The sequence below is a fragment of the Benincasa hispida genome, chromosome 9, assembly GCF_027475165.1.
Source record: "Benincasa hispida cultivar pf3 chromosome 9, pf3_genome.v1.1, whole genome shotgun sequence".
Classification (NCBI taxonomy): Eukaryota; Viridiplantae; Streptophyta; class Magnoliopsida; order Cucurbitales; family Cucurbitaceae; genus Benincasa; species Benincasa hispida.
In genome coordinates this window covers 64,549,576-64,621,664 of record NC_143486.1, presented here as the reverse complement: position 1 = coordinate 64,621,664, position 72,089 = coordinate 64,549,576, and the positions used below count along the sequence as shown (strand labels likewise).

At 33.7% G+C, this 72,089-nt stretch overlaps 4 protein-coding genes across 6 annotated transcripts; 1 reads left to right on the top strand and 3 right to left on the bottom strand.

Annotated features, from left to right (window-relative positions):
• Positions 1-27,422: 27,422 nt before the first annotated feature.
• On the bottom strand, positions 27,423-31,386 carry LOC120090941 (DNA-3-methyladenine glycosylase 1-like). Its single transcript, XM_039048641.2, has 2 exons — positions 29,868-31,386; positions 27,423-27,911 (listed from the first exon to the last, which is right to left on the bottom strand). Exons 1-2 carry the CDS (start codon positions 30,983-30,985, stop codon positions 27,890-27,892), a joined length of 1,140 nt encoding a protein of 379 aa, XP_038904569.1. The 5' UTR covers positions 30,986-31,386; the 3' UTR covers positions 27,423-27,889.
• A 3,130-nt stretch (positions 31,387-34,516) lies between these two features.
• Positions 34,517-39,035, top strand: LOC120091466 (sugar transporter ERD6-like 6). The gene is made up of 18 exons (XM_039049501.2): positions 34,517-34,941; positions 35,147-35,209; positions 35,297-35,386; positions 35,481-35,540; positions 35,645-35,710; positions 35,795-35,860; positions 35,945-36,020; positions 36,225-36,289; positions 36,382-36,474; positions 36,614-36,694; positions 36,788-36,872; positions 37,315-37,361; positions 37,449-37,511; positions 37,863-37,922; positions 38,016-38,081; positions 38,178-38,237; positions 38,447-38,561; positions 38,646-39,035. The coding sequence occupies exons 1-18, from the start codon at positions 34,750-34,752 to the stop codon at positions 38,756-38,758; spliced, it is 1,461 nt and encodes a 486-aa protein (XP_038905429.1). The 5' UTR covers positions 34,517-34,749; the 3' UTR covers positions 38,759-39,035.
• A 306-nt stretch (positions 39,036-39,341) lies between these two features.
• On the bottom strand, positions 39,342-45,688 carry LOC120091467 (Maf-like protein). 3 transcript variants are annotated; one of them, XM_039049505.2, is made up of 10 exons: positions 45,532-45,688; positions 44,544-44,615; positions 44,379-44,453; positions 43,805-43,888; positions 43,411-43,491; positions 41,083-41,152; positions 40,908-40,999; positions 40,430-40,471; positions 40,249-40,329; positions 39,342-39,617 (listed from the first exon to the last, which is right to left on the bottom strand). In XM_039049505.2, exons 1-10 carry the CDS (start codon positions 45,556-45,558, stop codon positions 39,546-39,548), a joined length of 696 nt encoding a protein of 231 aa, XP_038905433.1. In that variant the 5' UTR covers positions 45,559-45,688; the 3' UTR covers positions 39,342-39,545. The 3 variants fall into 3 exon arrangements, with proteins under 3 accessions (XP_038905433.1, XP_038905434.1, XP_038905435.1); XM_039049506.2 differs by lacking the exon at positions 43,411-43,491; XM_039049507.2 differs by lacking the exon at positions 43,805-43,888.
• A 1,049-nt stretch (positions 45,689-46,737) lies between these two features.
• Positions 46,738-48,887, bottom strand: LOC120091643 (protein RADIALIS-like 3). The gene is made up of 2 exons (XM_039049745.2): positions 48,456-48,887; positions 46,738-47,099 (listed from the first exon to the last, which is right to left on the bottom strand). Exons 1-2 carry the CDS (start codon positions 48,713-48,715, stop codon positions 47,075-47,077), a joined length of 285 nt encoding a protein of 94 aa, XP_038905673.1. The 5' UTR covers positions 48,716-48,887; the 3' UTR covers positions 46,738-47,074.
• Positions 48,888-72,089: the final 23,202 nt, after the last annotated feature.

The following is a 72,089-nucleotide window of genomic DNA, read 5'->3' as shown; positions in this document are numbered from 1 at the left end:
CTCGACGCTCGTTTACTCGGTAGCATTTTACTCAATAATACTCGATAGCCTTTTACATGATGGTGCTCGATGATACTCGATGGCTGATTATACTTGGTGGAACTCGATGGCATTTTAGTAATTTCAACTCATTTGAAGCTCGAATGCTCAAATCAACTCCAAATTGCTTCAAATTAACCTCGTTCTTCACCAAATGATTAGTTCTACATCTTGATTGCTCGGTACCTACAAAATAGGGAAATAAACACGTAGAATCTAATAATGAACGTGAATTAAGCTAGGAATAATAACTCTTTTTTAGAGTTATCAGCGTACTATTGAATCATGTGATGTTGCGAGTAGAGATGGTTGATGAAGTGGCAACCAAACAAGAAAAAACCTGTATGACGCTACAATCTTCCATCCCAAAAATCGTCAAGGAACATAAATCCCCCACTATACCGATGCCATGTAGAAGATAGTTCCCTTGACAAGTTCTACACTTGAGCTCAAACAAAGTGCCTTGAGAACTCTACCTCACTGCCAAGACTGTATTTCCCATTATGTACTGTCAGATGAGTCAGGGTTAGAGCCTCAATGCAAATAAAACCCTTAAGGTTGGGCACGTCTGTAGAGGATCTTGACAACTTCACACACAACTGTTGGGGTTAATGTCCTAAATCTCATAGGGTCCTATAGTTTGTAAACCATATATGAACAAACTTGTAAGTGATTAATAATATTTGATATTTTATTCACTTTGTCTTGAAATATGTGATATTTTAGTTGCATTAACCACAAACCAATAAACTAACATCTAAGGTTATCGTTGTAACTTAAACATGTATATGGAGACATATAGGTGAATCATGTTTAAGTGATAACCTAAATGGTCTGTAGTATATGGATAAGGTTGAATGCCTTATCCTAGTAACACTATGAATATGACCCACTTTGTAGAAGTCACAAATGTTGTAAAGTGCTACAAATGATTTGATCATGATCATTCATGTATTAGACATGCGAGTGAGGATATTGTATACAAAGAAGTTTGTATAAGACCGGACCACGAAATGTTTAGTCTCATTATATAACGTCATTCATCATAGAGACTTTCATTTCACTAGAATGACCATAGGTAACATGACCTTAGTCCTGAGTGAGTTGTGAACTCCTGCCTATGAGAACGGTCCTTTGATTTGTATGGGTAAGTTTGGCCAAATCACCAACTCAACAAGTCTATCATTTTGGGGATTTGTCTAATTGGGGAGTTGAAAACTCAACTACACAAGATGGAATTCACTCCTTCCCTGAAGTAGGGATAAGTAGATAAATTGTTCCCTAAAGGGCTGATTCCAGGTCTTGAACAATGTTGCACCACACCCTCTCTTAGTCCGAGGGGGGTTTAGTCATAGTGGAACTATGATCTATTGTTCATTAGAGAGATCAGTGGTATTTAAGGAGTTAAAGGTAACTATAGGGACAAAACGGTATTTTGGCCCAGCTATACATACGAGCAATTTGAGAAGGGTCATCATACGGTTGATTAGTTATATCCAATGGACACAGGAATATATCTGTAATGCGGAGAGTGTAACTGTCAGTCTTTAGTGAAGTGCCCGATAGTAATGGATGGTAGATAATGTAATTAAAGAGTTTAAGTAATTATTAATGTATCGGTGGAGCTTCAAGCTACAGGTCCATAAGGTCCCTTTTGTAGCTCAAAAGGATTTAGTTGAGAATCAGTTTTTGGGTTAATTTGAATTGTTCAAATTAATAAGAGGGAATTTTAATTTATATGATATAATCAAATTTATTCAATTATATATGATATAATTGACATAATGTATTTGATACATTATAGTTTAATTGGAGGAATAAATATTTGAGTGTGATTCAAATATATTTTCTATGAATGAGATTCATAGTTGTTAAATTTAATATAAATGTGATTTATATTAAAAGCCATAAAATAGAGGAAAAGAACTATAGTTTATATTGCATATGATGCAATATTAAGACTATAGGTTATAAATATAATATGATAAGTTAGTTATCATATTTTTTTATATTATTGATTATTTTGGATAATTAATTTTTTTTTTCTCTCTAACCACCTTAGCAGGTGGTTAGTTGGTTTTTTATGGCAAAATGGAATAAATAAAATATGATTTTATTTTTCCATACCAATCTAGACGACAAAACACAGTCTATAAGATAGAGCTTTAGATCTACACGATTAAAGACTCTTCTATACGATAGTGCATTTTTTCAATTGTCTTCCTCCTCCAAACTCTCAAACTCCCTCCTAACCAAAATAGTTAGAGCCCACCACTCCTGGGTTCTCACCCTAAGAATACTAAGGATACCAAGTAGTTGTGTCTTCCCCTTTTAGTTCGAGTGTTATTGTTCGAAGAGTTCGTAACTGTTCGAGGAGTTCTTGATAGTTCAAGGGATTTACTCGAAGAAGTGTTCTTCAAAGGTATAATCAATTGAACCCTTGTTTCTTTTTTAAAATGCATCCAGTAATTTTTGTTAAGATGCATAATATGTATGTTTGTTGTAAATGTTTAGTTTTCAATCTAAATGGAATTTGGACGATCCACTTCCACTCATGGATCTTGTAAATTGAGTTCCTTCAATAAGATAGAAAGTTTTCGAAGAAGTTTCCCAACCTCGAGGTGGATAAATCACAAACGTGAAGACTCGCAACTACTTCGACAAAGGTACTAGGTATTTAATGTCCTAGTTTATTGTGTTTATTCTCTCATTACTCAACATTGTATATATAGTATATATATTTGTGTATATATGTAAAATCCACTAGAGTTAGTCCAAGTGGGAGTTTATTGGGTTGTATGTCCTAAAACTCGCAGTTTGTAATGTTAAACATATTCTATTATCAATAAAGATGTTATTGACGTTTAACAATAACATTGTTATTGAATATGTGAATTGCACTTATAAAGACTAAATCCAATAAACTAAAGATCTATGGCTATTATTTGAATACATAAACTTTATGTGGAGACATAAGAGTAGGATCAAGTTCAGTAAATAGCCAAAATAGTCTATAGTATACGAATAAAGTTGGCTACCTTATTTTGGTAACACTATCGGATGTGACCCACTCTGTAGTTGTTACAATTTGTTGTAAAGTGCTCCAAATGAAGTGATCATAATTCATTCATGTATTAACATGAGGAGTGGGGCGTCCTATGTAATGATTTTGCATAAGATCGGACCAAGCATTAAGTCAATCTTACTTTATAACGTTGTTTACTGTTTAAGACTGACTATTTCAAAGCGTTAACCTAGGTAACTTGACCTTAATCCTGAGCTAACTATGAACTCCTGTTTATTCGGGATTATCCTTAGATTTTCATGGGTGAGGGTTGGCTCAACAGCATCGACTCAATAACCCTTCCATTTCAAGGGTAAGACCGGGTAGATAGTTGAGGACATAGGGTGCAAGACGAAGTTCACTCTTACCCACTTTTAGGGATAGTAGAGAGGTTGTTCCCTTAAATGCTGACTCCAGGTCTTGAACTAGGGACCTCACCCTCTTATTGGCTCGAGAGGGACTTGGTTTAGTGATTGAATCAAAACCAATTATTCATTAGAGGATCAGTGGGACTTAAGAAGCAAGATGTAATCTCGGGGATAAAACAGCTTTTGGCCTAGCTATTATTACGAACAACCTGTGAAGGTTTGACTTACTAATCATGGTTATATCGTGTGGACATAATATATCTACAGTGAGGTGAATGCAATTACTGGGCTTTAGTAAAGTAACCCAATAGTTAACGAATGGTGGTTAATTAGGTTAAAGAGTTTAGCCGGTTAATCGCGAATCGTTGGAGCCCATGATCTATAGGTCCATGAGGTCCCCCTACTAGCTCATATCGGACTAAACCTTAGAACAGTGTGATGAACGAATTTGAAGTGTTCAAATTTGATTTTTGAAGCAAAGCGTTAAATATATATGAAATATTTAACCTAATGTTTAATTGTGAATTGAATATAAAGAGAGAAAATATAAGATATTTAAATAAGATTTAAATATCAAGATTATGAATAGGGATTCATATTCATTGGGATTATTGTTGGATTTAATATTAAATTAAATTAATTAAATTATTTAATTAATTTTTTAATATGAATTTAATTTTAAAATGAGTTATTAAAATTAATTTTAAAATTAAATGAAATTTGTCAAAATTGCATTAAAAGTCAAATTGTTGACTAGGTAAAAAATGCAATGGAAGTCAAATTGTTGACTTTTGACTTGGAGAGTCAAACTTTGACCTTTGACCAAGTTAGTGGAAAGATCCATCATTTGTGAGTGGGAAATGCCAAAGTTGCATGTTTGAGTTAATGGATTCCTTTAAAGACACTCGCCCCACTAAATCCCACTTTGAGCTAATGGATTTTTTAGTGTCAAATTCTCATCAAACTCAAAGTTGCATGTTTTGTATGTAATGGTCTTTAAAACGAAGAGTTTTTTGAATATTAAAACCTCTTGGCCATAGTGGAAATTGATGAGATTGTGAGATAATCTCATAACAATTTTCTCTCAAAGACTTAATTTTTTCCTCTCCAAAATAGTCATTCACCTAATTCCATCATCCCGTTCTAAGGCTGGAGAATAGTTGGGAAGACTCTCTTGGTGGTCTACAAACCGTTTGTGAGGAGATTGGAGCTGATTTGAAGAGGATTCAAAGTCTATAAAGGTTGTATTTCTTCTTCCCCTTTTACTTTATTTAATTTCATGCTTATCCTTTGTGATTAACCTAATTAGAGTACCTTAGATTCGTTTTTCTTCCATTGCGCATGTGTTTCTTCCATCAAAAGGCTCGTTTAGGATCTTGTACTAACCATGAAGAACAAAACCTTTGTAGGAGAAGCTCAATAATGTTGGTGTGCACTTTGACTCGGAATAGATAAAATCATATCACCCATTTTTTGCAAATTATGACGAACGAAGCCTCCAATGGTATAGTATTTATATATACTAATGCACACATGACCCCAATTGTCCAATCAAGACAGAATCCAACGAATAATAGTCAATTTCAACTTTTGAAGTGGTGCATATGAATACCTTGAGGTTTAAGGTAATAAATGATGCAGATTATGAAACAACCGACAGTTCACTACCACCTCGTGCAATAATTTGATCCCTATCAACTTTCGAAGTCCCAACATCACTCAATGCCTTTTCTATGCCTGTTTTGACATCCTATTAATGTCAGGCCAAGGCCAGCCATTTAACTTCTCTCTACCTGATTGAGGCATTTAGGAATAGACTAGAGGAACGTCATATGCTTAAATTCACGCAAGAAGAAGTGACAATCTGACTGGACCTAGCTCGAATGTTAACCATTTTCTCGGGACCTCTGTCGTACTGAATGACCTTAGCAAGTAGCAATAAAACTCAAGGCAAAAGAAAATAATTCAAATGTCAAAAGTAAGGTACGAGAATTTCATTAAAATTGTCACAAAAGGCCGAGATCAGTACAAGAAGAGTCAGACACACTAGCTCGCTCAAAAATAGAAGTCCACGAAATACAAGAAAAAAGACTAAGTCCTATGGCCTAGTCTACAAACGCGAAGGGTTCAGAACTACTCCTAGGTGAAGCCATCACTAACAAGCTCAACCCCCTCAATATCAATCATGGTTTCCTTCAGCTTGGAAAATTCTCCCGCACGACTTTTGAAGGAATGAAAACCCTAAGGCACAACGGAAGCCAAAATACGGAGCCATTTCTTTTTTTTTTTTTTCAAATTGACATTTAAAAAAATTACATTGGAATAAAAAGTAATATCGATTAAGCATTAAATTCCCAACAAGACTAATTATACAAGGGAAGAAACTCTACTTTGCAAACCTTTTAACAAATCTATAGAATTTCTTTGTTGGATTGGGATTAGGCACCACCACTTGAAAACCTCCCTATTCTTGCAAGGAATTGAGACTATGGAGAATTGTAGGATTCTCTCTTTTGGGATTTGGGAAAAACACACAAAGACCTTAAGAGTCATTTTCTATCTTTGCAAAAACAAAACCCTTTTGTTGGAGAGGGATGGTGAGAGAGGGAGAGCAAAATGTGGGAATGATCCCACGTTTTCTCGTTACTTCCCTAAAATGGGGAGTTAATTTGTTTAATTTAAATTAAGTTAAATTGAATTAAATTAAATTATATTTAATTAAATGATCATATTTAAATGATCTCCTCTCACATAACCTATAGTTTTAATATGCGTCTAATGTACATTAATTTTAACCTATAGTTTTGATTTAATCAATTTAATTAAGTTAGATTAAATTAAATAATTAGTTAATTATTTAATTAATTAATCATCTAATTAAATATCACATATTTAATTTAATTTCCCATTTGAATCATATTAAAAAACATTTATCTCATTTAACCTATAGTTTTAATGCGCATCCAATGCACATTATTTTTAACCTATAGTTTTCAATATGAATCTTATTCATATTAAAATAATATTTGAACTCCTTTCAAATATTTTGTTATTTCATTTATTAATTTTGAATCATATCCAAAATTAATAATAAAGTCCAAAATTAAACTTTATATTCAAATGTATCAACATACATTAAAAAAATTTCCAATTCTTAATTTGAACATTTCAAATTCAATTTAATGACAAATTACCCCCAATGTCCTTTACAAGTTAGGAAGGGGATCTAATGGACCTGCAGATCAAAAGCTCCAACGATGTGAGATTAATTGGCTAAACTCATTAACCAAATTAATCAATATTCGTTAATTGTGGGTACACTCCACTAAAGACCCACAGTTGCACTCTTCTCACTACAGATATGTTTTTGTGTCCACAGATATAAACCAATAACAACAAGTTAGTTCTTCACGAGTGTTCGTAACACTAGTTAGGTCAACTTACCATTTTACCCCTGGGTTACCTCTACATCCTTAAGTATCAGTGCTCCTCTAATGAACAACTTATTTATGGTCCAACCATTAAATAGAAATCCCTCTCAGTCCAGTGAGAGGGTAGGGCTCTTTATTCAAGTCTCGGAGACACCATTAGGGGAACATTCATCTATTTACCCTGAAGTCAAGAAGGAGTGAAATCCATCTTGTATGATTATGTTCCCAGTTACCCACTTGATCTTCTCCCCAAAATAGTAGGCATATTGAGTCGATGAACTAATCACTCTCACTCATACAAATCAAATGACAATCCCTCATGAACAAGAGTCATAATTACTCAAGAGTAAGACTAAGTTGCCTAGGTCATCCTATTGAAATAGAAACCTAACTAGTCAACGGAGTTACATCTATTGGTTACTATTTCATGGTTCGGTCTTGTGCAAACTCATTGCACGGGATACCTCTGCTCGCATGTCTTCTACACGAATGCATTGGATCACTGCATTTGTATCAAATACAAAGTGAGTCGTATCCATAGTGTTACAAGGATAAGGTACCCAACCTTATCCCTGTACTATAGACCCTTTAGGCTGTATCTTGAATATTGATTCTTATATGTTTCTACATACAGCTCAAGAATCATAAGACAGCCTAGGATATTAGATTATTGGATTTTAGGGTTAATAAGACAAAATTAAATAAAACATCAATAACACTTATTAATAAAAACATTCATAACTAAATATTAATGATGGTCATTTAATTATATTCACTATCTACAAGTTTTAGGGCATAAAATCCAACACTTCTAACAGTTGAAGTCTTCTCAAAACAAGGCACCATAGATAGGTAGTTCGTTGAAGGCAACGTTCATGAACTTAGCGTTCCATAAGTGTTGATCTTCAATCTCCAAGTCCAGGCCATAATCTTCTCAGTAAAGTTCCTATGTTGCCTCTCCACATCAAGGTCGGTCACCAGCTTGGCCCGAATTTTTTTGCCTCCACCAGTGCATACTTTAGAGAGGTTACATCGAACTAAGCGCGATGCAACTTCATCTTCAAATTGTCCTACTCCACCTGGATGTTGCAAACCATAGGCCGAAAAATAGGAAAGGGTCGAGCGCAAGTTGACACCTTCGATGGCATGCGACCCTAGGAGGCAACAACGAGCATCTTGAGAGAAAGATAAAGGCCGAAGAATGGGGAAGAAAACTCACCCCAACCATATCCTTCACAGATTGGCCTAGCTCCCACATCAGATGCTCTAAGTCAACCATGAATACTTGCATTCCCAATAAGGCTAGGGGAGTGACTATGTTGGTAGCATCCTTATGAGCCTCTTGTAGGTCCAAGCTCGTCTGCAGCTTTTCTTACCACAAAAAATGCCTCGCTCCATCGACACGGCCCGAGGACTGCTTCTCTGATAACTCTATAAGAATGTGGTTTACGGGAACATGAGAAGCAATGTGATTGATGTCTTCTCAATGAGCTGCAACATGAAATGGTAGAGGGGACTCCACCTCCTTTAAACCCTACCCTAAGCGAGTCGCTTTCAAATGAGCGATAAACGAATCACTTCTTTGACCTTGCAGCAAAAGGACTAGTTACTTATTCGATATCTTTGCAACACTTGAATGATGTGGAAAAGGGAGAGCACCAGGGTCAAACACTCGCCGAACTTGGAAAATGAAAGAAAAGAAAGAATTCTCACCAAAGTCTTCACAATTGCGCTCACCACCAAAAAAAAGAGACGTCACCTCACTCAGTACGCGAAGTTATCCCAAATCCCAAAGTTTACGCACGTGCTATTCTCTACTTGTGTGGGATTCTCTGTGTTTTCTTGAGCCTTGCAATCCAAAAGAATGTTGGGATCAACCTCGCGCGATGCGAGGTGAAGCTAAAAGATTGACAGACCCTTAGCAGAACTTGGGAGAATGTCGTTGACCAGCCCAACACATACCAAGTTCCTCAGGTGGTAAAACTGGTTATAGAAGCAGTCGTGCACGAGAATTAACAAGATAAAGGTGGCGATACGTAGATGGAAAGAAGCTTAGTCGGCGTTTTCACTATAACTACAATAACAGACATATTACATAAACACTCGCAAGAATGGAAAGAAGTCAAACCAAGATAAAGAGGACATATTTAGCCTCCGAAACTCAGTTGACACCTAGCACAATGGAGACTGGTCGGCATCTAGGATCGACCATTCATTAGACACGAAAAATCACTTGTTCTTCTTGGACAAATCAATGTATATAACTAGTCATTGAGCTTCAACATCTACTTCGACTAATGAACTACTCGACAATGAGTGGGGTCTCATCCTCTTAACATCACCACATCACCATGCAAGCCTTGGTCACTCCCTACCTGTTGGGTGAAAGTTGGGATAGAGTGATCCTAAGCAGACTTAGAAGGTGCTAAGAAAATAAGGGGAACAAAAGACGAATACCAGCCTCAAACATTTGACGATGCATTTTGACCTTTCCAAGGGGAACTCCATGATATTTTTCCCAGTTTGGGAAGACGGATAGTAATGGAGGAAAAAATCTGATAATGCACGCTCGTATTCTCCTCATTGAAAGGGATGAGCCAAAATGGAGAGTTAGCCTCATTTATGAGCTCTGCAAGCAGAGCATTGACAAGATGCCTATCCATATTACCAATTGTTAGAAAGAAATGTAAAAAGAAGGAAATAAACAACTATACTGTTTGACTACTCGAGTCTGATAAAGTCAGATGTGAGAAAAATGATTCTACTGCACAACCAAAGGTTGTTTTTGTAGAAAATTGACGATCATTGGATAGATGATCATTCAAGAATCGACACTTTCGAGAGGCGGGAATGACAGTAGCTTGTTAGCACTTGGGAAGCATAAATTATGTAAAGAGTGATGATTACGACATTGCCACACACGAACTTATGCCACCCCTCAATAAGTCAATGACCCAACCCTCAAAGTCAAGTCCATTCGTTAGTGGGCCAATGTTGAGGGTCACCCCAAGCAAGTTCCAAAGCTCATTGGTGGACCAAATCATGAGGAAAATTTGGAAGCATCATAGGGAAACAAATGTTTCAAAAGGTAAAAGTCAGAGTCTCGAGTTCTAGACAGATACCAAGCCAATAAGTATATACCAATAGGCAAATAACTGAGCTGCGCTCGAACTGGTGCACTGCAACCTCGAGCGTCGTAAAATATCTTGACTAAAGGAAATCAAACACGAGGATTTCCATGAGCATGGGAAGGGATCGTTCCAAATTCCATTCAAATTGAACACAAAATAATTGCAGTCTATAAACAGAAACTAATAGGTCAGCATGCTACCATAGAATCAAGGGATAGAGTATGTGTACCTTTGAAGAATCAGTCTTCAAGAATCCCTCGATCAATCTTTAATGCATCCAACATAGCCTCTGAACGCAACGAACAGAACACTGCACGAACACAACCTCCACGAAACCACTCGAGTCTAATTCAATCCATGAACTGAGTGAGGACACCACCACAATGGTTACCTTGGTATTCTCGGTGTGAGAATCCAGGAGTTGTGGGCTCTGTATGATCTTGGCTTGAGGAAGAGACTGGAGGTCTACAATCGAGTAAACGATCGAGCAAGTGGGAGATAATAACACAGTCTATCGCATAGATGATGTGCTCGATCGTTTAGTAAACAGCAGCCTATTGTATACACTTAGCCACTCGATCGTGTAGCAACGATCAGCTGAATGACTATCGTATAGTCAACTCTAAGCGATTACTTAGCTGATCATGTAGCCTCTCAATGTGATCACTTAGTAAAACACTTTTACTTGATAGCTTGTCTCCGAATGAAGTAACTACTAAAATTAGGAAAACAATTTTCCTTTTACCTCCCACTCAATCAGTTATTAGAGAAAAAGAAATTAATTATCATAAATTAATATATTATAAATAAATATGATAACCAAGTTATTATATTATATATAACCTATAGTTTTAATATTTCATCACATGAAACATACAAACCATAATTCTTTTTCTATTTTATGGTACTTAATGTAAATCATATTTATATTAATTCCTCCAAATAATGTATCTCATACATTACACCAATTATATCATATATAATTGAATTTCATCTTGTTAATTTGAACACTTTAAATCAACCTAAAATCTTATTCTCAACTTGAACCCATTAAACTACCAAGGGGACCTTATGGACCTATAGCTTAAAGATCCAACGATACGTGAATAACTGACTAAACTCTTTAGTCACGAGATCCACCATCCGTTAACTACCGGACATTCCACTAAAGACCGGCAGCTGCACTCTTCTCACTACATATATATTTCTGTGTCCATATTAACCAATCAACAGTATGATAACCCTTCACAGATCGCTCGTAAGTACAACTAGGCCAATTTATCGTTTTGCCCCTGTAGTTACATCTAACTCCTTAAGTACCACTTATTCCTCTAAAGAACAATAAGTCATAATCCTACTATGACTGGATCCTCTCTTCCAAAGAGAGGATGTGGCCACTATGTTCAAGATCCAGAATCAGCCATTAAGGGAGCAATCTATCTACTTACCCCTGCTTTAGGGAATGGGTGAATTTCATCTTGTGTAACTGAGTTCCCAGCTCCCCAATCAGACAAATCCCCAAAATGGTAGGCTTGTTGAGTTGACAACCTGGTCACTCTCACCCATACTAATCAAAGGACTGCCCTCATAGGCAGGAGTTTCCAAAACACTCATGATTAAGGTCATGTCACCTATGGTCATTTAAGTGAGATGTAAGTCTCAATTATCAACGGCATTATATAAAGAGACTAATCATCTCATGGTCCAGCTTATACAAACTCTTTATATAGGACATCCCCGCTCGCATGTGAAGGAAATCGAACATGAGGATTTCCATGAGCAACGGAAAAGATCATTCCAAATTACAATTATGTATGAACATTAAAAATTATAGTCGTTAAACGAAACATACGGTTATCCAATCAATACAGAAATTACAGCATGAAAATACAAATGAACAAGGACAAATGCTACAAACATATGTCGACTCGTCTCCACACTCCTTGCTCACGAACGCTCGAACACAGAAACCTCGAATGCTCGAACAACACGACCGCAACACGGCACGAACACCGTGCACTCGTCCTTAGCTATCGCCTCGGTCACAAACACCCCAACAGCACAAATGGCTTCTACAGAACCTCGACGGCATCGAGTTGAGTATGACACCACCAAGAAGGCTACCTTGGTATTCTCGGTGTGAGAATTTAGAAGGTGGGCTCTGTGTGGACTTGGTTTGAGGCAAAAGATAGAGGAAACAACAATCGTGTACACGATTGGGCAAGTGGGAAAAGGTTGAACCTATCGTATAGGTCGATGCCCAATCGTTTAGCAAAAGCTAAGCGATCATTTAGCTCATCGCTTAGTTCCGTGTCTGTCGCTTACAAAATACTACACGATCGTTTACCTTAGTTAAGCTGTGCTTAGTAAATCCGTGTTTACTTGACAACTTCTATGAGATTCCTTTTGCGAGAAAAAAAATCTCAAAATAAATTTTGACAAAAATTTACTAAAATTAGGAAAATAATTTTCCTTTTATCTCACGGTTACCATGAACCACCAATAACCTCCCACTCAATTGGTTATTAGAAAAAAATATTTAATTATCCAATAATTAATATTATTATAAATATAAATGATAATCAACGTATCATACTATATTTATAACCTATAGTTTTAATATTTCATCTCATGAAACATATAAAACATAGTTCTTTTTCTATTCTATAGCACCTAATGTAAATCTCATTTACATTAATCCTCCACTAGATGTATCTCATACATCATACCGATCATATCATATATAATCAAAATACTTCTTGTCAATTTGAACATTTCAAATCAACACCAAGAACTGATCCTCAACTGAATCTATTAAGCTACCAAGGGGACCTTATGGACCTACAGCTCGAAGCTCCAACAGTACGTGAATAGCGACTAAACTCTTTAGTCATGAGATTCACCATCCGTTAACTGTCGGGTACTCCACTAAAGACAGACAGTTGCACTCTTCTCACTCCAGATATATTTCTGTGTCCATATGAACCAATCAACAGAGCGATAACCCTTCACAGATCGCTCGTAAGTACAGCTCGACCAATAACCATTATGTCCCTGTAGTTACATCTAACTCCTTAAGTACCATTGATCCCTCTAATGAACATAAGTCATAGTTCTACTATGACTGAGTCCTCTCTTCCAAAGAGAATTTGTGGCCACTATGTTCAAGCCCCGGAATCAGCCCTTAAGGGAGCAATCTCTCTACTTATCCCTGCTTCAGGAAATGAGTGAATTCCATCTTGTGGATTAAGTTCCCAGCTCCCAGATCAGACAAGTCCCCAAAAAGATAGGCATGTTGAGTTGGCAATCTAGCCACTCTCACCCATACTAATCAAAGGACCACCCTCAAAGGCAAGAGTTCCCAAAACACTTAAGATTGAGGTCGTGTCACTTATGGTCGTTTAGGTGAGATGTAAGTCTCTAGTATAAATGGCGTTATATACAGAGTCTAGTCATCTCATGGTCCAGTCTTATACAAACTCTTTGTATCGGACACCCCCCCCCCTTGCACGTCTCTACATGAATGGTTAGGATCTACCATCTGTAGTAGTTTACAACACTTGAAAACTTCTAAAAAGCGGGTCATATTCGTAGTGTCACCAGGATTAGGTATACTACCTTAATCCTTATACTACAGACCTATTTAAGTTATCAATTAAGGCATGATCCACTTGTATATCACATATACATGCTTAAGTTCACATAAGATAACCAAAGAGCTTTGTTTATTGGATATGAGTAAATGCCAGAATTAAATAACAATAATTTTATTCATCAAACAATGTGTATCATTGCAAACAACGAGACTGTGAGAGAATTAGGACACCATCCCAACAGCATGTTTCCACATGAATGGTTAGGATCAGACCATCTATAATAATTCACAACACTTGTAAACCTTTACAAAGCTGTTTGTATCCGTAGTGTCACCAGGATAAGGATCCCTTCTATATCCTTATACTACTGAATATTTAGGTTATTACTTAAGGCATGATCCACTTGTATATCTCATATACATGCTTAAGTTTACATAAAATAACCACAGATCTTTGTTTATTGGATATGAGTAAATGCAAATAAAATAACTCGTATTTTATTAATAACAATGTGTATAACTGTTTACAAACTACGAGACTCCGGGAGAATTAGGACACCAATCCAAACACTGACGTCGTCAAAGTTACATGTAACCACAGGCAACTGTTAGGAGGAAGAGCATTATAAATAGCCCTATTCGTCAAACCCAAGGAGGAGAGTAAGTAATCTCCAAAGCAGAGCTCTGACCTTACTTTTGTGTTTATACACGAACTATACACTCCTTGTGAAACTCGGATTTCCATTTTTCCTACTTAAGCAGGTGATTAAGGAAATTAACTAAGTGAAAGTTAAATCCTATGTTGAAGCGAAGGAAATTTCTAAGTGTTGAGTAGATTTTCCTTGAATAGCTTTGAGTTAAGCTTTAATTGATGAAATTTGGCTAAGTGTAAGGTCAAAAGGACTCATGCGTTAAGAGTTAGGAGACATTAACGCATAAGTTGAAAAGGCAACCATGTGTTTGTAAGGTTGGACGCATGATTGGCCGAAGTATTGGCAAGAGGCATTGCCAAGAGTAACCATGCGTTGGAAGCCAAGGAGAAAAATGACTAAGTATTTGACAATGCGTTAGTGTGTGCATGCATCGGCCATTAGACTTTGAGAGGTTATTTGGGAGATTAGTAGTGCATGCAGCAGCCAAGGTCTTGAAGAGGTTAGAAAACGCATGCGGCAGCCTCAAGTTACGCATCCAAGGGCGCTGGACATTGGACGCGATGGATACGATGGATGCGATGGATAGAGGCATGCGGCAATAGAGGCAAGTGCGATGGATGCGATGGTTGTGGCAGTACTACGTGCGCATGCAGTGCGATGGATGTGATGGTTGCGTTGGTAGCATGCGGCAATGGATGGCATACAGTGATGGGGGTATGCGTTGATGGTATACGGTAGCACTATGCATTGGTGTCACACTGTGATGCTATGCGGCGGTGCTATACATTGATGACATGCGGTGGTGCTATGCGTTGATGACATGGGGCGGTGCTATGCGTTGAGGGCATGCGGCGACTTTGCTACGCGAGAGTGTGCGGCCGAGGGCATGCGGTGATGCGGCCTATGGTATGCGTGTATGCAGCCGAAGGAAATGCGTTGGTTGTATGCGCTGATGTGGTGCAAAGGCATGCGGTGATGCGAGGGCGTGCGGTGATGTGGTACAAAGCATGCAGCGATGGATGGCATGCGGCGAGGGAGGCATGCAGCGTTGGATGCGGCAGTGCTCTGCGATGGATGCGATGGCACGATGGATATGGCAGTGTTATGCGATGGTAAGCAGCGATAGATGCAGAAATGCTACACTATGCGTTGGTGATGTGCTATGCGTTGGTGATGTGCTATGTGTTGGTGATGTACTATGCGTTAGTGATATACTATGCATTGGTGATGTGCTATGCGTTGGTGATGTGCTATGCGTTGGACATCCAAGGGCATGTGGGCGTATAGGACAAACTAGTAGTATGCGTTGAAAGAGTGTTGGTCAATATCCTAGTTGAGCACGTAGAGCAAAGGTAAGCCATGCGAAAGAGAAGGATATGCGGCTAAAGAGGAGCTTGCGAGCATCTAGCATAAGTGACCAAGTTGCGTCAATTAGATGCACAAGGAAAGATTGAATGGATGCATGCGCCGATGGATGATGTCCGGACATAAGTAGGTTGCGGCAATTGGATGGGCGCATTTGTGGTTAACGCATATGTGGTTGGATGAACACATATGAAGGATGAACGCATATAGAGGATGGATGCATTCAAGGACGTCATCCGGACATATGGCTTGTTGGGAAGAAATCTTAAGCCTTAAGCAAATGAGATGGATGCATAAGAAGACATGAAAAGTTGAGGGCTATGCGTTGGTAAAAGGGGAGCAAGACACCTTGGGTTTCGCTGATGCAAGATTGCGACAATAGTGTAAGGAAGAGACACTTGGACATGCGGCCAAGTAGGAGATGTCGGCCTTAGAGCAATCTTGGACGCATATAAATAGGGCCAAAGACTTCAAATGAGAACTCAAATTCTCTTCAAAGGACATAAAGAAGAGTGTATTGAGAGGAGACTATGCATTGGTAGCAAGAACATGCGTTGGTCAAGAGGTTCCAAGAGGGGAGATGTTGTCGGACAGAAAGGACAGGAAGTAGCATCAACTTGGGATAAGGATTTCTCCTAGAATACTCGTGCGTTTGGAGTAATTCCAAAGCCAATTGAAATGTAGAAGAGTTTAGTTTTCAGGGTAGGGCTGCCAGAGAAGAAACTCCAAGGAATCGGGCTAGAGAATAAGGACAATACAGAGGGGTCGAGCTGTCGGGTAAGTTGAGCCAGTCTTGATGTTTTGAAGATTCCAGCCAAACCACGAAAAGTTCTGAGCTAATATTTTGAGGTAATCTTCCTGAGACATTTTAGAGCATATTTTTAGAATGAAGTAACTCGAGATAAAGCCTAGAACTATGAGTAGTCCGAGCCTTAAATTGAATCTAGAATTTAGGGTTTAAAAGAGGAGCCCGGGAAGATCAAGGAACTTCTAGAGAGAAAGGTTCCTGACCAAGGTGAGTGGTACTGTCCTATAATTCTTAAAGCATATATTTTAGAGTAAATTATATATGTTTATATTATGAATGAGTATCTAGCATGAGAATGAGATTATGTGATCGGGATGGTCAACGGGTCAATAGACCTAGTTTCTGAGCCCGTAAGCAAAACCTCACGGGATGGTCAGGGGATTAAGAGGTCTAGTTCCTAAGCCTATAGAAGGATCCTCGTATGGGATGGTCAAAGGGCCGACGGGCCTAGCTTCTGAGCCCATGAGCGGGGTGCTATGTGCACATAGGAAACATAGGAGACAAAGGAAACGTAAAGAGTAAGCATTGTATTTAGTAACAGTTATCTATCTATCGTGTGTGTAGGTAGACAGCATACTCATTCTGAGTAGTTATCAATTTAACTATCTACCATGCGCGTAGATAGAGTTGAGACCAGACTTACTCAAGGCGGAGGTTTGAATGTAACCTCGTATTTATGATATGCTTTTTATTTATGAGTTGAAATAGACTCTAGAAGTTACTTGCCACTCACTGAGCTTTGTGAAGCTCATTCTGTTATTTCATGTTTTCTTCCCAGGTAGCGAAAGGTGAGGAGTTACAGGGTGTTGCTAAGGTCAAGGTCTGCCACAAGCCACAGTTACACTTCCAGAGGGTTTTACAGTTGTTCTTGTAAACTTGTAGATAAGTCTTGGAGTTGTATAAACATTACATTGTTGTAATAAAATGGGCCTACTTAATCAATTGTTGTTTCCCTCCTTGACTTTATCAGTTGGTTGTTGAATTTGTTCGTTGGCATCAGAATTATTTTCACAAGAGTTATTAGGTAGTAAGTGTCAACAAAAGGGCTGATAACTGCTGCAGTCATGTCCTTTCCTAGGCTCAGAGAGTAATCTGGGGCAAGGTGTGACACTCCTTGTACTAACTTAGACATTGAAGTGTGGTAGGCTTAGCCCACATTGGTGCAAGAATCTTTTGCACAGGTTGACTCGGAAAATGAGACCATACAAGGAAAAGTGAGCCAAAGGTCAAGTCCATAAGGAACCCGCGATGATAGAACATAAATGTTCTATCCCACTCAGTTTAACTCGAGATCGTATGCTATTTAATGTGTTTAATTGATTATTTTATAGGTATCAATCAATCTGAATGTGGAATCGAGCACTGGGAGAAAACAAAGCTAAAATTGATCAATTTGGAGTCCTAATGAAGCTAGGTCAAAAGAACGTGAAAGAATCAAAATGCCCCTAAAGGCTAGCACGATTCCATAAGACAAAATGGGGAGTTTGAAATAGTGTTGCAGTGCCATGGCGTGGCTATAAATTTCGCAACTCATAATTAGGTCATAACTTTCAATGGAGTGCCTGTTTTAGGCAAATGACCATTTGTTTTCCTTTTTTTTTTCCCGTCCTCTATCCATATACAGCATTAGATTTTAACTTTATTTTGTTTTGACTTCTATAATCAAACCAAATGATGATGATTTTTGGCAATATCGCCCCGTCTTGTTGCTAGGGTTCGTTTTCTAGTTTAGGAGTAGGAAAAACCTAAGATTATAAGGAATTGGTTTATAATATGATTTTCTAATAAATTTTTGTGATTCTTGGATGTATTTTAACTTCTATGCTTTGGATTTATGAACGGTTTGATCGTCCCATCGTTAGGTTAGAAATTCATAATTGATATGTGATATATAACCTTGCATGAATCGCCAAGTAGTAAAAATAAAAGCAAGCTTGTGTGTAGGTTGATCGGTTGTTTAGACTAATTCATTTACAACATTGCATGATTGGTTAAATTCAAGAACGAAATTGATTAGTAACTTAGGCTATCCAAGTTTAATCATCTTAGTGTAATCTCCTAGGGTTAATGTGGATGGTGAGGCTTTTATGGACACGATCGAACCCAATTAATCAAGCATCTAGTTTAATTAAATTCTTATTTAATAATTAAGATCTTGTGACTGTAATGGCAGCAAGTAGGCTAAGTGCACATCCATGCATAAGAAATTGTCTTTAGAATTACTATGATCAATTGTACAATTGGGTGGTTCCTAATTTCTAAGCTAGCCAATTTTATTTTGTTGCACTTTACATTTTCGCACTTTATTTTCCTTGCTTAAATTCTCAAACCATATCAAAACCCCTCACATTTACTGTTTTAGCTAGAAAACTTATTCGCGCTTCTTTGTGGATCGATCTAGCCAACTATTACTACTGTTTTAGTTTATGTCTGGAGTTTATAAATTTTATTTAGTAGATTGAGGAAGAATTCAATACCCTTTTTTGACCCGTCACGTGACACGACGAAAGTGTGCAAGATCTATACACTAGCAAAACTAAAACTGATTTTTAATTACTTAAGGACATATTTGGAATTGATTTTTAGAATAATTACTTTGAGCTAAATTATTTAAGTAAAATTAGCTTTGTAAAAAATGACAAATCATGTTAATATTTGATTTCATACCCGTACAAATGATTTTAAATTTGATTAGAAGTATTTATAAATTATTAATGTTTGTTTTCAAATATAGTTTTAGAATCATCAAATTATTAAATTAAATATTACATTTGAGATTAAAAAAAAATAGCGAGAGAAATAAAAGTTTAAAAGAAAAAAATGGAAAGTTAGAGAAAAATTTCAAAGAGAAAAAACTGTTAGAGATAGAGGACAAAAATAGAGAAATTTAATAGAGAACAAAGTTTCATAGAAAGAGAATAAAGTTACAAAGATATTATTAGTATTTTTTTTTTTTTTCGGAGAATGAGTTTAAAGAGAAAAAAAACTTAGAGTAAGAAAAAAAAACTTAAGAGCAAGAAAAACTAAAGAAAAAAAATTAGAAAAAAGAAACACCAGAGAGAGTTAAAAGCCATTGAGAAAGAAAAAGTGAGATTTTCCAAAAAAAATAGAATAAAATTAAAGGTAAATATTATAAAAACCTTAGAGAGAAATAACAATAAAATTGAACACAAATTTTAAAAAGAAAAATACAGAATTTCTAAAACTTTAAGACAAAATAAATTGAAATAGGAGAAGAAAATTTTAATATGAAATAATAGTTTTTAAAACCACCAAACATCACCTAACAAAGATATTTTGGAATCACCTTGATTGATACGACATCAAAGGATCTAAAATTGCTTTGTCATCGTTATAAAACATCACAATATTAGAAAAATAATTTTAGATATGTCGATAATGATTTTCTAAAATCATTCTCAAATATATTCTTAAGATTTTTGAAAAAAATTAGGAAAAAATATCTTTTTGGTTCTAAATTTTAAAGAATATATGCATTTAGTGATCGATGTTTCAAATTGGTCATTTTAATTCCTTGAGATTTAAAGAATAGGTTTAAAAATCCTTCTCTAAAAAAACTCTGAATTTAATATAAAAAGATTTATAGATACTTACATGGAAAGATGACATGAAAAATAAATATTTTTTAATCTTTCATTTTCTCTCTCTCTTTCCTCCAATCTTGATTCTCTCATCCTTCTTCATCCTCTCTCTCTCTCTCCTATCTCCATTACCAAACCTTTTTTATTTTCTTTTTTTCAAACCAATCTATATTAGCTTTAATATAGGATGGCCATCATGATCTATATTAGCTTTGGAACTCATGTCGATTTTTTGGTTGATCCCAATAGTATTGTTTGGGGGGATTATGAATTTGATGATGTTGCTGTTATTGTGCTCTCTCATAAGCTTGCCTATGGTGGAGAGAGAAATTATGTAATAATTTGAGGCAAGGAAGAAGATAATCTTCAGAGTAGATGATAGGCTTGTGAGTTAGACTTTAAGGAAGAAGATGAATGAGGATAATACTCAGTTGATTTCTTTCTTATTAAAGAAAGGGTACAATGAGCCCAAATTTATTCAGATTGCCCAATTAGGGCTACATGAATAAAATAAATAATAATAGAATATGGAGGAATATTAATTTGTTTTACTTGATAGATGGACCAATCACAAAAGAGAGGAATAAGGATTGTTGAAAGCCAATCCTAACAGAATTTTCTGAATTTTGTTATTTCAATGTGGCTTTTCTGTATGATGTGGTGGTCTCTGGCTGATGTGGCTTCTTTGACCCATCCTTGGTGGCAATATTCCTAACATCCCCCCTCAAACTTGTGGGGAGTTCATCTACACCAAGTTTGGATCGTAAGTAAAAAAACTGTGAGTGTGTTAAGGGCTTCGTGAGACAATCAGCCAACTGGTCAGAGAATGGTATATACCTTATTTCAAGTTTGTCTTTAAAGACGAGATCTCACACAAAATGGACATCGATTTCAATGTGTTTGGTCCTATCGTGAAACACAGGATTGTTTGCTAATGCCCCTGCACTAACGTTGTCACACCAAATGATGGGTTTGTGATGATGGGACTGCTGAATTTCAGTGAGGAGTTGTTGAAGCCAAACTATTTCTGAGGTCATGTGTGCAAGAGTACAATACTCTAACTCAGTGCTTAACCTTGTTACTATCGTTTGCTTCTTTGAAGACCAAGATACAAGATTATTACCAACAAACATACAGTAAGCTGCCACTGACTTTCTGTCGTCTATATTTGATGCCCAATCAGCATCTGAGAAGGCTGATACTTCAAGAGATGGACTCAGTTGAAATAGTAACCCATAGTGCTTTGTTCCACTAACATATCGAAGGACCCGTTTCGTTGCTTGCCAGTGAATGTCGATGGGAGCATTAAGAAACTGACTTAGGTAATTTACAATGAAAGTGATGTTTGGCCATGTGTGAGTCAAGTATTGAAAGGCTCCGATCGTACTTCGATGCAGGTATGGATCAGTAAAAGGGACTCCTTCATTCACTAAAAGATATTTGCCCAAGGTGCACGGTGAGATTGTTGGTTTAGTTCAATGAAACCTATCCTTTGAAGTAGATCATCGACATATTTAGACTGATTTAATATGAACCCATGTTCTAAATAATGAACTTGAATACCCAAGAAGTAACTAAGCTAGCCCAAATCCTTGAGTGCAAACAATTTGTGCAATGCAGTTACCAACTGAGAAATCAGATAGTTAGCATTGCCAGTGACAATTACATCATCAACATATACTAGGAGAAGAATAACCAAGCCATTTGTATTGAGTATGAATAGATATGTTAAGCCTTTGAGTGTGTGAACCTCCAGCCAGTCAAAGTTTTACTCAATGTGTCATTCCAGGCCCTAGGGGCTTGCTTCAGGCCATATATGGCTTTATCCAATTTACAGACATAGTTAGGGAAATCAAAGTGAACGTACCCAGGTGGTTGATGTATATAGAAATCCTCTGTAAGTTTTCTATTCAGAAACACATTGTTAAAGTCTAGCTGACGAAGAACCCATCCTTTTGAAACAACGATATTGAGCACAACTTTTATAGTTGAAGCTTTTACCACCGGGCTGAAGGTTTCAAAAAAGCCAATCCCAAGGTGCTGATGGAACCCTTTGGCCACCAAAAGAACCTTGTACCTCTGTATCAAGCCATCTGGATTCTTTTTAAGTCGAAAAATCCATTTACTGCCCAACACATTGAATGATGATGATGGAGGGACGAGGTGCCAAGTATGATTATGCATAAGAGCATGATATTCAGTGTCCATTGCAGCTTTCCATTGGGGTGTGGCAAAAGCGTCTGAGACCCTGATTGGTTTTGTCAAAGACCAATCAGACTTCATAGTATTTAACTAGGTCTTTGGTTTGAAGATACTAGCTTTGCCCTTGTAATCATGGGATGTGAAGGTTGTAGAGGATTGGTGAGGCATGTATAGGTAAGGGTGATGGATTAGTAGGTGATGGGGACTCATGAACTGATTGAGAAAGGGGAGAAGGGCAGGGAAGGGTAGAAGACTGATTGCTCGATAGGGTGTGTCTGTAGGAGGGCTATGTACTGAGTCTGGCATAGTTAAGCTCGATAGATTGGACTGAGATGGATAAGGTTGGCAACAGGGCCGAGGCGGGGCAAGAGGGCATTCCTCGTCCCCGATCCCATGGGGGAAATTCTCCCTCATCTTCGGGAAACAGGGTCCCCACAGGACCCCATTCCCTGTTTCCCTGTGGGGATTCCCCATTTTTTTAATTAAAATTTGATCTAAATTTTGATTTTATTTAAGTTTTTTGAGTTTGGGCTTAGCTTCTTGGGCTTAGAGTTAGAATTTGGATATTTAATATTGGGCTTCAATCTAACATTATACATTATAAACATATATATAAATAAATTATTTTATATATTATAAATATATCAAATCGGGGGTCGGGAATTAATCGGGGTCGGGGTCGGGGCAGGGATACCGTTCCCGTCCCCGCCTATCCCCGGACGGGGCCCCTAAAATTTTTCCCGGTTTGACCCCATCCCCAGTCAAACTGGGGATTTTTCGCCCCGATCAAGGCGGATCCCTGCGGAAAATTTTGCCAACCCTAGAGATGATAAAGATCTCACAATAGTTGAGATAGGCATAAAGGGAGAGGGTTGATTGTCTATGTGTTGAGGTTGATCTAAGGGGCTGAGACATTGAAGTGGACTCGAGTGGGTGAGTTGTCTTGAAAGATTATATAACAATGGAGTGAAGTTAGGGGAAAGGATATTTGGACCATTTGTCATTCCTGATTTAGAGATAGAGGAGTTTGAGTCCCGAATGCCAAAAAAAAATAGAAAATCAGATTCATTAAAGAGAACACTTCTGGAAATATAGACTCTACCATCCTTGTTTAGGCATCGATGCCCTTTGTGAACAATGTTTGGCCCTAAGTATACACACTTGGCAAAATGGAATTAAAACTTGTTGATTTGATATGGTCTAGGCATAGAAAATAGGCACACCCAAAGACCCTTAACTTTCTAATATCCAAGAGTTTCTCATACATCAGCTGAAAAAGAGACATTCTTTAGGACTGGAGAGGGAAGTCCATTAATTAAGAAGTCGGCATTGAGGAAGGCATCCCACCAAAACTTTAAAGGCATTGATGCTTGTGATAATAGGGTGAGTCCTATCTCTACCAAGTGTCAGTGTTTTCTCTCAGCCCATCCATTTTGTGTAGATATATAAGGGCAAGAAAAATGTGATGCAATGCCTAAGGAGCTACATAACTGATGTAACTTAAGGTATTCTCCTCCATTATCCGATTGTAATGCTTTTATGCTTGTGTTAAACTTTGTGCTAATGACTTGAAGAAAATGTTTAAAGGCTTGCAATGTATCAGATTTTTGTTTGAGTGGATATAACCAGAGATATTTGTTGTAATCATCAATAAACTAAATGTAATATCTATATCCTTCAGTAGAGTTTATCGAGGCTGGTCCCTATACATCTGAATGTATTAAATCAAATTTGTGCTTTGCATGAGACAAAAAGTTGGGAAAGGGTAGGGAGTATGCTTTTCCAAGACAACAGGGTTCACAAAATTTATCATCACCATTTAACTTAGTAGGCACATTACAGACTTTTAAAACATAATCCAAAACTTTGGATGAAGGGTCCTAATATCCTATGCCACAATCCTTTAGATTCTACCAAATTTACTTCAATATCCGAGAGAGTAAGGCAGTAGATCTTTTATTTTTGTCCATCAGATTGGGAGAACTGATATCCTTTCTATTAATCACATCAACCAGAGTCACTTGTGCTTCATCCAACTGATATAGGTCATCTTTAAGGGTTCCTTTCACCAGTGTTTTCCCCGAACATTTGTCCTTAACAACACAAGAATCGTTATAAAATTCAACAGAGACATCATTATCTTGAACAAGTTTTGACATACTGACAAGATTCTTAGCAATATTGGAAACACATAAAAAATTTTTCAGATTCATACTACAGTTAGGAGCATGTAAACAAGCATTGCCAACAGACGATGTGTTTAATTGTTGTCCATTTCCTACCATGATGAGATCATTACTTGTATACTTAGATGGATTGGCTACGTTGGTGGGATCAGCTGTGACATGATTTGTAGCTCCACTGTCTACATACCAATTGAAATCTCCTACATACTCGTTTTGAAGAAATGGATTAAGGTTCTGAGAGGTTACAAACACTGATGGATTGGACCCTGAGTTCCTTTGGTTGTAATTGTTACCATTGCCATTGTTCTGGTTTGGAACAAATTCTCTATTATACCTCTGATAACACACATCTGCAATGTGTCCATACCTGGAGCAAACTTGGCAGGTAAGTCTATTTCTCCTGCCTCGACCTCTTCCTTTGTTTCCTCCTCCACTAAAGTTGCCATTACCTCTAGACACATTGAACTGTTGTCGGCTTCCTCCCTGAGAGTTTCCTTGTCCATATGGTTTAGATGCAGTTGTGTTGCGATTGAATGCTACATTGGCCGAGGCATTAGGAGCAAACACTGCAGTAGCTTTTTGGTATTCTGATGCTCCAAACATTTTTCGAATGAGAGTAACTCCAACTGCATATCGAGCCAGGAGATTTCAGGTTTGCTTTGGATGACTACTACCACTGGGTTATATTCCTCATCCAATCCAAGAAGAACTTGAGACACAAGGTTGCGGGTAGAGATTGGACTTCCCGCTTGGGCTAAATTGTTAGAATGAAGTTTCATAAGTTTCAAATATTCAGACATTGATGTGTTACCTTTATGGATTTGTTGAAAGACTTGACATAAATAGTCTTCTTCAGCTCTTTGATTGAACTCCAAATAGAGAGTGAATAGCATCCCACAGACTCTTAACATATTCATGTCCCATCAGCTGCACTGCAACTTCGGGAGTCATTGAGTTGTATAACCAACCTAACAAAAGCTGGTCAGCAGTAACCCATGCTTCATATAGTGGATTGAAAGTCTTTTCACTGGTTGAGCTCGACGCTTCTCCTGATACTTTAGAGTCAAAATCATCAGTTTCAGTGCTAGGTATAGTAGAAATGGTGAACATTGGAGGACAAACCTTGGTTACAGAAAGGTGCCCTTCGAATTTGTATCCTCTTAAGATTGGAAGAGCTAACGTATTCCCCAGCATGAAATTGCCTCTTTCTAATTTGGTGCTGGTTATCTGGTTGAGCAGCTATTCAGTGGAGGCGTACTAAAATTCATCTAATCACCGGATGAGGACCCTGTAGCAATGACGTTGGCCATATCGAGCTCTGATACCAAGTTAGATTTTAAGGAAGAAGATGAATAGGGATAATACTAAGCTGATTTCTTTCTTATTGAAGAAAGGGCACAATGAGTACAAATTTATACAGATTGCCCAATTAGGGCTACATGAATAAAATAAATCATAAAAGAATATGGAGGAATATTAATTTGTTATACTTGACAGATGGACCAATCACAATAAGGACTGTTGAAAGCCAATCTTAATAGAACTGTCTGAATTTTGTTATTCCAACGTGGCTCTTTTGTGTGATGTGGTGGTCTCCAGCTGATGTGGCTTCTTTGACCCATCCTTGGTGGCAATATTCCTAACATCGTGGGTGCTTGAATACTTCAAAATGTGTGTATTGTTTTCTTGGCCAATTGGACTTCCTATTGAAATTGGTTTGAAAAAAAGAAAATAAAGAAGATTTGGTAATGAAGACGGACCGGAGATAAGAGAGAGAACAGAATGAGTGTGGATGAAGAGGGAGGAGAGAGAACAAGGGAGGAGATGAGGGAGAAAGAAAATGAAAAATAACAAACAAAAAAAATTAAAAAAATCTTTTGCATTACATAAGTATCAATAAATTCTTTTCATATTAAATTTTAAGATTTTTAGAGAGTGACATTTTAAACATATTCTTGAAAACTAAGTGAATTTCAAACTTCGAGGATTAAATGCATCTATTTTTTAAAATTTAGAGACCAAAAAGATTTTTTTTCTCAAAAATTTAGCATAATTTAGATAAAAATATAACCACTGGAAATATTTTTAAATATAACAAAATGTCATAATAACAGATGATAATAAATATAGATTAGCTCATTTACAATATTTGAAAATGCCCATAATTTTATAAAAAGAATTGAAATTGGGTGGAAAATCTTTTACATTTATAATATTAAGATAAATAACTTCATGAAGGATTCAAAGTGTTCGTAGGCTGAGCTGTAAGCAGGTGGGATGGCAAGCTAAGGATCTCAAAATGACTGATTTTCCTAGTTAAATTTATTGACTAATTTTATGTTGTATTGCACCTACAGACCAACTTGAGCATTACTATGAGTACATATATACTCTCAATCAAGAAGTTTCAATCTCTACCATGATGAATTGCAAGAGTCCATTCAAATAATTTGTTTAATAGTATCAACCACTTTAACATTGCAACTTCAAAACCAATCCAATTACGTTCAGTCAACTTTGATCAATTTTGATCGGTTGGAAAGTTTATTTCAACAATTGGTCATAGTTATGGGAAGGGGAAAAAACGATCAGCTTTTATTCAAAAAACCGACATGTTAGTTAGGTGTCAATTTTAATCCATTACTCCCCAAAGAGCAATTTGAAGCTGACACACATAGGACAGAATGTCCCATCACTTGAGAACAGGAAGGAAATTGGCCCTGCCAAAAAAGACCAAAAACAATGAAAAAGAAGTAGCTGGCCTTCTTGTCACTTTCAGATATTCAAAGTTATTTGATTCCAAGTGACAAGTAGACTACTCAAGCCTCATGGTCCCTAATAAATCAAGTTCTCAGACGTAAACGATACGACGCTTTATTATTATAAACATCAGCTATATTTTAAATGAATGAAGCTACTGACCCATGTCTTTTCTCCCACCATGTTGAATAGATGAGGAAAGGTAAGATAAGTCCAAATAGCAAATGCCACAGCCAGCCAGTCATTGATTACCCGCATTCATGATCCTTTTCTATATACAAACTATGACCAAGGAGGCAGTAAAATGAAAACGGAGAAAGGGGTAAGAGATAGATCACAAAGTCATTACAGATTGTTCTGCCGTTGAATATGCGCAAATGAACAATCGATTTTCTCGAAGTCCAACTGTGCTAAATCACATTGAGAGCAGACATTCAGAGGAACATTCTATCGATAAATCCCCACCACATGATACATGTTGACGGCCTTAAAAGTGATGTCAACCAACCTAGAAAAGAAACCTAGCACATGTCATTTCATTATTTAGTATGGAAGTCTAGAGTATCCAACCTCGAGGAACCAAATATTCATTGTTGAGTCTTCTACTCCCACATAATTGGCATACTTTTCATTCAGTGGACAATTGATTGGGATATCTGCAGAAATGTACTCTTTTCAATCTGGGTTACTGCCCCCAAGCACAGGCCCTATTTACGTATGGCACAGAAACAACAATCACCAGGTAAGCATTAGAGATCACATACAGAGTAGTAAATAAAGGAATTGAATGATAACACCAATTAACCACCATCAAACTAAAAATTGAAGAACAGAGAAAAATTTATTACTAATTTCCAATGATCCAAAATATGAGAAAAGGGATGAGAGAGTAATCATTCATGACCCACCGGCCAAAACAAAACAGATGCCTAAGTTAATCTGGGGACAGCGACAATAAGTTTTTACAATTGTTCAACTTGTCCTTTCTCTTTATTCCTAAAGAGGGACCCATCTTGATTTATGTTAATGACCATAAACCTTAACGATACAAATCTTATTCCTTATTTCAAATCAACACAACATTTGGGGTAGGGATATTTAAATTGAACCTGTGGCCCATTGGTCAAGAGCATGCCTTAACCAATTGAGATATGCTTAGCTAGACCTTAATGATACAAATCTTATTTTCTGGATCCAAAAGACAGAAAGTACTCCTCTGAGACTTAAATGTAAATAAATTTTGTGTATGCGAAAACATAGAATAACAAATTATATGATATGAAGAGATGAAGAAATTTGAGGTTTTACAAGAGAATGTGGAGAGACACTAACCTTTTTGAAGAATATTTCTGAGTTTCTTCCTAAGAAATTAAAAACAAACAAAAATAAACAAATGGGGCTGTTCAAGCAGAGAGGGGGCATCTCAGGCTTGCTTTATTAAGAGCACCTCCATTTTAACTTTTCCGAAAGGTGTGCCTAGCCTAGATTTTCAAATTGAAAATAAAATATGAAAATGACAGCTCTAGTTATAGAAAACCAAAACAAGGAAAAAATAAAAAATTATGTAAAATTACAGACTTCTAAAACTCAAAAAAAATAACAATAATAGAAAGCAGAAGGGAAAAAACAGTATGCCATTCACCGAGTGAAAGCACCAAAGAAGAGAAGAGAAGAATACAAGGATATGAATAACCGATGCCCTTAAGAGTGACGCTCATTTCCATATCCACCTTCCACATTCTTTAACCACTCAAGAGACAAGAAGATCAATGATCCAACTACCGAAGAAGTATACCCAACTCACCATCTTAAACATTGCACATGGTATACTACCGAAGAAGATCGATGGCCCATATGGGACAGGAAGAGATGAAGAGAATGTATGGAATGTCAACAGAGAAGTTGATTAAACATTCAACAAATATAGAAGTACGTGCTATTATCAAATTTAGCTTGTGGGTCTGTTTCAATACTAGTGACCTATGCTATCCCCTATCATAAGAAACCTGCAGCAACCAAAGACTAAAATAATGTTGCCAATAAGCATGGATAGTGATTATTTTCACCAAGCATCTGGATGATGAAGGGAACAACAAGTATTTAACTTAGCCAATAGCTCGTGGTTTTTTATATTTTATTCTCCTAATGAATTTTTTTGTTTCTTTACCAAAATAAAAGGATTGCACATGTGTGTGTGTGTGTGTGTGAAAACAAAGCAGACACAATTGGAAGCACAATATAGAAATAAAAAGAGTACAGACAAGAAAAGGGCAATATGTAAAGAAGCATAACGATCCCAGAAAGACGGCTGGAAATTTAAAATTTTTTATTTAAAAAAATTTACTTATATACGTCACAAGAAATATTGCAAATAAGCATCGTTAATTTTAGATATGCAAATAGATTTCGTTAGAAGCTAGATGCAATAGAAAGAGTTCACTCTAAACAACATGTATAAGTATGATAGGCCGCATTTGCTAAACAATAGATGCAAGAAACACAATTCGGACTGCACATAGTGAAAGCTCCAACACAAGAAGTAAAACTTATTTTAGTTTATATCCATCAAAAGAGAAAAATATAGATTTTCCTACACGAACTGCATGTAATAATTGGAAATAAATAACCAACAAGAAAAAATGCTACAGATATAAAGGTTTTACCCAAGATTGAGAATGCTATTAAGCGGGTCAAGAAGTTGTGGCTGCTGTGGATGCTGTGGATGCTGGTGTTCCTGGTGGTGCTCTTGTTGCTGTAGTTGTAAACTGGCACCAGCAGCCACTGCTGCGGCGCTTGAAGAAGCCCCCTTTGCCTCAGCGAGCCTCCACATATACCACGACCCAACCGATCGATACGGCCTCCACTTCTCGCATAACTGATCCATCTGCGATGGTCGAGGCAACTCTTCAAGATTGTAAAGAAGCTGAACACCTTTGCGAACATTAAGATCATTGATAGGAAGCACATCTGGTCTGTGCAGCGAGAAAATCATGAACATGTGAACAGACCAGGACCCAATTCCATTGACCATTGTGAGCATCGTGAACAGCGATTTATCATCCATATTTACAATTGCCGGGTCTGAAAGAATCCCATTTTGGTATTTCCTCGCAAGGTCATGAAGATAACTAGATTTACGACCCGAAATTCCAATTTGCCTGAGTTGTTGAGGGTTCAAAGCAAGAACCGTTTCAGGAAGAACACCAGCCTCGCCGCCACAAAGGGCAATGAAACGGGTGTAGATAGAAGTGCCAGCTTTGTAAGCCAGCTGCTGATATAAGATACTTCTAGTTAGGGCAAGAAATGGGGTTTGAAAACTGTCGAAGGTAGGACGTTGATGGAGGTCAATCAACTGTGCAAGGAGTGGATCCGCATTCCGGAGATGCCGAAGCGCGATTTCCACCTCGCCCTCACAGGAAAGTGAACGGGCAGGCGGAACTGGGGCAGACGCGAAGGCGGCGCGTTGTTGGGTCGTCTTGCTTTTGTTAGATTTACCGGTGGCGATAGGTTTCGGTCCATCCGGAATGGCAAGAGCGTGAGAGGAATTTGGATCTGATTCCTCCGGCGAGAGCTTTCGGATCTTCCGCGGACGCAAGGGCATTTTGGATGGGGGAGAAGAGGTTTGCGATGGCGCATTCATCACCTCGCTTAACATTACAGTGGCTTGAGCGATAGGGGTTGTGGAGTTGGAGGATTCATGAAGCGTATTCTGAGGCTGGGATTGTGGTTGAGATTGGCTTTGTGTCTGAGTCTGAACCTGCACTTGCGTTTGCTCTCCCATATGTAAGAGATTCGATTCAAGCTGTATCTTTCCCCCTTTACTCAGACAATCTGGTCGAAATGAAACACAATCGGAGGCAACAGTAGCGGTGGAGAATCAGAACGAGGGCAAAAACTCGATGCTCCAGATGAAAGAGCAAGAACTGGATTGAGTCTAACAAAAAGAGAAATTGAAATTAACTGTGAAATTGAGCAGGTTAGGGGTTTCGAATTGTGTTACAGAGTAGAGAAGTGGATTATCAATGGCATAGCGAAGGAGGAGAGGGAAATCCTGGCGCTGTTGTTGTTCGTTTCAAGCACTTTCTCTTCTCTGTTTCTGTCTGTCGCTCGCTCGTTCAGTTCTCTAACCCAACTGGCTCTTTCGATTTCCCCTCCACACTGGGAAATCAACTTTTCGCTGCTTTCCTTTGTAAGCGGGTACATGTCCTCTCATTCTCTTACTGTCGGCCCAGGCCCATTTTTCAAGAAATAGGCCCTATAGTTGTTGTGTGAGTTGGGGTCCTCGAGTTCTCCCACAGTAAGCCCATGGCTCGGCCCATTATAATCACTGGCTATCCATATCTACTCCATCAGCCCATGGTTCGGCCCATTGTAATCACTGGCTATCCATATCTACCCCATCTATCAATATCTATACTATTTCAAATAGGGAAAAGTAGGACAATTTTTACTTTCTCGATTTGCCCTCTATTTTCAGCCAAATGACTGTTATACCCCTAATTTCCTTAGATTTAGTGGTTATTCAACGTATTATTGGGAAAATATTTAATTTTTATAAATCAAATAGTTTAAGAGTTTTCTGCATAATTGACACATCTATACAAAATTCATGTTTGTTTCACATATTTCAACACTTTGAAGAAATAAATTATTCCTAAAAATATTCAATTTTTTCACGAAACGGGGAATGGGGAAGAAAATTCTCCATGAACTAAATGGGTACGGGACGGGGAATGTTCCCCGTCCCCGCCCCCACCCTCGCCTCGTTCCCCATCCCCGTATTGTTATTTATTTAGTATAGTTATCTAATATTATGTTGTTATTATTATTATATAAATATTACATTTAAATTTGAAATTTGATTGTTTATTGGTAAATATAATGCATATGTTTATGTTGAATATTTAAATTTAGAGTATATATGTGAATAATTTGATTTGTATTTATTTATTTATACTAACAAAAACTAATTAGCTTTTTTAGATCAAAGTTTGAGTAATTTATTTTAAGTTCAAGTTGTCATGTAAAACTAATCATAATAACAAAATTAGTGATAAAGTTGATTATTTAATTAAAATTCGTTCACATTAATTATTTAAATTAATTAGTTTTTTACAAAAAAAAATGTAACGAGAAAAAATTCCTGCGGAAACCCGATCCCACAAATTCTCTGCAAGAATCCTGCCTTGATTCCCGTGGGGAAGGGAATGAAATGGGGAGTAGGGACGGGGATGGGGAATGGCATCCCTAGTCCCGTCCCGTGAACATCTCTAACTATTACCAAGTATCCTCATTTACCATTGTGTTCTTTTTTTCCTTTTCCTTTTCACCTTTTAATATAATTTCATTTTAAAATAGTTAATTACTTAATTAATTAATATTAATTTAACCAATTTAATATAAATATTTATTTTAATATATTAATGATAATTTATTTAAATATTTTCCTTGCTTATTGTTACAATAAAATTTATTAGATGAATAAAATTGTTTTTTTTTACATGAATAAGTAATTAATTAGATAACAATATCTGGAATATATTTAATTAGTCAATCGTGATTCGTTAAATTTAATCAATATAAAAATTTTATTTTTAATAATAATAATTGATTATTCCTTTATAATCAAACAATTATTTGTTGAGATTAATTTTAATTTGACCATTCATCATAAATTTATAAAAAAAATTTAGTATTATTTATTGACGTTCTTCGTTCACATCTCATATTTTTATCTCGTTTTTTACTTTTTATATAATATATTATTTATTAAAATATATTTTATTATATTATTTAATTAAAACTAAAATTACTATGTTGATCTTAATTAATTTTAAAAATGATTAAGTATTAGATTATAATTAATATGATATTCATTTAAAATACTAATTGGTTGATTTTAATTATAAATTATTTAATTTTCAAATATATATAATTAAAATTATTGTTGATTATTGATTAATTAACTTTTATCAATATATCGAATGATATTTATTTTTTAATTAATTTATTTATTACAATCATATAAGATTGTCATACTTAATCTCATTAATTAAATACAAACATAAATTTTGTTCATAAACTTCCGATACCATTTTCCACGTACAACAAAATAGTCATATTTGATTTTCAAATATTGTATTCCATGCGTCCTCAGACATTCTTTATTTCCGAACATCTACGATCCTTTAAATCAAACGGCCCCTAAATAGAAAATGTTATAGTATTATGGTAGTATAAAAAATGTTACAAACAAAGATGGCATAACAAACTCTATTTATTTAAAAATTACGTAAAGACTATTGATATTTATGAAAACAAATTTATAGTATGAATGAAGGGAGTATAGTACTCTATAATTTTTTTTATTTTTTATTTTTATTTTTCTAGAGACGGTGTAGCCCTCTCTCTCTTACTGCCTCACCAAGGTTATCCTTTCTACCTCAACTTGTTCTTAATTTCATTCTACTTCAATTCTTATATTTATACTTTTGCTCGTCTAAATTTAGCATTTTTTTTTTTTTTCAAAAGCTTGAAAATTTTAGTCTATATGTATTTGTATCAAAATTGGTTAAATAATATTTAAAATTTATGCAAAAAAAATGGTAATCCATAATTTTTTTAGCAAATCAACAATAGAGTGAGAACTAGATATAATGTTTAATAAAAGAAAAAAAAAACTAAAATTAAGTATATAAGAACTATCATAACTAAAAAGACTATTTTAAAAAAGGGTTAAAAATGAGTTTTAGTCCCTTAATTTTTGTGTTATTAACAATATAGCTTTTGATAAGTTAGTCTCTGAACTTTCAAAATTAATATTAAATTTTAATGAAATTTTTTGCATAAATAAATTGATACACTTATTGGAGATTCACTATTTTTGGTAAAATACAAAGTCAACATCATAAAATAATAAAATTTGACATCGAATTTTGATAATTTTTTAAAGTTAAGAACTAAATTGTAACAATTTGAAAGTATAATGACTAAATTGTTACAAAATTTAAAGTACGGAAATTAAATTGTTACCCCAAAGTATAAGGACTAAATTGTTACTTTGGTCCTATATATATATATATATATATGGAAAAAGACTGTTGGGATAGGCTCATAATGAGGTCAGGCGGAGTTTCATGGGCTGGGCCTAGATTCAAGAAGAATAAGAAGAGGCCTTGATGGCGTTATGGGGCCCCCGCCCAGTCGAGCCAATAAACAGACGCTTGCTTAGTATACGGTCGGGTACAGCGTGGCAAAATGAGGACCCACCATGGCTGTAAGTATATATGAATTTAGGTAACAACGGCAGACTGATCTCTCCCGCCCTCTCTCATCTCTCCTCTGCCATTTCTTGTTTCCCGTTGCAACCAGAAACAACGTACGTTTCTTTCTTTGGCAATCAATTGAAACAGATTATCGTTCGTTTCTTTCTCTGGCAATCACCCCCAACAGATTGGCATTTGATTACGATACCTATCGTGTTCTTAATTGTGATCGGAAAGTGACGTAATACATCACTGTCGATTTCAAACAGAAGCGGAAGAGATGAGTTTCAGGGATGAGAATGAGGAAGGGAGGGATCTCAGGAAGCCTTTCCTCCATACCGGAAGTTGGTACCGTATGGGATCCAGGCAATCCAGTATGATGGGATCATCGCAGGCCATTCGTGATACCTCCGTTTCTGTTCTTGCCTGCGTCTTGATCGTCGCTCTCGGTCCAATCCAGTTTGGTTTTACCGTACTCATCATTTCTCCATCTTCTATATGTTTGTTTTGTTTATTGTACGAAAAATAAATTAGGAGAGGAAGTTTTGGTTGAGAATCGATTTAGTTCATCTGATTATGTTGGTGTTTAATTTGATCTATTGCCAATACTGCGTTTCACGATCTCACAGTTACTTTCGAATTGAGTTTTAATGAACTTTTGGATTCACTTGATGTAGTGTGGCTATTCATCTCCCACCCAATCTTCGATAATGAAGGATCTACGACTCACAGTCCCGGAGGTGTGGATTCATAATACCTTCCGTTCTTTCCCCAACCCCATTCGAACAATATCACATTGGATTTTTTATATCTGATTTTTCGTTCAGTATTCTGTATTCGGTTCTCTATCCAATGTGGGTGCTATGGTTGGGGCTATTTCCAGTGGTCAGATAGCCGAATACATTGGTCGAAAAGGAGTAAGATCCTTCATGAAGCATTTTCCATTTAGCACGATATATCTTGTTTAGTTTCTACTGGTTTTCATGACTAATGTGTTTTAGTTTATTTCAGTCTTTGATGATTGCTGCAATTCCTAATATTATAGGGTGGCTTGCTATATCATTTGCAAAAGTAAGTTGGGTGATTAATGTATTACTATAAATTGATTAGAGTAATGGCTGACAATAGAATCAGTCTCAATCTCTTACCCTTTTTGCTTATTTAATGCTTTGTAGGATTCTTCTTTCCTTTACATGGGGAGGTTGTTGGCAGGTTTTGGTGTGGGAATAATCTCATATACGGTTAGACGTTATTGAGTATATATTGTGTTAAATTCTTTACTTCTTATGGAATCTCAAGAGTACAACATTTGTTGATGATTGTAGGTTCCAGTATATATTGCTGAGATAGCTCCTCAAAACTTGAGAGGGGGCCTTGGTTCAGTTAACCAGGTTGGTTAGAAGTTAGAACTATTGACTTCTTTTATTTTCACAGTATTTTTTTGTTGTTAAGATACTCTCATTTCTTGTTTCTAGCTCTCTGTCACCATTGGAATAATGCTTGCTTATCTTCTTGGACTTTTCGTACCATGGCGACTGCTTGCAGTTCTGGGTAATGCTCTTGAGGGACATGTTATAATATTGCTTCTGTTGGTAAATAGGACGAATATGCATAGCAATTTCAGATTTTCCTTAGCAACTGATCATGAAATGCATGCTAAAGTTTCTTGGCTTAGTAATGATGAAGATTCCTTCCAAGAATCCATTCTCTTTTCTAAAGTGAAATTCATTTTAATGGTTGCCCTTTTTTTCACAGGAATTTTGCCTTGTACTGTTCTGATACCTGGTTTGTTTTTTATCCCAGAATCTCCTCGGTGGCTGGTAAGTTTCTTAAGTAGATTTCCTTATGATAACTTTATTTATGCATACTATGTTTACATTCTGAATACGAGTCTTTTTCAAACTAAGTCCAGGCGAAAATGGGTATGACGGAAGAATTTGAAACATCCTTGCAAGTTCTTCGGGGATTTGATGCTGATATATCTATTGAAGTGAATGAAATCAAGGTAAATTAGGCATCAAATACATTGCTTTGCAAGTTGGCTATTAAATATATTTATCATTCCTCAAAAAACTCCTTACAAGACAGACATTAATAGTTTGGTCAATTCTCTCATGTCTCTTTGACTGATGCACATTGTGTAGAGGTCTGCAGCAACCACAAGCAAAAGAACAACAATTCGATTTGCAGAACTCAAGCGGAGAAGATACTGGCTTCCTTTGATGGTATAACTACTAAATCATTGACTGGACATTTTCTTTCAGCTTTCCAACTTGACAGTATCATTGATCATTTTTGCTATATCATTCAAATTGCAGATCGGTATTGGGTTACTAATGTTGCAGCAGCTTACTGGAATTAATGCAGTGTTGTTCTATTCAAGTACCATATTTGCAGCTGCTGGTATGGAAAAAAATTTGTCTTAATCCTGTGTGGTTATCACTTATCGGTTAAATTACAAATCCGATCTCTATAATTTGGAGAAAATCAAATTTTAATTTTTTTTATTTTGAATGTTCGAATTTCATTCTTATGGTTTGATAAACCGTTCTAAATAGTCCATATGAGTGAATTCTAACTTTTAAACTATAGGACTAAAAGTCTTTTAACTTTCTCTAAACCATAGAGATTGAATTTATCATTTAACCTCATTTAAATTTAAGTGGAAGAGATTACTTGCTCTTTAATCGACTTGTTGCTACTACTACGGAATAAAACATGATTGGCATTAAGTTCTAAAACTACATTGATGTATAGATTTCACCAATAAGGTTTGTTCTATATTTTGCTTTTTAGTCAATTGAAGGATCTTGTTAAGAGTGCCTGTTGATTTTGTATGAAACAGGGGTTAAATCAAGTAATGCTGCTACGTGTGGGCTCGGTGCAGTCCAGGTTCAATTTTAAGAATGTCTTATACAAATTATTATATACATGCATTGTTGCCAATTTAGTATTGACATGGAATTTCATATCGTTTAGGTTGTTGCCACTGCAGTGACGACATGGTTGGTTGACAGAGCAGGCCGTCGAATTCTCCTTATCGTAAGTTTTCTTTTTTCTCCTCATTTATCTAGGAGCAAGGTTTGAAATGACTATGTCAACCAAATATCAATGTCTCAATTTTACGAAAATGTAGATGAAAATATTGATAAAACAATAAATATTTCTGAAAAAATTATAAAACAATAAATTCATTAAAAAAATTAAATTAATAAATGAACATTTTATACTTTTTTTAAACAAGTTAAAACGTTTATTTTTTATAATCTTCATATTAGTAATATGTTGTTGTTTATTGTTTTTTATTTTATAAATTTTTGTACAATATGGTGAAAATGTGGATTCATTTCTCATATCAATGTTGATGAAAACTACACTATGTTTTTGTTTTAGGTGTCCACAGCTGGAATGACGTTTAGTCTTTTAACTGTGTCCGTAGTCTTCTTTTTGAAGGTAAAAATTATTGAAGGATTGCATTTTATAATTATACAAGACCATAAAGAACATCTCTAACACGTCTTCCCTGCTATTTTAAATTTGTATCAGGATCTTACCCCAGACACTTCCAATTTATTTAGCATTCTGAGTATTTTATCAGTTGTTGGTGTCGTGGTATGTTTATTTCAAAGCAGCACTAGACTAAATACAATTTGATATCTAAACTATTTCTCCCATTGAAATGGTCATCCGCTTGTTTCTTTTCTTCAGGCCCTGGTGGTATTCTTTTCTTTGGGTCTTGGGGCTATTCCATGGGTTATAATGTCTGAGGTACCTTCCTTGTCATTCATATTGCCTATATGTTTCTTTCTTTCGACTCCATATGAAGTTTGACAGTTGCCCATGTCATAATCTAAAAGAGAACAGCTGCTTTTACCTGTATTTAGTTGGGAAGATTGATACCACATCCCCATAACATTGTGATTTGTATGGTTTGAATGATGCTTCTATGTTGTCTAAGGGGGGGAAAAATGCTGCAGATTCTTCCCATCAATATCAAAGGTCTCGCAGGAAGCATGGCAACGTTAGCTAACTGGTTCATTGCTTGGTTGGTCACAATGACTGCAAACTTGCTTTTGGAATGGAGCAATGGAGGTTTTTTTTTCCTACTTCCTTCTCTCTCTCTCAATAATCGAATTGCATTAGATTCCAACATGCTGCTGCTGCTATTGGCTGCAGGAACGTTCGCCATCTACATGTTGGTTAGTGCTTTCACAATGGCATTTGTCATACTCTGGGTCCCGGAGACGAAAGGAAGAACGCTGGAAGAAATTCAGTTCTCCTTCAGATAAGAAAGTTGTTTTTTTTTTTTTTTTTGTTCGGTCACTTTTTGGTGCCCTGCCTGTTGGAAAGCAAGCCTATCTATCATTTATCACTTTGCAACTCCATCCAGGAGAACAATGCACTGCAAAATAGTAAATATGCGTTTTCCCCTCAATCTATAAAAGTGTCAGTGCCTTGAAGCCGGTACTCTCTGAAATTCCCTTGTGTTGCATCTTTGTAATATTGGTACAGTTTCTGCAAGATCCTTTAAGTGGTTCCTAATTATTTGATTGGTTCATCAATTCATTCATTGTCTAAATAGTGGCACACTAGTTACACGACCAATAAGCTTTCTGGGTGGAAATATGAACAAACCTACAACCTTTCAAGATTTGCAGAGACCCGTTCTAAAACAAAAAGGATAAACAAAATGTTTTGGGTTATTGATCTTAACTCTCAAAAACAGGTGGGAAAAATTTATGCAATATGACCATCACTCATGATAATATATTTTGGTTAGATGCATAGTTTAGAAATAGAACTAAAATTTTCTTTTATACACTTAATAGTATGAAAGGAACTGCTAGATCATACCAACAAGAAGCGAGAATATGAATTCAGAAGGGATACAAGTTCGTTTTTAAATATTTAACTGATTACAACATTGCTAATACAAATAATAGTTCATTGTTACCGAAGTCCACAAGAAGCAAGAATAATTGATTGTCAGGTTAGGCTGACAGTTCCCCAATGGAGGAAAGAGATGTTCATTAGAAAATAAGCTAAATGTAAATGTGATTTATCCATACCACCCACCTACATGGCTTCCTTCAAGAGTTTCTCAGTCAGAGCCTTAGGAAGACCCATCACACTGTCTGTCGTCCCTACCTGCAGAGATCCAAAGGTCCCTAAGTTATCACGATGGGCATATTTGTGGATGCCCCAACCGATTTGTTGGCCATATGTAAAACTGTATCTCGTTTTCAGAATAAAACAGTATTAATCTTCAGGACTTATAGACAGAAGAAGCTTGTCTGCGTACGCACGTTTTACCCAAGTATACAAAAGTTATTTTGGGAAAAAAAATAATAATAAATAACTAAAACTAAAATTAAAATTATACCACGAAATTAACCGGTATAGCTGTCTTTTCTTTTTTCCCTCCTTCACAATAAGCATTAAGAGTGAGCAACCTTTTCTAGATACCATTTTAACTATCATATCAATATGATGTAATCTCACGATATCTACGAGTGTATATATTCATGTCATATGAACTCATTATCATGCACGTACATGCATGCTACATACACTTCATATTTATGGAATTCAAACCACTAGGAGGATTATAGGAATATTTTATTCAAGGTTCAGATGGAACACAACCAATGATCCAAGTATATGAATGCAAGCAGGGGAGCCATATCACCAGCTGGATGCTTCTTTCCAAAATGATGGATTCCATGTATGAATAAAAGCTTGAGATCATTGTCAATAGAAAAGAAGAAAGGAAGCTGACCACTTCTTTCACATGGGGTAAAATCAAAGGATGCTCGATAATCAGCCCTCCAGCGACATTGAGCACACTCCCCTCCTCGACCTAAAATGTAAAGAAAAAAAATCAAGATAACAAAAGATACAATGCTTCGTTTTCCTAATGAAAACACAACCAACATCAACCTATAAAATGAAATCCCTACCAGCTTGTCGATGACTTCATCGGGTATTTCATCGAAAAAGATCTGTAAGAGCACATGTCAATATTGGAGCATAAGAAAACAAAAATTGTGTGGTGTAGTAAACAGAACTAAAATTTTCTAGAAGTCATCTACCAGTTGCTAGGAATCAGAAAACCGACACTGGATAGCATCAGAACAGGAAGCTCCTTCTCATTATATATATATATTTAAAAAAAAAAAAAAAAAAAAGGTATCTAGTGGCATCTATTCTGCTGGTCCCTTATCAGATCACATACCAAGGCGATTGGTCTTGTAGAATAAGTTTATAGTAGGTCTATAAAAGTAGGGTATCGTTCCATTTGTTTAGTCAATGAGAAGGTAGCAGTCTAAGGAACGTGAGTGTCTTTGTTAATACTATATAGGGAAAATATCAAGAGACACAGGAACTTGTAAACGAGAACTATAAAGATCATCAACAGATAAACAGATATATATATACCTCTACTCGATCCCATTCCCCTTTCCTAAATCCTGTTTTGAGGTTTGTGACAAATACAGATCCAAGTGTGGCTGCATGCCCTCCTGAAAAATCTGCAACATAATTTTTTTATCGAACAAAAACATTCAAGAAATAGTAAAGAAAATAGAAATTCATAACTACTATATAAACAAACCTTTCATAAATTGTCGTGCTTCCTCCTTGCTGGCTGGTTTTTCTCTGATGACACCTTCATAGATCACCACCTCCACATCAATTACCAATAGAAGTAAGAAAGTATGTCTAAGAGGAACTTTGCAAACAGAACAAGAAAGTGTCGTAATGGCATATGTTATCACGAAAAGACCATTTATGTTTTCAGGATACAATACGCAACAGGGTCTAAGAATAAATTCTAAAGGGGAAAAAGAAAAGAAAGGGAAAAAAAAAAAAAAGGGAAAGGAGTTCTATTAACTTCTTTCTCAAGGTAAAATGGGTATAATAGGGCAAAATGAGTGGCGGCAGGTCTTTCACATGAGATTGGCAATATATATTTGATCTGGTTATTGGTGAAGGGGGCAGAGACTGAGGAAAAACCATTAAGCACCAACTTGCCATTATCGGCTGGATTCAAGAAATTTTGTCACAAGTCATAAACTATTAAGAAAAAGAAAGAAATAGATGCCAGAGATTAAAAGCATTCTAATGAACGTTTTTTTTTTTAGGAAAATCAACTTTCATTGAGAAAAAAATGAAAGAATACAAGGACATACAAAAAATCAAACCCCCAAAAGCAACCATCTAAAGAAAGGACTTCCAACTAAGCATGATGTTGCCTATAGAATAATTACAAAAAAGCTTCGAAACCGAAGCCCAAAGCGACTTATGAAACCTCACTACGAAGGACCAAATCTCACTACGGTAATTTCCAGACCTCTAAATACCTTATTGTTCCTCTCCTCCCAAATATCCCATAACACAGCACAGACCTCCCAAAACCACAACAAACGGCCGTTCTTTCTAAAAGGTAGGTGGAGGAGGAACTCCCCGAGCGTTGCACCAATATTCCTCGGCTAGCAATCTGCATCAAACTCCTGGAAAAAGCTAATCCATACAGACCTTGTGAACTAACAGCCCCAGAGAAAGTGGTCTAGGTTTTCCTCTACCTTCCGACAGAGAATACGACAGAAAGGACCTGTTAACAAGGACCCTTTCTTAGCAAGCCTATCCAAGGTGTTCACACGGCCAAGCAAAACCTGCCAAGTAAAGAACTTTATTTTTTTTGGTATCTTAATCCTCCAAACCACATTAAAAATTGACTTATAAGCAGGGGAGGGATCCAATAACGACCTAAAGAAAGATTTACAGGAAAAGCCCTCAAGAAGGTTAGGCTTCCAAACTCAAGTATCCTTACTCCCCTCCCTGAAATCACAATCATCCAACAACCAAAGAAGAGAGTTGACCTCCGTCGTCTCCCTATCGGTTAAACGACGATGGAAACCGAAAGAAAAGGACACGGAGCTCCCCGACCACAACAAAAAATCTGGAGACCAGACAATTTTTAAAGGATGACAAGTGATAAGATGAGGGAACGCAGAACATAGAGGACTATCCCCAACCCATTGATCTTCCCAAAAGCAAGTATCCTAACTGTCCCCCATGATGCAACGAACCAAAATGGAGATCAAGGGGAGTTTTAATGCGATATCTTTCCAAGGCTTCCGGTGTGTGCCTTTAACCCCCTTTGCCATCCAGACAAAGGGAAGAATGTCGTATCTATTACCAATGACTCTATGCCACAAGGATTCAGGTTCAAGGGCAAAACATCAGAGCCCACTTAGTCAATAGAGCTTTGTTCCAAAGTCTTAAATTCCCAATCTCCAACCCACCTTGATGAACCATACTCCCAAATAACCAGGTGAGACCCATTACCTTCATTCGCATCTTCCCATAAAAAGTCTCTCATGTATTTCTCAATACTTTTAAACACTGAGCTGGGGACCCTAAATAGAGAAAGATAATAAATAGGAATGCCGCTTAGAACAGATCTGATCAGCATAAGTCTAGCCAAGTAAAGATAATAAATAGGAATGTCACTTAGAACAGATCTGATCAGCGTAAGTCTGCCTGCCTTAGCAAAGTAACCTTTCTTCCAAGAATCAAGCCTTTTTCGGATCTTCTCAGAAATGGGATCCCAAAAAGATTAACATTTTATTATCATCCTTTTGTTAATTTCTTTTATCATTATTAAAAAAACAATAATAATAAAAATAAATAAATAAAGGAGAGAGAGAGAAGAAGAAGAAGTTAGCGAACGCAAATAATACCCCCCCCCCCCCCCCCCAAAAAAAAAAAAAGTCTACAAATCCTAACGTCAATTTTGGAAATCTTTACTGAGTCAGGTAGAGAGAGACATGCAATGAACATAGCAAAAAAACAGTACCTATATGGTTCAGGTCGAAATTAAGAAATCACTTAAAACATATAAAAAACGGATGAATGTCAGAGGACTTGATGTATATACTTGATCAGAAGTAATCAATAGTGTTGGCTCTGCATCCTTCATAAAATCATCAATGGAGAGTCTTCCTAAGATGGCTTCTGCCTGAGAATAAATATCCATCAGCTAAGAAATAAGCCAAAGTAACCTACTCCCACAATCAAACCCCGTACTAAAATTGTGAAAGATAAAGGAATAAGCTTTGGCATGAAGCAGTTGAGTCAATTAAGACTTCAAAGAGTGATGAAAAAGTTGCACACCGGAAAATATCAATTCCAAGGAAACACTTCCTATCATAAAATGGACGCCGCTGTGACTGTATCCTCAATTTATAAATGGCCCCATGTGATACAAGCCATCATGCACCATATTGTTCAACAGAGAGAATAACGACTAACATTAACATTGAAAAACATACTGTGTCAGCAGCAATCAAAATTGTTGGTTCTGCTTCCTTTTCATGTGTATGAATTTTTTGTAAATTGGATATGATGGCATCAGCCTGAGATGAAACTCATGCCTAATTAATACAAGATGCTTGCGCAAAAATAATCACATACCAATTTATGTCATATATAGAGATTTTAAAGGAGAATAAGAAACAAGAACAGATGCAGAAGAGATGAGTGTGGCCACATTTCCAGCTCATTAGGCTTTGTAATCCACGTCCCTACAGCTTGAAGGGTTAGTCAAATCTTTCAATTTTGTACTCTATTTGTTCTTCACCATTGAGGCGTAATATCCAAACCATGCAAATCATTGTATCCACTATAGGATGGTTTTAGAAATATTATGCAGCTAATTGAAGTTTCTAAATTCTAGATGTAGTGTTAGCAAGGAACCAAAGACAAATTATATATCTAAAATCATTCTTTAGGTGATGGTGTTCATGTAGTACAAGCAATTTACAAAAGGGGACTAATAACATTTTCAGCAATATTTCAGTCACAGAATATGGTGAAGCACAAAGTAATCGCAAGATGACACCTAACCTTTGCTTCAGCAAGAGCCACAACCAACTCTTCCGGCCTTTCTTTGCGTATTGCTTTCTCATCAATATCTGCAGACTTCATTTTGAGAGAGAAAAGGTAAACATTCTGAGAAGGGAGAGTTTTCACTTTTCAGGTAATGTAAGTACTTCTAGGTAAAGAATATACCATAATGGTGAATTCATAACCCATCTCAGATAATATTTTCCTACGAGCCACTGAAGACGATCCCAAAATTATCTGTCAAACAGAAACCGTTTTATACAATAAAATCATTATTACAGCAGATAAGCGCCACACCACATTGATTGCAAGCCGACTAAAATTTCAATCAACATATTGACATTCTTAATGATGAAAAGATTAGACATCTAGAAAATCGTCTCTTTTTCCTCCGATGAAGACATCAATGAAATGTGAAATGATCATCATTAAGTATGAGAAATTAACAACATTATGAATATAAGTACTTGTACTATTGACGATTAAGGGCTGAATAATTGTTCTTAATACGAACAGTTCTTGACAATGTTTGGAAATGTTGTGGATATTGACATTTGACATTCGCAATACGCAAATAGAAACTTCCTTCAGACTGGAATATGCAATTGCAACAGTATTTTGTCTTCAACTACTGTAATCAGTATCTAGTTAAATACTAAACAATCGAATTTCTGCATCCTTCATTGATGTTATGGTCATAAGTCTGACTGAGGTAGATGATTTTAAACATTCCACGCCTCAGTAACGTCCCACGGTCTTTCAAAGTGGAAGTCATTGCAAATTTAAAAACAAAACAAAACAAAACAAGAAGACTCAGCTCAATGTTGAGCTCTAGAAAACAACCAATATCTACAACAAAACAAACAAGAAGACTCAGACATCATTTCTGCTGAAAGGTAAGAAAATATCTTCAATATATCGGTGTCCGCAATCGACATGTCGATTCCACGAAAGCAGACTCGAATAATCTCATCATATGAACAGCCAAAAAGACGAGCAAATAGTCTGAAAACGAGTTCCTGGACTTTAACACATTGTGCAGAAGATGGAAAAATGAAAAACATAGATTCATCAAAGATGGAATGTAAGCATCTGGAGATTTCGGTTTCATCAAAGCCGGAAAAGGGCAGGAAAGATTGAAAACGGACAGTACCTTAAACGAAGACGAATTAGCATCCATGACTCCCTGCTGCACCAATCAGTTGAAAACTGAAGCTCGTAACTGATGAATATTGAATGGTGCAATCACTCTCAACTTCACTACCTTCTCTCGGCGGGACGAAACTTCATCTTCCTCTCTTTCTCGGGCCTCTGGACTTGAACCAATTCGTGTGGGCTTTTCTTGAACAGGCTTCCACGCAAAATGGGCTCTTTTACCAATGTAGGCCCATGATATATTTTTACAAGTTTTGATAGAATATACATAAATATGGATGTGAAATTTATATTTAATTAAATACTTGATTATATAAATTTTAAATTTTAGAGTTGTTTTCAAATATAGTAAAATAACCAAAATATTTATAAATATAGTAAAATATCATTGTCTATCAATGAAAATTGTCCATTGATAATAGATGATAGTAGTTTATCAGTGTCTACACTGACACTGATAAACTATGATTTTTTGTTATATTTATAAATATTTTTATCTAGTCGTTTAAAACAATTTCCCTCAATTTTACGAATAAAAAATATTTTAAAAAATAAATTTACTAATTAAAAAAAACCTTAGTATTAATTAAGTCATGTTTCCACCAAGTTGATACGATTGAGTCTTTTGAGTGCATTTGGAATACATTTTCTAATGTTTAATCTACAAAATAAATCATTTTAGGAAAAAAAATTAGAGTGTTTGACAATCATTTAAAATAGCTTTTGAAGTATAGTTTCAACAATTCTTGTCAAAATTGTAAAAATAGAAATTAGTCTTTTAAAAAAATATTTTTTTATCAAGTCAATCCAAACAGGTTTTTTATCTACCTTCTTACTCAAACCACTTTCTAACGAGGATACTTTATTGTTAAAAAATCAGGCTAACTTAAACCCTTCAAAAACTTCATACAATTTCTCGGAGTTAGATGCTCGAGTTCTCACTCTTGATTATTAAACTAAAAAAAAAATAACATGATTAAAGTTAGTTTGAACTATCACTTAATCAAATTTTACAGTTTAAAATTTAGTCATATGAATTTCAAGTTCAAATTTCTCTCTATGTCATTTGAGACAAGTAAGTCCAATTAAATTGACGTTTTCTTTAATTAAAGATAAAGTAAAACAATACTACATTAGCGTCCTTGGATAATTAAAAAATAACATTTAAAGGATTATCATGTTACGAACTTAATAACCAATCTTGTAAGTATAATAACAACTAGAGAGTATTTATTATTATTGTTATTATATATAGTTTGACGTGATACATTTGAACATAGTATGAGAATACATGATTTATATCAATCGAGTTATATTATAGTTGACATACGAGTATTATTCAATATAAAACAAATTGGACCACAGTTGATGATAAAAGATTTAAAAAAGAAAAAAGAAAAAAACTAAATTACAATTAAAGATGGGTGAAGAAAACTAGCTATATTGGCCTTCATATTTCATTAACATTTGGTGGTTGGACATTGAAAGTTTTAGTTGAAAAAAGGTTAATGGAGAGACTCTCGTCTTCCCACGTCTGTACTTCAGTGCAATCGTAGACTCCTCATCCTGCATCGATCACGGTAAATTCTTGTTAGAATGAGTCAGGTTAAGTTATATTACAATTTAAATAAATAATTCATATAATTACAAAAATTATTTTAAATAATAAAATTACTTAAAAATATGTATAAATAATAACAAAATATCCCCATCTATCTGCAATAGACTAGTATACGTGTTTATGTGATAGACACAGATATTATTTTATTGTAGATAAATGGTAAAATTTGTTATATTTGTAAATATTTTTTATTCATTTTTCTATATTTGAAAACAATCATATATTTTAATGAATTTAACGTTTAACCAATAAATTTTGCTCTAAATTTTTTAAAAAGATATATGTAGTTTAAAAATATATATTTATATCTATCATGATACAAATAGACACAACTAGTAGTCTATCACAAATAAACAATAAAATTTTACTATATGTATAATTTTTTTTCATTTTCATATATTTAAAAATAGTCATATATTTTAATTAATTTGGTGCTTAACTGCTAACTCTTGCTCTAAGTTTAAAATATATATATATATATATATATATATATATATATATATGTAGTTATACACTTGTACCTAAACATATCTACACTATTTACCTTTTAAAATTCTGGGTTCAAAACTATCCCTCTTAATTACATTTTATAAAAAGTAAAAAAAGAAAAGGAAAAAAAAATGATTGCAAATGAATAAAAATATAACCAAATTTAAAATGTTGTCGATTATTTTATAGAAAGGGGTCCTTTTAAATATAAAAATATGTTTAAAAATATTTCCACTTTATAGAAAAAAAAATTTCAAAAGTACAAACACTTCTTAAACTTTTTGTTATAAAGTGTAAATATTTTTTGAATTTTTCTATTTATAAGAATTTCCATTTTTTTATATTTATATTATATGCACACTAATCACATTTTATTGTTTTATGAATTTTTTTATAATGTAATAAATATTAATTCATTTTTCACATCGATATTGAATTCCATGAAAATACCGATGGAATCTAATATGGATCATTGATTGATTTTATTTGTATATTTTAAATTTTAAAAATTATATATATCTACTTTCTTAATTAAATTTTCTTTAAAATAGTCAATAAAAAATATGACCGTTTCAATTGGATGGCAGCCACAAAAGATAGTGCAGTCCGCTACACCTAAATTTACTTTGTCAGTAAAACTTTGGCTATATTTAAAAAACAGAGAACAAAATTTTGAGTGCAAAAACTGCTGGTTTTGTTTTTCAAAAACAACAAAACAAATTATAATTACAGGTCGATTTTAAAAATACATTACCCAAACAAAAAAAATATAATTGAAAAAAAGAAAAAGGTTGGGGCGTTTTAATCATTACCGTTGTTCTTCGTCAACAAAGCAAAATCCTCTAACGGCAGGTCCGGACCTTCGGTAATTAGGGAAAGGAACTTGGCCGGTCTCGATCTTGTTGACATCTTCAACGAGCCTTTCGTAGTGGCGTTTAACTTCCTCCGCCGTCTTGCCGCCGACGGCTCTGGCAAGATTGTGCCACCGCTCCGGCGTGTCTTTGTCGTAGATGGCTAAAGCATTTTCGAACACCTTGTTCTGCTTCGCCGTCCAATGGGATCCAGAACCCATCGTAAAATCAACTCCCCGTTTTTATGACGCACAATCAATTACAGATCAGTGGTTGATTTTTTTGTTGCCATTTGTGATGTTTAAATACTAGTGTCAGTGATATCACACATAGCGAATATTGGGCAAGTGGGTTCAACCTTATTTGCCTTTTACCTCTTGCTTTCCACGGAAAACACGGTCAGCTTTGTTTATTTATTTTTATTTATTTTTAATTACCAATATATTTATATAAATAAGTCATCATTTGGTTTTACCTCTTAAGTTAACTTCCAGCTTTAGTTGTATTCATTAGATTTTTATCCGAGATTTTCAAAAGTAGGAAAATAAGAAAGAGTATTTATATAAAATAGTAAAATTTTAATTTTATTTGTAAAGGATGATGGAGATTGATAGAAGTTTGTTAGTAGACATCGATACAAGTTTATTTGTGTTTATCAATGTTTATTTTTTATTTTTATAAATAATTTGACATTTTTTTTCTATAGGTGAAAATTTCTTATTTTCTAATTTGCATAACAAATTTTAAAGTTATTTAGATCTAATTCAACTGAGGTAAATTTTGTACTATGTTAATGAAAAGTTTAGAGATTCGATATCTTATCTTAAAAAAATTAAAGGTTGAAAAATGTATAGATATATCACTTTTGAATTTTGTGTTTAAATAATATAAAGTGAAAGTTTAAATTCATATTAGATATAAATTTGGGAGTTAATTAATTTATTAAATAAATGGTCAAATCATGTGGCCTTTATTAAATATAATCTAAATTACTATTTTAGTGTATATATATATATATATATACACATACGCGCGCACATGTGTTTGTTTAATTCTAGTCTATATAATTTCAATAAATCTTAAAATTAGTCGCTCTAGCTAGTTTATTGTTAATTCTAATAAAATTGTCTACTCGCTTTTTTTTTTTTTTTTTTTAATAAAGAGCAATACTTTGGTGCATCCCAAAATGCACCCATCTTTATACATCATAAACTGATCATTCAAAAAAGAAGAACTTGCATTTTGGCAAATTATGATTGGACATTTGGTGGAATGATAGGTGGAGCCTTTGATGAAATTTATTATTGTTATTTAATCAACTCCAATACAAATTTATTTTGAAGTACCAAAATTGAGATTTATTAAAAGTACAAAGTCTAAATTTAAATTTAATAAAGTATGTGAACTAAAGCCAAATTTACCCCAACAAAGAGGTAAGAAATCAATGGCAATATGAAAAGTTTGATTATCCTTGATATTGTTTACTTGTTATCTGTATTAACACATGGGGTCCACTTCCAAATCTATAATCAAAAAACGGAAACGGATTAACTACAATATGTCGTTATTGTTACCATTATAGTTATTATTACGATTATCATTATTGTTACTATTCCAAAGTAAAAATTAAGAATTTTAACACGTTTACTGTTACCATTATTGTTTGACTATCAGAGGTAACAATAACGGTAATAGTAAATGTGATAAAATTCATAACTTTAAGTAAACACGATTAAAAATAATCTAATTACATTCCATCATAGTTGATCTATAAACAAAATTTCATTCCAATTCTATTCATTTTTATTACGATTTGATAAAAGTGACCTAAAATAAAATGGCACGGCTTCTAAGAAATAGAGTAAAAGGTAATTTTCATGGGACCTAACTCCACGGCTGCAAACTTTAACCGAGAAAGTTCCGTATAAGAAATTTCCCATTTCAGAGCTACTTTTTGGGGCCCTCACGTTTCCCATATTTGGGAACAAAATTCAACCATCTGTTTCAATTACTTTTATATGCTAAGCTGCACCTTTTAAGGCTTGCTCGCAGCAACCAAAATAATAATCATTTTTAACAAAATTATAATTCACATTTTTTATCCAGCTACAATAATAAACCCATCTTTTTAAAAATAAATTAAAAAAAAATGATATCTGTTTCCTTTTAAGGGCCATTCTTCTGAAGCTTCTAAGATCCCTGGAAGAAAAAGCATTAAGAGTATTATAATATAATTAGAATGGGCTGCAAATTGGCGCAAGTGGAGGACTTGGTCTTAACTTTCACAAGACATTAAACGGTGGAAAGTGCAAGTTGTCCAATTTTTTGAGTGGTCAAAATTGTTTACAAAAACAAACAAACTTGGGGTTTTGTGCCTCTCTGCTGGCTGTATTTTTCAAAACACTATTTTGGTTTTACCTATTTTGGCCGTCCAGATTATCGGCTCCGTACAATTTTGTACAATCGGACCCTGACTTTGCCTCCACGTTGGCTCCACATTGGCCGAGAAAATTTTATAGTACTAACAAAAATCATATTTTCTTGAAATGTCTCTTTATAAATATTTTTATATATATCTAATTTCTATTTCATCTTAACCACCTCTTGTTACATGAATTACTATTTTATATTCCTTATTTAGCTACCATCAACACTATTTTAAAATATCAATTTGTTACAGTTTTTATTATTTTACCTTCATCATTTTTTATTTTTGTTTTTGCCACAGTGTTTACTATTTTCTTCCCAAACTAAAATAGTTTATATCTCAAACACATACTATTATAATACAAACTAAAATAGTTTACACCCCAAATACAAATATTACAATCCAACTGTAATAATCCATAACTATAATGATCAGTTCCTTGTCTTAAATGCCTCATAAGTTTAATTTCAATTCAATTACTATAAAATATTATAAATGATGATTGAGATTTGAGTTTTTTTCAATTTGATCAATATTTTTCGTTTTTTTATTAAATACTTCAATATTTGACATTGATATTTATTAATTAATTAAAAATAATTATGAAGTGAAATTTTAAATTTAATATAACGAAACTTAAACAATTATAATTCACTTAATTATTTTTAATTAATTAATAAACATCGATTCAATTTTTACCATTCCTCCCATGGTCTGATCATTTTAAATTAGTTCCAACAGCTTTTTTGTTATAATTTTTATCATTTTCTTATGAGCTGAGATATATGTTTTATTATTTGTTGAACATATAAGAAAACTATTTTTTTAAACAAAATTTGGAGTAGAAATTTATTAACAAAATTAAAATTCTAATAATTACGCTTATCTAAATTTGAGGTACAATTTGATTAAGCTGAAAGTTTAAAGTCAAACTTGAGAAACATGACTAAGTTAAGGGTTAAATTTGATTATTGTGAAACATATTAATTCTTTCAAATTGAATTTCCAAATTGTTATAAGTGAATCAATTTATATCTTATTCTTATACGTGTATCGATTTCTTCAAATGTCGGATTAATAAAATAAACGACTAATATTGTTGAGTGTCTAAATTGATTCATTTATGAAAGATTAAATGATTACTTGATAAAATTATAAATCTCACGTGATGTTATACAAACATACCGTAATGGAGGATTAAATTGTTATACTTACGAAAAATCAAGGTTTAAATAGATACAACCCCAAGTTTAGGGGTGTGATATCCCCAAAAAGAAGTGTAATATATATATATATATATACTTTTAAAAAAAAATCCAAATAAAACTACGAAGTTGATATTAGGCCACGTTTACCAAACCGTAATGAAAATTGGTGTAACCATAATGAGATTTTATTGATAGATGAATCCTAATAAGCCTAAATCACAAACATAATTGGATTGTTTTTTATCGCATTTATCAAAAATTATAAATATGTCACATTTTACTGTTACTATTATCGTTACCATATTGCTTGACCCTAAACGGTAACGGTAACTATAACGATGCCAGTAACGATAATAATAACGGTAAATATAACAATAAATGTAGAAAATTCATAAATTTCATACTGTTACAGTAAAAATATCTGTAACGACAACGGTAAATGTAGTGGGTCCCATGTAATTTTCAAATATATCAGATTAGGTGCCTTTCATTTGTCAATTAGATTACATGATTTGATTACAAATTTCAAGGCGGAACCCAATATCAGAAAGCAGGTAATAACAACAAAAGTAATCAACTGGGACTCACTTTTTACCTTACTATTGATAGATTACGGTCCTTTAATTGGTGTAAAGGTGACCTTAGTTTAAGCTAAGATTTTATTTTCTTTTATTTTCTTAGATAATTTTTGTTCACTTTAGATTTTAATGACTTGAGAGGTTGCTTTTTTGTGGTTGAGTGGGCATATTGTGTCAAGTCAAGATGAGATGAGAATAGCAAAAGAAAAGGAAAAAAAAGAGTCAATCTTATGCCATTTGCGTCATAGAAAAAAACATAAGGAACATATACCATTCTGGATGGATATTAATTACCAGGATAATGTTATCGTAATCTTCGATTGTCCCATGCAATTTGCTATTCTTTTTGTTTTTTTGTTTTTTTGTTTTTTTTTTAATTATTATTAAATAAAATGGGTATATGCGTGAATACACCATTTCAGGAGTATTTTTGGTTTCTTCTACGGGGAAAAACATATCTTTTTACTTTTATTAAACCACCCAAAAAGATTTTAAGCCATTAAATTACTGCAAGTTTAATTATTCCATTCCTTCTCAACATGTTTCTTCTTCCAAAAAAGGTGAAATTTTAATTATTTATATCCACTTGAAGAAATTGTAACAAATATAACCAATATTCGGTGACATACAAGGAGAAAAAAAGGTTAATTAAAATATTCCATTTCATATTATAGTGTCGTATCTTACTCAAACAACTCCAATAATTAAGTCAAAATGCATTGTTGTAAATATAATTTAATTGCTCTTACTATTAAGTCAAATGTAGTTTTCGGTATAACAAATGTGGAGTACGTAGATTTGAACCAAGATATAAACAAAATTAGAAAACTTTTTACGAATTAAAAAAAAAAACAAATTATTTACCGAAATAATAAAAAGAAAAAGAAAATATTGCTAGACATAGATAGACTAGCATCTATCACATGGTATTAATAATAGACTTTTATCAGTTTCTATATAAAAAGAAGATTAAATTTTGCTATTTTATATAAATATTTTTCTCATTTTTTTTTCATTTTTGAAAATCCCCCAAAAAAATTACATATTAGTTATTACTAAACTATATTTATGTTGACAATTCAAAATAGTTTCGGTGTTGAAAAAATACTCTTAAATGACTAAATATATGGATTTAAATAAGTAGTTTTGTAATTTTGACTACATTTGTAATTATTGATGATAATCATGGAAACATCATAACTAAAATGGTTGTTTTTAAATATAAGAAAATGAACCAAAATATTTATAACTAATAACAAAATACCACAATCTATTTGTGTTAGACAATATAAACAACGATAGACGACTATCTGTTTATTTCTATGTCATTGTAGACATAGATAATAATCTATCATGATCTATCGTAATTTATCGTAGATAGATTGTGATATTTTACTATTAATCATAAATATTTTGAGCACTTGTATCATTTAAATTAATTTTACTAACTAAAATGTATTATGGTTTGCATTTATGGTGAAAATGCAATAAATTGGGAATCCATCAAAATGAGATGTAATTTTGTTTGAAGGGTAAGGTTCGGTGGCAACATCTTCATAAATAAAATGTTCATCACTTTGGTACAAAGAAACAATATCATTATGTCAATATTCAACATTTTAATTTACTATTATGAGAAAATGCAAAAAATGTAGAACTAAATGGGAGAGAATTGTTTTCTTTTCAAAACTAAAAATAAAAGATGGGGTGAACTATTAGATATGCCATCTTTTATTTCATTTTAATTCAACGTAAATATCAAATCATCAATATTTTTATCGTAATTAAAAAATATATATATTTATATACACACTAAAATTAAGATAAAGTGATATTTTTCTTTTGTTCGATTTAAAAATTATAGCGAGATCCTTATCTATTAAATACATAATGATACTTTACCTACTACCTACAAATAAGTTTTTCTACATTGATCCATTAAAAGCTAGACAAATATAAATAGTGAAAGGAAAGCAAAAATCTTGCTTCCTACTATTTATGCCTTATTATCTAATAAGGCGTAATCGACATTTATGTAAGAATAGGGGAGAGAGTGATGACAAATTTTTATTTAGACAGTTACAAAGATGCAATATAAAAATATCGTTAACTTACAAATTTGATCCATATAATTTCAAAAAAGTTTGAATTTAGTCTCTATAATTTTTAATATTACACTATGGTTAGCTGAAGAGAGGGGAGAAAAAAGAAAGAAAATTGAGAAGTAAAACAATATCAATAATTTCTGTTCATCTAAGTATTTTTTAACTTTTTTTTCTTCTTCTAAGTCTAAGTTTCTAACACTTTCGAAAAATTAGATATATTCTTGACACAAAATACCAATGGTTTGTATTTAAAACTAATCGTACGAATATTTTTTTAACACATTTTGAAAATTTAAGAATATTTTTTTAAATTTTTAAAAGTTCAAAGGTATTTTTGATATGAAATACGAAGTTTCTTTTTAAAATATACCTTAAAATCAAATCCAAAAATCAAATCCACTCGACATAATTTCTAAAAACTAAATTTTAATTCGATAAGAAATTTGTAATTCAATTAAAAAATAGAAACATGTATTTTTTCAACAATTTAGAAAAAAAAATTAGGTGTTATCAGGCCAAATTCATCTCTTATGCAACACGATCAACACCCAATGAAATTGTGGCATTTTTTTCTAATGTTACAATTGACAGCTAATATTTAAAAGTTAGATTGGAAGTGTTAGCCAATCAGAAAATTCACTCGTGGAATTGAATCCCTTTTGCTTCAACAAAATTTCATGTTCAGAATCCTTATCGCCAACGTCCAATCTTCAAACAAGAATATGTATATATATATATCTCTGTCTCTCCGGTCATCGCCTTTTTCCCGTCGCATTCAAAACCGGTCTGCGGTCCCCACTCTATCGTCTCCGATTCTTTCCGCTGCAAATTGGGGGGGGTGCCTATGGCGGGGCCGCCGCCTCTGTGCCTGATTCCGATGCCGAATAATCGCTGACTTTCTGGCCGACAGATTCAATTTTCCGGTGCTTCGAAATCAAGCGCTTTCCTTTTACGCCGTTAGTCACTCTTAGCCCTAACATTTCGCCGATCGGCCGATTCAATGGCAGCGTCGCTGTGCTAAATTTGACTGTGATTTTAACCTCGAACGGCGTCGTTTAGAGAAAAAGGCCATTTACAAATTACTGTGTGAAATGCGAATCTTTATCGTTTATCGCAAATGAAACGTGATTCTCACTGAACTTTTTCTAACTTCGACGTACGAACTTTGAAGCTTGGTTCAAAATATTTTTAGTGATAAAATCGTTATATTTTATTATGTAGAATAAATCAATAAAATTATGGCCAATAAATTTACTTTTAACAAAATTCAATACCCACTAAGTAGTTATATCGACTCTTATCATGATTGCATTCATTTTATATGTGAGACCCGAATCCAGAAGAATGGTGGACCCATAACTCAAACTATGAGTTTCCATAAAATATAAGAAATGGGCTCCAGATATTATAAACATAATCTATATGTTTTGGTTTTAAATTATATAGTTACAAATACTTAACTAAAATTGAATATGTTAACTTTAGTTAAATTCTCTAGTATGAGGATATGATTAAAGAGTACTAGCAGTACAAGAGGTTCGAGGGAATGCCTTGCATTGAGATCAGGAGAGAGAATGATCATATGGGATTATAATAATTTTTCACCTAGTGCAAATTTTCTAGTCCATAGTTTTTTTTTTCCCTCAGATTGGAACTTTTCTGGTCCATGCATTTGGGATCGGGAATATATATAAAAAAACTTTATTTTCATTAAGAAAGTCAAGTTAGCAATTCTATCAAGTAGATGCAAACAATATATCTTCATAGATTGTGGGGTATTGTTAAAAAGCAATCGGTCTTCTAGATGCATGTGACGAGTAAGTCTATAAGGATGACTCGATCATCCTCAGACAATCTCTCGATGTCAAACTACTATAGAAGACGACTTTTAAACACTATAAACTATTAATTTCGAATTTGTATTTAAAAACACTTTTGTTAGTCAATATTTTTTTCTTTTAGTATATGATCGGTTGACTGATCATTAGAGATGAATGACGAAATTGGAATTTGAAGTTAGTTGCTTGAGGTGATCGTTGGAATTGGTTGTCAGGGGTGGTCTTCGTTGAAGTTGAATCACCAGAGGTAGTCTTCATCGAGTTAGTTGTCTGAGGTGAACATTGGGTGATGGTTGTCAATGAAGTTGATCATCGAAGGCAATCTTTGTCTGGATTAGCGTTGAAGGTTGTACTAAAGCCCAGAGTTGATCGTGTAAAGGTGGTTATCGGAGTTGATAATTAGATATGAAGCACTAACACATATACGAATGCGGGATATAGATACGATATAATATAACGATACACCAATTTCTAAAAAAAAAAAATGATATGATTACGTCGAAGATACGCCATTTTTTATATGTATGAATATATATTTTCTTTATTCGTGTAAATTTAACATAAAAAATACTTAATGAAATCTATTAAAAAGCATAAAATGTCAACGTAATAACTAAATATTGAAGTCTGAAAGTGAAGTAGTTGAAGTACAGAAAGGAAATGAAGATGAACTTCGAAGTTGAATTTCAAAGTTCGAAGAAATGAAAAAGGGTGTGAGATTAAAGTTAAGTTCGAAGTTGAAGAGATGAGAAAGATATTTTGAAATTTTTTATTTATTTTCTTTTGGGATGTTGGATTTGATTATTTATAATGGGCTTGAATAAAAATGGCTTAGGTTAAATATTTAAAACACTGGAATTAATTTGAAAAAAAAAAAAAAGTTTAAGTGTGTCCCTTCACGTAACTGAAAGGGAACATACATATCTAAAATTAAAAAAATATAAATAAATTCAAATATTCGAAGTCACGTATCAAATACATATTTCTTACGTATCTGAACGTATCAATATTAAATATGTATTTGATGTCAAATATCTATACAATTTGAAGTATTTGTGCTTCATAGGTAGTTGGTTGGTAGCAATAGTTATTGACAGTGGCCAACGGGTGGAGTCTTTATAAATTGGAGGGAGGAAGAGTTGATGAAAATAACTAACTGAACTCCACCAAAATTTGAAGTTAGTGGGTCAAACATAGAGTTGGTAATTTTTACTATCTCAACCTAACTCGTGTTGGTGAGCTGAACATCCTACAAGTAATAATTATTTAGGATTTTACAAATTAAAAAAAGTTTTGTCAACCTAACTAAATATAATTCACGTTAAACGAATATAAATATATTTAACTAATATAAAACATGTAACTTAGATTAAGAGATCACATGTTCAAAATCCTCCAATCCACATGATTTGTTGAACCGAAAAATAAACATGAGTATCTTTATCTCTTTCCAAAATACATCGCAAATTTTCAGAGTTCAACAGTATTAGCATGTGCTCCGATTCAAGAGGTTGGAGGTTCAATCTCCCATTCTTGTAATTGTTGTACTAAAAAAAACGTCGCAAATCATGTGAAATAAGTGGGCTTAACAATGTATACATACCATACCCACATCATTAGCCAATATATTAAAGGTAGAAATCGATGAGAGGATAAGTTGGGCTGGACATCAATTTACGTTAAGCCCAACATTTGGGGTAAAGAGAAACAGCCCATCTTCGCCTTTTCTTCCCCCCTCCCCGTTTTTGTTGGGCCAGAAATGTTGGATTTTTTTCCTTTGGTACGGCGAGGTATGTTGGAGTCGTTATTTATTTATTTATTTTGAGGAAAAAGAAGTTTATTGTCTCAAAGGACCACAATTTGATACAAAGTCTACATCAGCTTCGTTCTTAATCCACATAGGATAATCGTTCAATAATCCATTAATCTAGCATTTTTTGCAACTTGATCAACAAGCTTATTTATTTTTCTCGAAATATGTGTAAAAGAGATATTCTCAAAAAGCACAAATAGGTCTCATATGTCTTCTAGCCACACTCTCACGTTTTCTTTGGATAAAACTTGTTTTTTCATCCAGGAGATCGCTTCTTTGCAGTTGCTTTCAACAATAAGATTTTTGAAATTCAATTTGGAAGCCAGATGCATGCCCTGAAGAATCGCATAAACTTCGACAAGAGGATGATGAGCTTCCAATAGCTTTCAAATAACCATGGTGATCTCTGATTAGAGCACCAAAGCTAGAAGAACTCGAGGAAGATTTCCAAGCTGCATCAACGTTTATCTTGAAGAAATCTGGAGGTGGAGGGACCCAAGCTTAAGCTGAAACTCCAGGAAAAAATTATTTTAATTGGTGAGCTCTGCAAGTCGAGATCCTATCAATCGAAACTTGAAATTCGTCCATATATCTTAGAATCTGACTATATCTTGATGCTATCGGGGGAATTGGTTGGTGATGCACTATGCTATTTCTATCATTCCATAAGGACCAAACGATAATCATAATTAATTCTAATTATTTCGTTGTTAAACTTGAGCATAAGGATAACCATCAATCACTGAAACTATTGTTGAAATCTGTCTGGAAATTTTGGTTTGGACTAAGATGTTGCCATATAATTTTTGCTCATTTACATTTAAAGAGGATATGATCAGTCGATTCCTTTTTCTTTCCACGAACAATACATAAGGTAGTGATGTTCGAACCTTTCTTTTGAAGGTTTATTCTGGTTGGAATGATTTCCTTGGTACATTTCCAAACAAAATATTTGATTTTTGATGAAATTTTAAATTGCCAGATTTTTTCCCAATATTTCTTGTATTCATTTTCACTTGATGAGGTATGGAGTAAATTTTGTTGTAGGAAAACTTTGTATCCAGTTTTAATAGTATAGATATCACTTTTCGTGTGGTGCCAAATTAATTTATCCTGGATTTTTATGTTTAAAGGAATTGTCTTGATTAAATCTATATCTTCTTTTGAGAAAGTCTGATGGAGAAGATCAAGGTTCCAAGAACCCTGTTGATTGATAAAATCTGTAACCTTGGAAGAAAGAAGATTTTGACAAGCCTTTATAGGTTTAAAGGTGTAAAGCCTTGGCATCCAAGGGACTAAGAACATTTTGGAGAGTGGCCATTTTCTATTCTGAGGGGAAAACAATTGCTAATTTGCTGTAATTGATGTTTTCCCCTGAAGCTTTTCAAAAGTGTTGAGGATTAACTTGGATGAATTTAGCTCTTGTTCATTAGCCCTACAAAAAATAAGACAATCATCAGGGAAGAGAAGATGATTAATTATTATGGAGCTACTTTGATAAGATAATAAGGCTGATAGGTATCCTACAGTAGTGACATTTTTAAGTAAAGGAAAACGGCCTTCTATAACAAACAAAAAAAGATAAAGGTGATACTGTGAAAAACTCAAATCAATTGTTAGGCTTGTTAGGGAAAATGAAATATATAAATGGAATACATTGGGCAAACTGAATATACCTCAACTATATACAGTACATACAATGTATGTAATAATAATGAAGTAGGTCAAATATTATAACAAGGCTTATGAATTGAAATAACTAAAAACCTCAAGATATTGTGGACGCATTAATAGGTAGTCGAGACATACTTCTAATAAGTGTTATCCTAAAAATAATTATTCGCTATGTACGGTTGCAAGCAGACCACAAGGATTGTCTCCCAACAAGATTCAATGACAAACTTCGGTAGAATTGCAACCACACACTATTCAGATTGACAGAACACTTGGATACATGCTCTCAACTCAACTCAAGATCGAAAAGAATAAATGAGAGAACTCTTCAATTTGGAACAAGATGTAATAAATGAAGAAACAAGTTGTTACTTATAAGCTTTAAAGTTAGTAATACTCCAAAATACAAAATAAAATCAAATAAATACAAAATTGAAATATTTGTCAAACTCAACTCAATTGAGTTGTTACCTAACCAAAATCAAACACACCTCATTCAAATTGAATAAACTACAAAATTAATTTTCATGTATGTTAAATTTATACATGAAACATCATCTAAATCGATGTTTTCAATCCAATTTGAAACTTCTAATTAACCATAAATTTAATCTAACACAATTAAATATACTTTTATGTTTCAAATATTCATAAAAGTTTTACTTTCTTTTACTGTGAATATCAAACAAAGTTAACTTAAGTGAACTAGTATAAGAAATACACTCTTAACTAAAACGTCAAAAAATCGACCATCTCATCCTAAATGGTTGTTAAAAGGAATTAGTCAGGTTTTCCTATGGTGTTTAGGTACTTAGCTTAGTAATGAAATTTGGAGTTAAAGAAGTTTGTGTTTGGAGTGCACAATTATATGGAGCCTTCTTGATAAATGTATAAAATAGAAAAAAAAAATGGAGATAAAGTTTATTCTATAAATGTGCAAAGTTCAATATTGTTTATAATTGAAATTGAATTATTTAACACCTAACAGATAAAATTGACAGGTCAAAACATTGGTATTAGTATTAGCTTATTACCTCGAATTATAGTCTTTAAAATAGTGCAACTTCCAATTTTTTTTTTTTTTTTTTTTTTTTTTTTTCATCTAAGAGAGGTAGTCATATCATATCATTTTGAATTTGAATATGTATCGTCCAAAAAAATTTAAATATGAATGTGTATACTTCATAAATGGGAAAAATTCATCAATTTTCTTTCCGCAATCACAGGGTATGGATTAAGTTATTTCAAGATATTTTTGCTTTTTTGTTTTTTTTTTTCTACAATAATAAGGGATCGCCCTCTTCATGTAATAATTATCCACAATACACTTCATGATCTTAATGGATGTAAAATTTAAATTATTCGTACAATATCATAGTGCTCTCATACATTAGAGTTTTTCCTCCCTCCCTTGTTTGTGCTCATGTTCAACTAATAAACAATAGTGCTCACCTATGATATTTCTTCCCTCACGCTCACACTTCTCTATCGTATTCTCACTCACCCCTCCTCCTTACTCTTTCACTCGTATCTGCGCTCCTCCTCACATTCTCTCACTCATACTCGCCACTATGAACCCTCATTAGAGATGTTCACGAGGCGGGAGTCATCGTCCCTATTTATCATCTCCATTTCATTCTTCGTTTAATTTTGTTAGGACCGAGTTTTCTGTAGGAAATTTTACATTTTTTTAAGAAAAAAATCAATTAACTTAAGCAACTCTATAGAAAAATTTAAATTAAATAAACAAAGTTCTTAATTACCAAAGTTCTTATTTTATATGAACAATTTGAATTTAAAGAGAAATTACTCAAAATTTTCTAGTAGAATAAAACAATTACCTATCAAATTATTTATATATTCTAAATCTAAATGTTTCATTCTAGCCTATTCATTATTTCGAAAATTAAACAATAAAACTTGAAATTTAAATATAATTATTATGTAATAATAATGACAACATCACAATGATTAGTTGTAATACATTAAAAAAAAAAAGAGACAAATGAGACGGGGACACCTTCCATCCCTGTTTAAGTTATGGGAAATTTTTTCTTCATTTCCCATCTCAAAGAGAAAATGAACATCTCTAACCTTCATTAATGGTGTTCAAGGGACGATATGAATAATTTATGCACTTTTAATCCATTATTATAATGACAGAGAATCATCCTTCATTATTTTAAAAAATTAGGATAAATGACATTAACCATTTGAAATTTAGGTCCACATTTTTTTAATAAAAAAATTCTGTTATATTTGAATCATTATTATAATTATTTTAATTAAAAAGAGAACACGTTGGCTTGGCTTCTATAATCAATCAAAGATATAATATCCAACCCCAAACAAGGCCAAATAACGAAGTTGCGTCGCAGCTACTGGTTGAGGACAAAAATGTAAATTAAGATGCTTTTGAATGCAATAATTCGACGTTGACGTCCACGTCAATGTGAGCGTCAATATCTTGTTGATAAAAAATAAAAATTAGGTATTGCTCACATGTCATTTCGACTGTACGTGGACCAAGTCAATTCTACATTTGTTTTTTTCTGATTGGCTGCCGCAGCCTTGGACCACTTGAATTTCCACAAACACCTGCCACGTCAGTTTTTCTATTTTTTTTTGTCGTGCTTAATCATTTCTAATGTTGCCCTACATTGCATCATCTTCGTTTTCGTTTGACAATCATTTAAATTTTTGTTTTTATTTTTAAGAATTAAATCTATTTTATCTACATTTATTATAAATTTTTTTTCATCTTTCTCAAATATAATGGTTGAATTTTTAAACAAATTTCAAAAATAAAAATAACTTTTTAAAATTTATTTTTTTTAGTTTTCAAAATTTAACTTGATTTTTTAAACTATTGATAAAAAATAAATAATAAAGTAAGAAATTTGGGGTGGAAGTAGTGCTTAATTATTAAAAACAAAAACAAAAAATAAAATGGTTATCATTGAATATTGTTTTTATGGTAAGTAATAAAAATTTGAATGGAAAAAACTATTCATACTGCTAATGCCAAAATCTTTAACAAAAAAAAAAAAAAAAAAAAGAACACCCGATTTCAATTAATTTGTTTGAAGAAAAAAATGTGAATCTCTGGCCAACAAAAGAGAAAATTTGCACACTTATTATATACACTTTAATGCTTAAGTTAGAGAGTGAAAGAATGTGAAAACTAGAGAGGTTGAGAGTATTAATTCAAATTACCTTATATAAGAGCTATAGTGATATATTTATAAAGGTGATAAGTTGTCACGATAAGGTTCAAAGTTACTCTAGGATAATCCTTCAACTTATCCAATTGAGGTCGAGCAAGTTGATTTGGACTTTGACACAAACTAACCCTTTCTCTAGGCTTGACCTAGGATGCTGTTTTTTGGTTCGAATCCTTGTTATTTTCTTAAGTTTTGTAAGAGAGTAGATTTTATAATATTATGATAATATATATTACTTTCATTCCACATTTGACGTGTAATTAAATAATATCTTATTTTAATTCATGGATCCCATATAAATTTAGGACAATTTGTAAAAACCACCCCTAAAATATGTTTGTAGTTATAATTATACTAAACTTTAAATTTTAAAGATCGAGGTCTCAAATTTATACAAGTGTGTTAAAATTAAACCCTCAAATTTATATAATTGTAAAAGTTTGAGAGTTCAACTTTTACCATTCGTGGGTCTAATTTCTATAATAATTTTAAGCTTTTGTATGTAATTTTAACATTTTTAGAAGTTTGAGATGCAATTTTTACAATTACAAATTTGAAGGTGTTAACTACCACACCATACTTCACGAGTAATTTTTGTAATTTGTCCTAATTTTTTTTGATGACAAATAATGAATGAAAATATATATATATATATATATATATATATATTTGCAAAGGTATTATAATTAAAGTGTAGGGTAGGGCAATCGAATCTCTGATCTTGAGGTTGATAGTACAGACACTATGCCAATTAAGCTATTTTTTTTTTTTTTTCTAAAAGCAGGCCACATTGCCAACATGAGTAGCTCAACTGACATAGTGTTTGTACTATCGATTTTGAAGTCAGAAGTTCATTCTCTACCCCACACTTTAATTACAATACCTTTTAAAAAAGAAGGGACCACCTTGGACGCATGATGATTTAGACAATTACAACAAAAGAATGCGTTACATGCTGGAATGTCGACTCGTTTGACTCTAGTTGCAAGTGGTAGGGTAATTGACCGTGCGTGAGTTCATCAAGTAATTTCAATTTAAAATATATATCTATATTGTTACTTTTTAATATTTCTGTAGAGAGCATACGTCACTAAAACAATTGCAACAGGATTTTACTTGCAACTAAGTGCTGGGATGCAATTCGGTGTATGTGAGTCAGAGTGCTACATTCAATGCGGATTTCATATCTAAGGATATTGTTCTGAAGACACTGTCATATTAGGGCAGAGACGAGAAGACATTGTGTGGTGTTTGTGGCGTCTATGGGAGTTTCGTACTTGTGTGGTCTTTCGCGGAGGATCGGAGATAGCTCAATTGGTGGTTGCTTGAATCAATTATGGGGTCCATTGAAAAATTGAGAGGATTGATGCTAAATTTTAGATAGAGAAAAACACACTTGACGTTCTTGTGACGGCAATTGTAGATTTATAATTTTGGGAAGAGAGTACCTACAAAACAAAACGGAATGGCTTCGATGCCAAAATTAGAATGAAAATTCTATAATGAATAAATGATATGCGCGAACACACGCGTCGAGTTATAATGTAGTTTAAAACAGCCTTAGTCGAGTATCGATCTCTGGGAGTGTAACTATTCGGAAATTGTTCCAATTTTATTTAGGGGATGAAACTCTGATGAAAACTATTATAATCTAACTCTATAAAGCAAATAAATGGTAACAGTGAGGCGAGACTAGACCAAAGTACGTCCTAGGATAATGTCTTTGTTGATAAATTAGGTGAATTAATTGTTTGAACCATAGATTGATTTTATGCCAACTATAGACCTAAAAGCAAGACACACAATTGATTAACAGTTTAATACGCTAGATTTAACTTGACACATTTTCTCTTAAGCAAAACACATAATTAAGTAAACAACATTCAAATATAGTGACCAATTTCTCAAATGCTTTAAAAGCAAGCATGTTGAAATAGTCCATGCATTCAGCCTAAGAAACAATCAACTAGTTTTGCAAAATCCAATAACTAATTAAAAGCTATAAGGATCACAAACTTAACAACTCATGCTACCATACAAATTTAGACAATTCATAACGTACCCAAAAGAGAAAAAGAAGACTAAGAGAGAGAAAAGCAAGTTGAGCTTTTGATTCACATCATCGAGCTCAAAATCATCCTTCAATGGTCTCCTCGATCATCCACTTCTTTGAAAGCTCCAAGCCATCGTCTCCCCATAATTCAGTTATTGTTGAGGCGCTAATCAAACTCTACTTGACCTAATTTAAAATGGCGAAACACACAAAAAAGGAAAAAATGTGTCACACTGTCGCAACACTATAAGTGTGCGCCGCAGCCCCGTATAAAAGTTATGCATTGGAATTTTCGTAGCGTTGCAGGAAATATTGTGATGCTACCCTACTACACCCCTACAGGTTGTGGTGCCGTAGATGACACCGTAGAGCACTGTGCACAACCTTTTATGCAGTTTTTCATTCTTTTTCACCTATTTTCACATCTTAGATTGCCCTAGGTCTCACACTTTGACCTTTCTTAGGGGAATCCTCAAATAAGTCATGATTAAACCATATCTTATCTTATCTCTCTCTCTTTTTCTTTTTAAGCTTATTTTGTTAGATCCAAATTCACCCACAAAATGGAATAAGAGGTGGAATAATACAAATTGGATGGTGGGTCTTTAGAACCTCATTGAAGGGAGGTAAGAGGACGAGGGACGTGTATGGGCTCGTCCATCTGCAGGGTTGTTGGCTTTATCATGTGATGTGATAGAAAGCAAATGAGAAGTTGGTTGGGTGTTGCGAGCTCATGTGGGATGCGATCATTGAAGGGAGGCAGTACAAGGAATTTTCGATGTGTTGTTTGTTGAGGTTAATATGAAATTTGTTTGGTTTACGAGCTGTCGTTTTAATGTGAATATGCCTTTTGCAGTGAGACGGACAATTTGATAGTGGTGCATTTGTTGAATGGGGAGGATGATGTGTTAGCTCCGGTGAAGCAAAAATTTGAGGAAATCTTGTCTAAAGGGATGTAGTTAGGATTAAGTCTTGCAACATCTGACATTCTCAAAATTTTGTAGATGAGTTGGCTTGTTTGGCAAAAGATAGGTATCAATGTCATTGTTGGTGAGATAATTTTCTTACTAAGCTTTGCCATGTATTTGAGGTAGGCTTGACTTGATATCTCTGTAATTATTTATTTATTTGTGCTTTTAAAATATCTATTAAATAGAAAAATACAAGATTTAGACAATTATTAGACATTTTTCAATATTTTTTTAAAAAAAACAACAATAGTTATCAAACATTTTTTTTAGTTCTTAACCACCCATAAACATAAAACAATAGACGAGAAAATAAGAAGTAAAAAATAGAAAATGAAAACATTTCAAAATTCAGGCTATGTTGTACTTGTACCAAAAAAAAGTTGATAATCTTACTTGTACTAAAAAAATTGATAAGAAAAAAAATCGTGTGTTTCGGTTTGAAGGTACGTTGGGGCCTGCATAGAATTTTGCCACGCCATGTTCAGTCCTTCTACCGGTCGCTTTCTGCCCACCCACTCTTGTCCTATAGTTTACCACTGTTTGGACACGACTCCTCAATTTGTTGCACTACAAATCTATCTAATAAAAACTTGGGGAAACTTTATTTCTTGAAAATAACAAATTCAAAACATATCCATTTATACTCTACATTTAAGGTTGTTGTATAATAATACGTTAATATTTTATTAGTTCACATTTAAGGCTTTTATAAATATATCAATTTACATCGTTCATTATATTTCTTTTAATAGAGTCTATCAATTTATGTTATCCATCATATTTTATTTGAAAAAATATTACGTTGATATTTGTATCAATTAAATTCGTAAACTTTTATAAATGCATCAACTGATAATTTTAGTTAGAATTTTCTTTGAAAATTGTTGATGCATCAATTCTAATTGTTTTTATAAGATCAAGAAATCCGTAACCGTATGAAAATTGATGATAAACAAAGTCTAAAGGAGGACATTAATTAATACACCTACAAAAGGTGTACGGTTTAAATTTATAAAATTATCAGTTCATATTTTTAATTGGTATAAGCTTGAGGGGTCTTCTGGTAAAGGAAAATTAAGGATGACGGTTGGTAAAAGTTTATGATATCCTTAGTACGATTTTTCTATCTTTATGGATTGGACATGAGAATATTGTATTCTTGTACATTTTATTTCTACGAATTGGGATATTCTATACTCTTACAAAATGCTGGATTTTCTCTTTTCCCCTCATTTCATATACTTATTATTAGGAAGATAATTGATTAATTAAAACTATTTATATTAATTTCCTTACATCCACAAACTTAATTATTTAACTAGAATAACCCAGTAATATTTTATTAAAATATATACTTAATTTAATTATACAAAATTGCAAATCAAAATTGAATGTAATTGCTGAATTTGTTGTTTCATTTGTAAACTCTTTAATATATTTAACTAGATTAAGATTAATTAAATCAAGCTATTACAAAAATTCAATTTTGAACAATCATAACTAATTATTTTTTGTTTATTCATAATCAATTAATTATTTATTTTGATTAATTTTATTACTTCATCATTAACATATCATAACTATAATTTGTTTAAGTATTTTTTTTTTATTAACGTATCATACATTTTTTCTATCTTGTACATATTACATAGTTTATTATATTATTTAATTAAATCTGAATTAAATTCGTAATTATTAATAATATACTTACTTACTTAAAGTAATTATATATTAAATAGTAATTGGACATCCATTAAATGTGGTAATGGGTTAATTTTAATTACAAACTACTCGTCTTTCAAATGTTTGTAATTAAAATGATTAGTTGTTTATTAATACATCAAATAACATGATTGGTTTATTCTGAATTAAATACAAGGATGATTTTTTTATAATATTTTGATAGTATTTTTCATGTACAATCGAACATAATCATCTTAAATTATACTATTATTTTCAAGCATTTATAAAAACTTAAATCAATCAATCGTAGTTGTATTTTAGTTAAACCTAGGAATGAGATATTCAAACTACCGATCTCTTAGTCTCCAACATCTATCAATATCAGTTGAACTAAATTTTTATTGACAATCATAACCGTTTAGACTTTAGAGTATAAATTTATAAATATATATGTATATCATTTTTAAGATATGAGTATAATTACCACTATATTAATTATTTCTTTCTCCAATTATGACAACATTTTAATCATAAAAGTTTGCCAGTCAACTAACATCAATGTCTTCCATGTAATTATTGGATAAGCTCTAACAACAATGAAGACAGTGATTAAAAAAAAAAAAAAACGATTATATATATAAACAAATAAAACAAAGCATTAAATACATAACCACATTAACAAATCTGAGCGCATGATTCATCCCTTGTCGCACTAGTTTCAAAGGAAAATTATATTTTTAGTTGATAGTCTCTTTATTATGCTAAATTATAAAAAATGTTATTCAACTTTGTATTTTATGTCAAATGCATAATTATCTTCAAAAGTTTAAAAAATACTCTCAAGTATAAAATATTCTTACCATTAACAGTTTATTTTGCATTAAAAATATTTTTAAATTTTTAAAAGTTTCAAAAATAACTTTCAATTTAAAAGTAAAAAACCAATATTGTTAGTATATGGATAAAAACTGTAAATACCTCACTGAAAAAATACTTTTAAATTTTCAAAATCAAAATTAGTACTCCTACCTTAAAAAAAAAAAAAAAAAAAGGTTTACGGGCTCACCACCTTCATATTCTTTTTCCTCTCTTTCCTACTTAAAATAATAATAATAATAGGCTCACCACCTTCATATTCTTTTTCCTCTCTTTCCTACTTAAAATAATAATAATAATAGCATCACCAAATGATTTGGACAAGATTGTACGTTACGGTTGATTGTATGTTAATAGCCAAATATGACATTTTTGTACATGACTATTGTTGGAGGTTTGTTGATTGGCTTTATATATATTTTTTTCTAAGATACCCGGTGGTTTCTGCAGTTGTTTCACATGTAGTCTTAACATCAGGATTTGACAACATAATATTTTTCCTGCGAAATATTTTCCTAATCTGGAAATATCTGGTAGATTGACGTAGTCCGATGTTCTCCTTTATTGTGACGTGACTTATTTTCTCCTATTTGGAAGATGTTTCCTTTTCAGGATTTATCCATAAAAGGGAGTGTGTTGGTATGCTTTCCGGTGGGCAGTTTTCATTACGCCGATTTGATTTTTAAGAGCAAGATGTTATAATTTTTCTACATTGTGTTCTTATTCATTGCTCACTTTATTCTGCTATGTAAGTTGTGGGGCTGTATATCCTAAAACTCGCAGTTTGTAAAATTAAACATATTCTATTTGTAATAAAATGTTATTAAAGTTTTGTTCAATAAGATTGTTATTGAATATGTAAATTGCACTAAATCCAATAAACTAAGATCCAGGGCTATTACATGAATACTTGGACTTTATGTAGAGACATAAGAATGAATCAAGTTCAAGTAGATAGTCAAAACGGTTTATAGTATATGAATAAGGTTGGGTACCTTATTCTAGTAACACTATTGGATGCGACCCACTTTGCATTTAGTACAAACCATGTGATCCTAAATCGTTCATGTGGAGACATGCGAGTGAGGGCGTTCTATACAATGAGTTTGTGTAAGACTGGACCAAGAAACATGTCACTCTTAATTTTGGGGGTGTGCGCTCAAAATTTCGTAGTTGTCCGGCCAAACACTTAAAATTTTGGGGGCCGTGTGCTTTCACCCCTTCTTCAAACACACAAAACTGGCCATATTTTCTTTTTCTCTATTTCTCTTCTTTCCTTTCTTCGTCTCTCCACACAAAATCCCAATCTTCTCTCTCTCAAATCTCAACCCTTATTTTCTCAAATCACAACTTTCAGCACTTGAAACTCATATCATTCTCAACTCCACACGATGCCTTAAAATGTGTGCCCGCATTCCACCATCAACGACTGATTTTTCATCGTCTTCATCGGTTGTAACAACTTTGATGAGTGTGATTTTCCTCTCTTTACTCATCCTTGGACCCATTTTAATTTTCTTTTTTATTTGATTTTGGATTTTCGTTTTTGCATTTTTTTCATTGGCAATTGATTACTGTTTGTGTTTGGTTGCTGTTCGATTATAGTTTCTACACTTGAAGGAGATTAAACTAGCTAAATGGAATACAACTATGTATTGTGTTTTGTTTTCTGTGATGGTCGGTGATTCTGTAACTCTAATCTACAAATTTTATGCTAGAACTCGATCCTCGATCTGGTCCAAAACTCGATCCTCGATCCCCACTATGAAGAACTCCTCCACACTGTGAAGAACTTGATTCAGTTCAGAACTCGATCTTCGATTCGGTCTAAAACTCGATCCTCGTCCCCACTGTGAAGAACTCGATCCAGTCTAAAACTCGAACCTCGATTGAACTCGTTCCAAGTCTTGATCCTGTCCAGAACTTGATTCTCGATCGAACTCGATCCAAGTCCTGATCCGGTCTTCAATCCAGTCCAGAACTCCCCCAATGTGAAGAACTTGATGCTCGCCTAGATCTGCTGCAAAATAAAACCCACTCGATGCTCCCTCACTCGATGCTCGTCCGATTTGAATAGAGGAGACTTTTAAAGCAGGTAATAACATACAAATGCTCAAATTTTAGTTTAAAACATCTTTAGAACATTTTGAATTATCGCTTTCTTATTATTTTGATAACAATTTCCTTTCTTCACTCTTGTTCTATACTATTTCTCTTCTCGCCTTCAATTGTTTATTGCTCAGTTTTTACCATGGGTGTTATTTGTAGGTTCGTGATTATAGACAATATTGGAATATTTTTGTCATTGAACCGTAAATAGGAAAGTATTATTTTAGCATGTTTGTCATGCTTATTTTTTACTTTTTTCTTAATGGGTAAATAAGTTACACTTTACTCTATTGTTGATTTCAATCTATTACTAGAATTGTAAAACATCTCCGTATTTTACATATTATTCTAAATTTGTTTTTAACATATTTATTCATTGTGCTTTTGTTTCTATTTTACTACTATTTTTATATGTTTAGAGTTCATGACCATTGCTTGTATTATTATTGCCTAATTAGTGGCATTTATTATTTCAATGATCTGTGAAGTTTAATGTCTACTTATCTTTTCTGACCAATGCTTATATATATTTGTTACATTGAGAATAGCTAAAATGAATGACAGGCTCATGAATTTAGAGGTAATTAAAGGTTTAATAATTGTGTTTACGTAACTTTGTCGATTATTAATGAACCACATATTTTTAGGTTATTTTCAGAGTCAAAATGACAATTATGTACTTTTTATATAGTTTTGACATTCAATTGTGATTTTGGGAACCAATCTGATGCTAATTCACTTTTTATATAGGTAGATGAAGATCAAAGATGGAAGCTCAATTCCATGATGTTATAATCCTCAAAACTTGATGAATTTTGTATTTTGTTAACCTTGTATGGTTGAAAATTACATTTGATGTATTTCTTGTATTATTAGATAATTTTTTTAGTTTCTAATGTAAATTGATTACTAAATTTCAATAATAAAAGGAAGTCATTGTATTTAATGCATACATTGTGAATTATTTCATATGTCTATTTAACTTAAAACAAGTGTTTGTAATGTAAATGGATATAATTTCACGTTGTTTGTAAT

Coding starts and splice junctions, on each gene's coding strand:
- LOC120090941 (XM_039048641.2), bottom strand. CDS start 30,985: ATGGGAGAGCAAACGCAAGTGCAGGTTCAGACTCAGACACAAAGCCAA. Junction 27,912..29,867: donor AATAGCATTCTCAATCTTGG/GTAAAACCTTTA, acceptor ATACGTAAATAG/GGCCTGTGCTTGGGGGCAGT.
- LOC120091466 (XM_039049501.2), top strand. CDS start 34,750: ATGAGTTTCAGGGATGAGAATGAGGAAGGGAGGGATCTCAGGAAGCCT. Junction 35,861..35,944: donor GCCTTGGTTCAGTTAACCAG/GTTGGTTAGAAG, acceptor TCTTGTTTCTAG/CTCTCTGTCACCATTGGAAT. Junction 36,475..36,613: donor TTGAAGTGAATGAAATCAAG/GTAAATTAGGCA, acceptor CACATTGTGTAG/AGGTCTGCAGCAACCACAAG.
- LOC120091467 (XM_039049505.2), bottom strand. CDS start 45,558: ATGGATGCTAATTCGTCTTCGTTTAAG. Junction 43,889..44,378: donor TGGCTCTTGCTGAAGCAAAG/GTTAGGTGTCAT, acceptor GTTTCATCTCAG/GCTGATGCCATCATATCCAA. Junction 41,153..43,410: donor TATTGATTACTTCTGATCAA/GTATATACATCA, acceptor ATTGATGTGGAG/GTGGTGATCTATGAAGGTGT.
- LOC120091643 (XM_039049745.2), bottom strand. CDS start 48,715: ATGGGTTCTGGATCCCATTGGACGGCGAAGCAGAACAAGGTGTTCGAA. Junction 47,100..48,455: donor TTTGTTGACGAAGAACAACG/GTAATGATTAAA, acceptor TGATCGATGCAG/GATGAGGAGTCTACGATTGC.